Below are 72,089 nucleotides of genomic sequence, written 5' to 3'. Positions count from 1 at the left end.
ATGCCAAACACTAATTTAAACCATTCTCTACATAACAAATTCTACATGTTTTCCTACTTTAACTCAAGGTACCTTCATGAAAATCCCTACATCTATTTGAAGCATGCAATTCTCTCTTTATAATTCTTGTAGAGGCTTATGCATCTTCTTACTCTTCCATACACCATCACCACCCACATGTATTCATATATCAAAGTATCATCACATATACCACTAAGCATATATCATATCATTTTACACCTTTTGCTTTCTTTTACATCTTTTTGCAAACTTTCTTGGAATAACCTTGATAATGTAAGATCTATTAATACCACCATATCCAATGAATTTTAAAACATGATTTTTTAAAAGAGACATGAATTTGAATGTACATTTAGGATTTACAAATCAACTAAGCTTTTGTGATTTTTTTGATACTAGAATTTGAAATCACATACAAAATGGGGAAAAAAATCCCATACTAAAGGAAACAATTTTTGTGTAATACCCACAATTATCCATTAGTCTCACAATAATGTGTGTGTGTGTGTGTGTGTGTGTGTGTGTGCGCGCGCGCGCGCGCGCACGCATGTGCGTGCTGGCACGTGCATGCACGCCCATGTGCATATTTTTGAGTGCATGCACGCCCATGTGCATATTTTTGAGTGGGCATGCTTATGTGTATAGAATTTCTTTTTTTATTGGGAAAATGTGTGGGGTGTGTTCGTGCGCATGCGCGTGCGTTTGCATGTTCGTGCACCTACACACATATATATGTGTGTATACTATGCATGTATGTGAGGGAGAGAAACTTTAGATATGATGTCCTTAAGATTAGATTGAGAAACATGATGAAAGTGCTATAAATCCTCAAGTGTTTATGAATGTTTAGGTGTGTATAATTCTAGAGGCGTTAGTAGATAAGCACACTTAAAAGCATAACAACTAATTGAGATATAGTAAATAGCAAATAGATATAGTAACAACAAATTAAGATGCACTAAATAGCAAATAGATGTAAGTGCAAGTTGTACAAAGGAAATAATTGTTTTTTCTTGTATAAACCAAAAGAAGCTTGCTGTTATGGCCCATTTCAGTCACTCCTAGAAACATATTCATAAGAGTTTACCTTTGCGAGCAACAACCATCATGGGGATCTTTCCAATGGCCACGTTCGAGTACACCACTTCAAGAGCTCCATACCTCCGTGGGTAGCAATTTTCATCGCCTTTTGTCACATTACTGTGTTGGACTATGGGTCCTTGTCCCTCCTTTCACCTCAAGTCACTTTTTATTTTATTTTTATGTATAAATATATTTTGTGCTCTTACAAGCATATATGCAGCAAAGTGCATAAGCACACTCTTTATGTAGTTGATGTTGAAGTGACAATCATCGGAGAGGCATGAAAGAATTCTTTTGACTTGTGAGGTGTTGAGGATAATATTGATCTCCATCACGTGTTGCATTGAGAACCTTAGTGTAAATGGTTTTAACCTTAGGTAGGTATAGATCAAGGAATAACTAGCCTTGGTTTATACATATTGATGTTGAAGTGACAATCATTGGAGAGGCATGAAAGAATTCTTTTGACTTGTGAGGTATTGAGGATAATATTGATCTCCATCATGTATTGCATTGAGAACCTTAGTGTAAATGGTTTTAACCTTAGGTAGGTATAGATCAAGGAATAACTAGCCTTGGTTTATACATATAACCTAGGGTTGGTTTGTATGGATGAGGAGATAAGAGAACTTGTGGTGAAGATTGATTTAGCATCACCTAGGCGCCTCCCTCTCCTCCTCCTATATAACCATCATCTAGCTCTTTGTGAGCATAGCCATTGGGCTACTTGTACTTCTTGTGGTAATACATGCTTAGTGATCCTTTGTTGACGATGAGCTCTTGCATTGCCTTAAGTGAGTGTTGTTTATGATTCTATGTTATCCTTGGTGATTAAGTAGAACTTTAAGCTCAAGCAAACTATGTTAGAGACAAGCTTGCTTAATGCTTGGTCTAATTAATTGCTTAATGAGATTGCAGGTTCTATTACATTTGAGCTTTGTGTGCTTTCTTTGTTAATTAAGTTTGGGTTGCCTTAAGCTTGGTACTAAGCTACCAAACCATGGTATTAGAGCACTTTTTCCATGGGAGTGTGCTTCTCTACCAAGAAAAGCTTTGGGCTTCACACTCTCACAAGCATACTCTTTCAAATGAAGATACACACGAATACTCACTCTCTCTAGTCCCCTTTCCAATTGAAGGATACTTCTCCTCACTCTTTAAGAAGCTACCCAGACTAGAAGAGGTGCCCATAGCTTACACAGAGTTATGCTTCACTCTTGTGCCATTCAAGAGTTGAAAAAACACAGATTAGAGCTAATGATAATTCTACTCAATAAGTAATGAAGCACTAAACCAAAAAAACTCACAAGTGTGTTAAAGAGCGATTAGTACTAATGAATGCAGAAAAGCTTGATACAAAGATGCCCTCTCTAAACTATCAAATCGGGTTCTGGCTACTTTGTGCGGGCACTACAGTGAGCTGAATAGTGTGGGATAAGCTGCATTTTCACGTGAGTCTCAATGGAGTGGGCAGAAAGCGCAACATCAGTGTAATAGCGCACTAATCCACACTACTCAAATTGGGCAAAGGCACTTAAATTTTCTGATTATTTAAGCAACCCTCTACATCTCTATGGGCAAAGGCACTTCAATTTTCTGATTATTTAAGCAACCCTCTACATCTCTATGGTGAAGGATGTTTGGATGAGCCTTGCAAATAAATCACTTCACGGATTGTGGAGTGCTCTTAGGGTGGATAGTGTCAAGACACTGTCTCTTATCTCTCTCTGTTAGGTTTCCTTGTACTATGTGTGCACCATGATTTTACCCCTATGGGAGGGTATTTTGATAAGTCTCAAAATTTTGATGGATCCAAGTTTCACACTTGGAGCATTCAAATGGAAATGGCCTTAATTGATACAGATATGTGGGGGATTGTCAATGGAACGGAACAAAACCAACTGCACGGGATCCTAAGATAGTATCAAAATGGGCCTGCCTTGATAGGAAGGCACTCTCTTTCATCATCAGTGGGTTAAATAATAGTCAAATTCCACAATTGAGCTCCAGCTCAATTGAAGCATGGACTAGGCTCAAGGCAAACTTTGGCCAAACAATTGCTAACAACAAGTCTTTTTCTTCGAAAAAAGATTTATCAAGTGGAAGAAGATGAAAAGACTAATGTTGCTACTCATATTAGCAACATTAGAAGCCTTATCAACCAACTTACTAGAGTAATTGTCAATAGTGATGAGGAAGAGGCAGTCTTTGTGCTACTATCTAATATGTGTCCTTTCTATGAGCAATGGGTGTCAATCATTGCAAATGAAGCTAGCTTAACTCTTGTCTTAGTAGCATCCTCCTTGATCTTGGAAAAAACAAGGATAGAGGCTAGTTGATCTTTATCAACAACAACTCAACCAGGAGTAGGAGAGTAGGCTTTCTTCACAGAAAAAAGAAACAAAAATCTACTAGATCTTAATATTATTGCAAGAACAAGGGACACATTATTAAATACTATTTCAAAAAGAAGAAGGATGAAGATGATAAAACTAAAGAGGAGAAAAATAAAGACAAAGGCAAAGACAAAGTGGATTTTTTTGAGCAGGCAACCTACATAGAGGAATATGCTTTTTACGTTTGTTGTTGTATCTCTTATAACCAGTTGGAAAAATTAGCGGATTGGCATCTCTCTGCTCATCACACCATTGAGAGATCAAGGGAGGGTGAACAATATTGATCTCCATCATGTGTTGCATGGAGAACCTTAGTGTAAATGGTTTCAACCTTAGGTAGGTATAGATCAAGGAATAGCTAACCTTGGTTTATGCATATAACCTAGGGCTGGTTTGTATGGATGAGGAGATAAGAGAACTTGTGGTGAAGCTTGATTTAGCATCATCTAAGCACCCTTTTCTACTCCTCCTATATAAACATCATCTAGCTCTTTGTGCGCATGCTCATTGTATTGGGCTAGCTATACCTCCTATGGTAATACATGCTTAGTGATCCTTTGTGGAAGATGAGCCCTTGCATTGCCTTAAGTGGATGTTGTTTATAATTCTCAAGCTTATGTTATTCTTGGTGATTAAGTAGAAATTTAAGCTCAAGCCAACTATGTTAAAGACAAGCTTGTTTAATGCTTTGTCTCATGAAATGTGGCTAATCAAGTCTAGTACTTGTTAATGTGATTTATTCTATTGCATTTGAGCTTTATGCTTTCTTTGTTGATAAAGCTTGGGTTGTCGTAAGTTTGGTGCTAAGCTACCAAACTCTAATATGGTATCAGAGCACCCTTTCCATGGGACTGTACTTCTCTTGTGAGTCTTAGAGAGGGCATCTTTTTATCAAGGTTTTATATACATATGATGTTTCTCCTTTTTTGTACACTCTTTATAATCCTTTCCCTAGCTTAGATGTTCACATTGTAAATGGCCAAAGGCCCACCATTGTAATGAAAGCTAGCCATATAAGGCTGAAATATGTAATGAGAATATGTTTTGGGCACCACATTAGTGTGGGGCGATTGGGCAAAGCCCACTGATATATAATTGACTTATGAAGGTGTGTAAAGGGACTTTTCATAATACAATCAACTATTGAGGTCAAGCTTGGGATCTCCTTCCTTCTTGCATGTCTTGTTTGTTCCCCAATTCTTGTATGCTTCCATGTGTTTATGTTTGTCATTAGCTATGGAGTTTTTGTTGAGTTACTTACTTGGCATTTGTTTATGTTTGTCACATTAGCTATGGAGTCTAGTTGAGTTGCTTGCATGTGTGAGTGCTTCAGTGTGTGTGTGGTGTTTGAGGTAAGCTGCTTGATTCTTGCTTGTGATTAACTAGATGTAAAGTGTGATTGAGAGAGAGAGAGAGAGAGAGAGAGAGAGAGAGAGAGAGAGAAGAGAGGAAACTTTCTAGCTTCTCCCTCATGAGTGATTAGATTACAGAGGTCTAAACATTGGATTGGTAAAGCTTGAGGTTTTCATCCCTACGATCAATGCTTTTTCCTGCTCTAGAAGGGTTGTACTCCGTGGTGAAGACAAAGCTTGTTGTAAAGCTACAACTTCCCTAAACAAGAACTGCCACCTGTGTGTGTGTCGGGGAATAGAACTAGTGCTAGAGTGAAATGGAGACCTTTTATTGATCCATTGTTTGTTTTTTCTTTCCCATGAGTTGTAAAACTTGTGTTAGAGTGCTTATGTCTAGAGTTGGTGTGTTAGAGTGATTAGGAGTGACGAATGTGTGACTAGATTGAGCTTTTCCTAACCCATAACCCTTGTTTGTGTTCTTTGTTGTTTTTGCTTATTAGTGGAGATGGATGGTCAAGTTGAGCTCCTCCTTGCAAAATTAAGAGAGATGGATGGTCGAGTTGAGCTTTTCCTAACCCATAACCCTTGTTTGTATTCTTTGTTGTTTTTGCTTATTAGTGGAGATGGATGGTCGAGTTGAGATTTTCCTAACCCATAACCCTTGTTTATGTTCTTTGTTGTTTTTGCTTATTAGTGGAGATGGCTGGTCGAGTTGAGATTCCCCTTGCAAGATTAAGGAAAGATTACTTGTAAGGCTTCTCCATTAACGTCATACACATTAGATTAGGTTAAATAGACTCATTAGGCTAAACTAAGAATTTTTTCATTATATCCAAAGGATAATGTGCGCTTTTGCCGCACAGGTCATAGTTGGGGACTTGCTGAACACCGTATGTGAGCCACGAATGGCTGCAAGCATACAACCAGGAAAGCAAGCTCAAACAGAATGCAAGGGTGTGTCACTCACCGCTCTAACCACCGCCGTGAAGGATTCCTGCGTCGCAACAGTGAAGGAGGAGCCGCCGTCGCTCGCTCTACCGCCTCACCGCCGTCGTGCCGCTACACAGTGCTCGATCGCTCTCTCACTCTTTCTCTCTCTCTCTCACACACGCAGGAGAAGGAAACCAAGGAGATAAGGCAAGAGCACTCTTGTATTCAACACATGAGAATGAGGGTTTTAGGGTTACATTTGACTCTTATAGGTGACTTGGCCGTTCACACATGGGCGTCCATACATGGCCGGCCGATCCTAACCCTTATCCTATTGATATTCAAGGTGCGCCTCTCATCGGCGATCACCCAATCCCTTTATCCTTTGCATATGGTGCCGACAAGCCCGGCCCATGACTCAGAATATTTAAACTAATTACATGACGTAAAACATAGTACGTCTCAATGTCCGTCATAGGTTAACATGCCCCCCTTCCTGATGTAGATTCCGTCCTCGGAAGCTATGGTATGGTAAGCTCGATAGGGTTGTTGTGTAGACCGTCTGCAAAACAGGGAAGTAGAGTGAAAGTATGCTGGAATTCAAAAGATATAAAGTGTATAAATTCAAGCATGTTAGACCACAATGGATGTTGCTATGAGAACTTAGTTTAAGGGTCACATGAATGAGCTAGTGTAGCAAATTAACAGGAGTTAAAAATTATTGAAAGTAAATCAAGAGTTAGCAAGGTGTCAAAGGTTAATCAAGGTTTATAACTGGCCTAAGTCAAGGAAAATAACCAAGCTTAATAAATAAACAGATGACCACACTGTGTCTACTCTAAGAACAAGTTAATACCACGAGCCTAGGGACACAAGAAACATCAGAGTTACAGGAGCCTTTTGCCTTTATTTTTTATGCACGTGACAATTTTTAAACACAATGGCGACCTTCCTAAGGCAAAACTAACATCGATCCTGGTACCATGTTTAACACAAGGCATTATCCAGGAATCTATTAGTTCACCTTAGGCAAGGCTACCCCCTACCAACCAAGGCATCGGTCTGGAGTAGAATACTTCTCGCCTACCAAGTATCAATAAGGCGATAGGCCAACATTAAAGCACATCATAGACTTGTATTGCCATTTATTGTAGGCTTTTTTTTTAAAATTTATTTCTTTTGATCTTCGCTCCTGAACTATAATTTGTTTTGCATCCTTTCGACAAAGGGATAAAAGCTATGTCCTAGAGGTCAACACACACATGGCCAGGTGTCAAACATTAAGATGGTTTGACCCTAGACCTAAGACAATCGTATTCTAGGGTTAACTAAAGACTGCATGTATTCTCAAGAATATATCCAATAAGGTTAAACTCATTAATGATTCACACTAGCACGTCAGGCAACTTCAAAAACTAAGTAGTACATTGACAATTTCCATGTGGTCATGCATTATAGTTCATGCAATTAATTGAACAGTAAAAACGAAAGAGAGTGGGTATAGAAGAATTACACCTGTATTTTGGAGATCTCCTTGATTCGATGAGAAAAATGCCGCAATTTGATGAGATATTTATGTATGAGCGTTGCGGCTATCTCAGGACTTGAAAGCGAACCCACCTCAAACTTTTCCACCTGTACAACCAACTAACAAGCACTATACCTCGAGAGGCATATCAGTGTGAAAAATTAAAGACTCGTTTAAGGAATCCAAACTAGAAAAAACTTGAAAACACTAACCTACCTACCAGTCACCACACTACTACTGAGGATACGGTAAGAGGATGTTGTAGAGTCCTGGCTCTAGCCCTAAGGCTAAGCCTCTATCCGCATCATCCAAATAAATAAAGTCAACCTCAGTAGTGCCATGAGTTTCATCCGTCCATTCATCATTGTCAGATATTTCCTTTTCATTTTCCCATCCACATAAACTCATCAAGAATGTAACCATGCGAGGATAGTCATCTTGTGGAAAAGGAAAGCATTGGGCTATCGGGGATATGTCCTCTATGGAGTAGGGGTCAGTCATGGTCAATAGGCGAATAAGTCATTCTAATTCCTCAACATTTTCCTCTCTGGCTAGTACATCTATATGATCCCATTCAGTTTCAATTACAGGATAGCACATGTGAAATATCTGAGAAAGGTACAGATGATACCTCTCACCAAAGGTGGGAGTGGATGAAGTGTATGATGATTGTGCATCTGCCATATCTGCAAACACAGATATAGCATCAGTAGGTTTATAACAGGTCAATGTAGTTCTTGATTGTATACGGATATTTCTCCTCTTTTTGTGCTCTTGCTCTTTTTACTATTTTTTGTTTTTCTTTTCTTTGTTTTTTTAATGTATGAAGCTATATATATACATCCCCTTGAATTTGGCAATTACATGGTCAGGGGAGAAGGTTAAGGAGGAAGCATTAGAATGTCGAGCGTGAGTACATGCTCCCCCTTTCCTTGGGTAGATCATATTTTTTGCAATGATGTTGCAGCCTCTTGGAACCAATTTGTCCAGCAGGTCATAGGTTGTGATGTGGGCAGATAGCTTTTTATGACCCTTGTGGCCACATCCAATTGTAGAGATGTTAGTGTACGCTCCCATTGATGAATGGAGGAAATGGTTTCCGACGATACTATTACAAGGGGAGACGTAGACTCATCGGTCTTTTGTTGGGTGTTGACAAGAGTAGGTGTAGAGCATATAGAAACTTCTATATTAGCGTGTGCCTGGCATGAGGAACTAGAAGCTTCGTGTGGCTCCCCCCTTCCTGAGCTAGGTGGTAATGATCGATATCGTTTGGGAATCCAAACTAACTCTGGAAGAAGTGGTGCGGAGCACTCTGTTACCTTTCCCTTACCACGGTCTTGAATTGTCGTTGGGGTGGCAACAATTGGTTTGCAAGGTTTTACAAGTGATGTAGAGGGATTCAGCTTATGTTTAGGGACCCAAATCTGGTCATTCCCCTCGTAGTACCCTTGGGCTACTAATAATTTTTTAGGGATCCATCGTGATGTTACATTGCCCTTTCTCGGGTGGGTAGCTGCTTTCTTCCGACGAGGCTTCTTGTCTGAACGAGATTGAGCTGGGGAAGTAGCTGTTAACGAAGCTTTAGGGACCCATTTGTATGTATTTTTTGGCATAGTAAGCGGAGCTTTAGAGACCACCCTGCATGTTTTCCCTCTTGGCATTGAAGCGTTAGAGGGGTGGCAAACAATCAAAGATGGTTTTGCCACTGGACTTTGTGATTTTTCGTTATCCAGCATTTTATCTAGAGTCGATGGCTTAGGAGCAGGATTTTGAGCGGTCAGACCTAGTGTTGGTTCTTGCGTTGTGACTCGTCTGGTTGCCCAATCGATATTGCACTTGGTGGCCATCATCCATTTGCGCCTTAAGTTTATAGTCCCTTCCATGGTACCAGCAGGCATAACCAAAAAGCTTTGAATTATGGTCCCCTTGTCATAAGCAACCGGAGTGTGCAGAATTCCTGAGACAGGGATTTTCTTCTTGTTGATTCCTTGAACTTGGATAGCACTCTTGGATAAAGGTGGTTTTCCAAGTTGACACCACACGCCATATGATAGCAAATTGTGTTGAGCTCCTGTATCCAATAATGCATTATACAGCACCTCCCCGTAAGGACTCTGTAACTCAATTGGGTATCTTAGAGGCAGGTCAGATTCCAGTGAATCCTCGTCTGCCTCCTCGAAAAATGCTTGCGTAATTCCCAAGTTGGCTTCTCGTTGGCGCTTAGCACGCTGAACGTTCTTTGGCTTCAACTCTCGCTTGTATTTTCTTAAGCTCAGCTTGTTCTTTAGTTGCCTTCTTTTGATGGATTGCATATAACTTCTCTTGGCTTAGGGGGTCATAGTATCTTTTGAATTTACTCCCATTAAGGAATCCAATGGTTTCAACTCCGTCGAGAGTCTCCACTCTGATGGTACCTTGCGGGGTAATTTCACATACTCTATACGGTCCCTTACCAGCATATTTGAGCTTCTTCTTTTCGTTTCGCACTCCATACATCAGGACTTTATCCCCAACCTTGATGTCCTTGTCCTTTAGGTGGCGATCAAACCATTTTTTCCTTCTATCCTTCTCCACAAGGGCATTGTACACAGCCAATTGTCTTTCTTTGTTTAGCCGCTCAAGGATATACAGACGCTCTGCTAAGGGATTACCATCCCAACCCTCTTGAGTAGCAACACGAAGACTAGGAATGACAAATTCCCACGGCATGACTGCTTCTTGGCCATATACCATTTTGAATGGTGTGCAATTAATAGCCACTTTGTATGCAGTATGATAGGCCCATAAAGCTGTCGTAAGCTTTAGATCCCAATCCGTGCGATGAGCTTCAATTGTCTTTGTCAAAACAGAGATTACGGTCTTGTTGGTACTCTCGGCTTGGCCATTCGCTTGCGGATAGTTAAGGAGTAGATTTATGATGAGATATCATGAAATTTGTTGTGAGCTCCTTAATCACTTCATTTATAAAATGCGTACCATTGTCGCTCACAAGTTCAAAAGGACAACCGAAGCGTGTGATTATATTTTTAAAAAGGAACTTGGCTGTTGTCCTTGCATCTGCCTTATGCTTCAGCCCATTTGGTCATATAGTCACTGGCCACAATAATATAGCGAGATTGTGTGTTGCGGGCCGCTGGGCTAATTGGACCTACAAAGTCTAAACCCCACTTTTCAAATGGTTGGTTTACTTTGATCGGATGTAGGGGCATCTGATCTTTTCGCTGGGGTTTCTTGTATCGTTGGCATTCATCGCAACCCTTCACAAAGAGTGATGCATCTTGGAACATAGTGGGCCACCAATACCCTGATTGTAAGATCTTTCGCGCAGTTAAGTCTCCTGAGAAGTGACCACCGGCTACACCCATATGTGCCTCTTACAAAATGTATAGATACTCATCCTCTCGGGCACAACGCCTAAGAACGTCATCCTTTCCTCTCGACGAAGAATAGAATAAACCTTTGATAATAACCAACGTGGCCCATAAAGTGTTGGACTCCCTTATAGTTGGTGGGTGGGGGCAATTCCAGAATGACCTTGATTTTACTCTCGTCAGTGGAAATCCCATTTTTGGACACTATATGCCCTAAGATAACTCCGTGTTTAACCCAGAATTGGCATTTGAAAGGATTCAATGAGATGCGATATAATCTACACCTTTCAAATATTTTTCGTAAACACATGAAGTGCTCGTCCCAAGAGGAATAAACACAAAGATCATCTAAGAAAGCTTCACAGAAGTCCCTTAGATATTCCTTAAAGGCCGTGCTTATCAATCGATGGAATGTTGCTGGTGCATTGGTCAAGCCAAAAGCCATGACGCGAAAGGCAAACACTCCAAACTCCGTGATAAATGCTATTTTAGCTTGGTCCTCGACTGCAATTGTGATCTGATTATAACCCGAGTACCCATCTAAAAAGCTATATGCCTCCTTGCCTGCCACTCTTTCAAGCACATGTTGAGAATATGGCAAGGGGTAATGATCCCTTCTGGTGGCTGCATTAACCTTTTTGAGATCAACACACACTCTGAGTTTCCCATTCTTCTTTGGTACGATGACTATCGGAGAAACCCATTCTGAGTGCTCAATAGGGTATATGAATCCACATTTTACAAGCTTTTCAATTTCCTCTTGTACAATCTTTGCATACTTAGGATTCATTGGGTAGGGACGTTGCTGGACTGGTTTAGCAGTGCTAATCATTGGAATCGTGTGTTGCACCACCGAGGGTGGAACACCCTTCATATCATGATATGTCCAAGCAAATATGTCCTTGAATTCTTTAAGAAGCTTCTTACGTGCCGCTTCCTCTGACTGGGTGAGGTCTTGAGCAATAAAAACTGGTTTAGACTCCTCACCCGGATCTGCTAAGTCTATCTCCTTAACTACCGCAGGGCCATCGTGTAGACACCGCTACTCCCATTGGTAGGCGTTCGTTGGGCTTTTGTGTAGACCACTTTACGTTCCCCTGTGGTGAATGATTTGAAATGTGTGGGGTGTAAGTCTACTGGTTCTTGTTGTGCCAGGCTTTTTTCTTTTAATTCCGCCTCCTTTTGTTGCTGAGCTAACTCTTGGTTTTGTCGCCTTCTCGCAGTACGACTTAGTTTCGGTTTCTCTTCTATTTCTAATTGGGTGACGTCATGAGGTTGCGGAATACACCACATGACACTTTGGAGGTATTTTTCCCAATTATCCGCTATCTTCCGATGAGCGTCAATGGCTCCTACATAACTAAGCCATTCTGCAGTGGATCTTTCCTTGTTTATTACAGTGTGTACATTAGCTCGATGAGCGTCAATGGCTCCTACATAACTAAGCCATTCTGCTGCAGTGGATCTTTCCTTGTTTATTACAGTGTGTACATTAGCTCGATAGCGTTGGCGCTTATGTCTCGTTTTCTTCTTACCAAGTTTTTGATTTTTGTTTCTGTCAGATTCGAACTCACTTGGTCGATCTTCACTTGTGTCCCCCTCACTTTCGTTTGAACTGTAGGAGGTCATTGTCCTAGGCCTTGAGCACCTTGCTTCCACATTTGGGTGAATATTTGATTCATCCCCCCCATCAGGCTCAGAGTCAGTTTCTTCTTGAGATTCAGACGACTCAGAGTTACATTGGTCAGAGCCTTCGCTACTTTGAGTGTCAGTGGAGTCTGCCGCTTTCTCGCCATCATCAGGAGTCAAGTGCATAACACCTATCATGTTTATTGGCACTAACGGTGGCATATCTTGCCCCTCAGGTGTTACCCAACTTATGCCTCTATTTCCCCATGTGTCTATGGTTGCTGCTAGGTGTACCCAATCCACGTTATCCGATTCAGTCATACCCGGTAGGACATCCATATAAGGAGAATCTTTTCCATCATCAGTCTCTTTTTTTGCATGTATAGCAATACCTTAATGGGGCGGAGTGAATAGTGGTATCCGATCGATTATCAATGATAACCTTGCTTCCTAAAGGATGTGCACGACCATTCTCAAGATCAACTCAAATGACGGAGTCCTGGAATTGTAGGTAGACATGGTTTTTCGACCAATCATGCACCTTTTGTGCTTCCCTCTCATGAAAGGATGTCCTAAGATCATTTGATATGACATAGGATGCTTGGAGAAATCCATTACAATGAAGGTATGTTTTACCTTCTATCCCAGGACCTTGATCTTAAGGTCCCTTAGCATTCCAATAGGTTTAGCAATTGTTCCGTTTGCCATCTTAACCACTATGTTTGCGACTTCGAGGTGAGGTCTCCCCATAGATTCCCAACAGTTTTTAGTCACAATGCTCACTCTAGCACCACCATCAAGGATTCCCTTTAGAGTTGATCCCTTGGTAGTAATGGGGAGGGTGGCATTAGATTCGTCACCTTCAAAGTACTGTCTCAACTTGTTCACAGGTATTCCAACGACCGAGTCTTCATCTAGGTTGGGTTGTAGATCCCAATGTTCCCCTTCATCTTGAATCGTGTCGGGTCTATCCATATTTGCAAATTGTGGTAGCCCCGCCTTTAGTTCTCCATTGAGAAATGTCCGAAGAGCTAAGAATAGCTCAGGATCTCCGTATAATTTGGATATGATTGTGGTTCTGATTTCAGAGGACATGAAATCCATTAGCTTAGACACATTCAACGGTACTTTTCGAGACATCGCCCCTTGACTAGGGACTGGTAAAGATGGAATCACTTCCTCTTCGATGGGGTCAGGCATTCCCTCACTAAACATTCTTTCCAGCAAGAAGGGTGTTTGCCCACTTTCGGATGTCCTATCCTCACTTTCTTTCCGAATGATACTCGGTATAGCTAACGGTTTATGGTTCCTGTGAGGCTGAACTTGCGTAGGAAACACTGTGTCTGGAATTTTGATTTTTCTCGGGTTTGGCTCCAGTTCTCTTTGTGTTTCTTCCACCAAACCCCTTAAGTGTTGCACTTGTTCAATCTCCTCAACTGGGTTTGGGTAAGTTCCAATCTTTTTCTTGAGGGTTTTTGGCCCACGTGGCTTGTCTTGGGGAGTCTCAGTCAGTTTGGGTGGTCGAGAGGGCATTAACTGACTTGGTTGTGGGGCCGAGGAAGTTTCCTTCTGTTTCCCCTTATTTATGTACTTGCTTGATTCTCCTTCGTTGAGCTCCCGAGTGGGTTCCTCCCTTAAGGTAATGGCTTTGGTCCCCATGGTTTCTATTGAATCGGAATCATCTTCAGGATCATTCATATACACGGGGTCGTCTCCTGTCCCTATGTTAGTCTTTGAACTAGGCTTGGAGCTCGTGGCATTAAGCGATCTCTTCCGCCGCGTTTTCTTTTTCTTTGCTCGAGCAATTGATGTAGTTTCCCTCTCTTCGAGAATGTAGTTTTGATTTTGAAGCATTGACCGTGTAACTACATTCACGGGTACGACAGGTATGGTTCCTCGTGCCTGGTTGGTGACCTCAACCAAATTCAATGGCGTAATCTTGGGTGCATTAGGATTATGTGGACATTGAGCAATCAAATGATCTATGCCACAACGATTACATGTAAGTACCGGCATTCCCGATGTGCTCCCTTGATTTGGTTGCATCTGAGTAGCGATCTTCTGTAGCCTATTAGGGCACTCCGCTACACGATGCGGTCCACCACACTCGTAGCATTGAAGAGGTGGTCTCCTCGCCAAAGTATTAAGGTTTTGCCCTCTTGTGGCGAGAGCAGCCACTTGATATACAGGCTTGACTTGCCCGAAATGATCCTCCATGTAGTACTGGGGAGTCATTTCAAACGTATCAATCCCGTATGGAGCAATGGGGTCTATCTCCTCTTCATAATCCCCACACGCACTATGTGACTCACAACCCATCTGGTTTATAGGAGTAATCCTTGGATGTGGAGGTTGTGGTCCTAGCACTGGCGGTGGTAACGGCATAGACTGGACTACATTCGGATTCCTTGGAACTATGTGCTGTGACGGTTGCTCGACAGGTTGTGCAGGCATTAGCGCGGGTACTTGAGGTGTGTTTAACCAGGCTAGTGGTGCCTGATTTGCCAACATTCGCTTAAGTACTAGGCAATCTTTAGATTGATGGCCATACTTACCACATGCATTGCAATTCCCATTGAATTTGACTCTGAATGTGGGACATTCACTCGTGCTATGTGGTCCTAAGCAAACCGAACACCATTGTTGCTCTCTTCTTGGGTACATATGGCTATTTTTAGGAGCTCGATTACCCCTAAAGTATGCTTGGAGAGCCTTAGTAAGGTCGGCACAGACATTTCGGATATCTTGGGCTCCTTGGCAATAGGTTTTACCGTCATTGGCTCGTGCCCAGATACTTGCGAACTAACGGATTTTGTCTCCGAAGACACCTTTTTACCTGCAATCATCAAGTTGTCTTCTAACTGGATTGCATTAGCAGTGACTACTTCCCACGTTGTAAAATCTCTAATGACTAGGCCATTGTATATGTCCTCGTGGCGCAATCCTCGGATGAATCTATCGAGCAGTTGGTTATTATTGAAGCGCTCATCGAGAGTGTAGCGAGAATTTAGATGCTTCAATCGACTTATAAAGTCTCTCACTGACTCCCCTTCCTCGCGTTCAGCTTTTTGGAGTTGAGATGCTACTCCCCAAAGCACACCCTCACGTATGTATTCTTTTAAGAACAATCTCTTGAGAGTGGGGTAGTGAGTGCGCTCTTCAACCCTTAAGGTTCGATACCAATCTCCGGCCTTCCCACTCAAAGTTAAGCCTAAAGCTTTACACTTATGCAGCTCATTGTGCTCTTCCAAGGAATCACACACGTGTTCAAAAACTTCAATGTGCTTCCTCACATCTTCGTTACCACACTGAAGTTCTGAGTAAGCTTAGCCACTTGTACTGCCTTGCTTCTAGGTTCTCTCTCAGGCATGCCCCGCATGTTTTCCACAATAGATCGTCCGATCGTCTGAGCAAATGCTGTGAGATCACCTAGGTGAGCAGGCATAGCTGGTGGAGGCACTTCTAGGATAGCCTGGCTGATAGGAGTTGGCGTTGGTCTGGGTATGTTGGCAAATGACGTAGGATATGACATGTGACTAGGCCTATCTCCTCTTGGATAATGGTTATGATAAAGCGGTCGTGGAGCATATGCCATTGGCATACTAAGAGGCGTAGGAGCTACATGAGCATGAGTAGCGATAGGTACATATGGTCGATAGGCACTGGCATGCACTGTTGTAGGTACTGTTCCACTAGGTAGCAGTGTCGTACTAACTACAGTGGTAATAGGTGCGCCTTCCGTCATGCTCATCATTGGGGTAGGCATTGTGGATTCCTTAATGGAAAGTTGAGCCAAGGTTGGAAAGCTGAATTTATTGCTCGTGGGCTCAACCTGCATTGAGACTCCAGGCGAAACAACATACGAAGGGTCTATGGGACTCACCGAGGGAGTCTCCAATTGTGATAGGGTTGGTTGTTTGGCCTTGCCCATATCCAAAAACCTCATAGGGCCAGTGGAAACTAGGTTCACTCCCCTATTTTGCCTCTCAATTTGGATAATTCTATGAATAACCTCACATATCATTTGTTGTTGCTCCTCTAGATTAGTGGTGCTAGATGTAGATCGTATGACTTCTAACCAACCTACATGGTATGTGTAACCCGTGTATAGGTCAGTTAGAGTCTCTGTGTGTAGATCATATTCCCAATTTTCATTGAGAAATATCCCATCTAGACTTGGTGTGCCAAACAGTTCTCTTGAAGTGGACGCAATGTCACTTCTTATGGATTGGCTTCTAGGGACCTCTACTTTAGGAAGAGCATCGGAAGGTGGTAGCTCAGTAGGGCCCTCATTAAACGAAGTGGGTAGAATATCCACATGGACACTCTTTGGGAGGGTAGGGTCTACATAAGATGTGAATGGCGAATCCACTACCCCTCCTTCTTTATTTACTTCGCTTGTCGCATGTTCAGAGCGTGTAGCTCTACTAAAAGCGTGTAGCTCTACTAAAGGACTCTATTAGACGACTAAATATGCTAGATCTGGGTTGTGGGGCCCAAACTGGCATGTTTTGGCTTGTTTCCTCAGGGTTCTTGGTAGGGTGCCCTTCCATGGCTTCTGAGTCAGAGGACGAATCACTATTCGCTATTCGTGGATCTTGGGTTGCACTTCCCTGGGTTCCAACTGAAGGCCAAGATGCCAACGTGGAGGGATGGTGTGAACCTGCGTAAACTGAAACGCTTTCTAGTGGCTCAGGCTCTAGTACCCGACCAGAGCGTAGATGCATGTGACGTGGGTACCCTACGGGCGTTGGTAACTACCCTTGGTAACTACCCTTGAAGTCCACACAAGTGGTTTCTTAGGTGTTTCACACCCCGTTTTTCTTGTTTTTGTATTATTTTTAACCTGTTTCTAACCCCCTTACTTATGGTCAAACCTGAACTAGGGCGTGTGATAGCTCGAAACGAGCTTATCGTTTAAAGGGTCCTAGCATGCTTTACAGCACCGTGTTCACCTATATAGAGCTCCTGTGGTCCTCAAAACAGTCCGTTTTCTTGTGGGGGAAAGGGTGAAGGCCTATTTGCTTGTGGAGGAAAGGGTGAAGGCTTTATCCCACATGCTCACTCCACTCCTTGGGGGGTGGGCTACATATAGGGCACAACTTCCCATAAGCTCTCACTTGAAAGAAAGCTATGGAGGCTCACTCTCCTATATATATATATATAAAGACCGAGACCGAGGCCGGGGTCGGGGCCGCGGTCGATTGGGGGTTTTTCTTTTCAAAATTTTTTTCTCCAAATAAAAAATCTTTTCTTTCCACACGTTTGGTTTTTTTCTTTTAAAATAAAATTTAATTTTTTTATTTTTTATTTTTTTTAAAATTATTATTTTTTATTTTTTTGGGATAAGTTTTCTAGTGTTTCTTTCTAGGATTCAGACGTTGCCCACACGCGGAGCAGAAAAATAACAGAAGAAACAGAAATGCAGAAGACAAATTGCAAAAATAGATTGCAAAACGCGGAAACACCTCAACAACAAACACACAGTCGCCTTTCCTACAGTGTAAATTTCACTTCACGCAGTAGCCCGAGCTGCAAACTGGAGCTTGGTGCAGGGCATCTCCCCGGCAGCGGTGCCAAAAATGTGCGCTTTTGCCGCACAGGTCGTAGTAGCTGGGGACTTGCTGAACACCGTATGCGAGCCACGAATGGCTGCAAGCATACAACCAGGAAAGCAAGCTCAAACAGAATGCAAGGGTGCGCACTCACCGCTCTAACTGCCGCCGTGAAGGATTCCCGTGTCGCAGCAATGAAGGAGGAGCCGCCGTCTCGCCGCTCTACCGCCTCGCCACCACCGCCGTGCCGCTACACAGTGCTCGATCGCTCTCTCACTCTTTCTCTCTCTCTCTCTCACACACGCAGGAGAGGGAAACCAAGGAGATAAGGCAAGAGCACTCTTGTATTCAACACATGAGAATGAGGGTTTTAACGGTTACATTTGACTCTTATAGGTGACTTGGCCGTTCACATATGGGCGCCCATACATGGCCGGCCGATCCTAACCCTTATCCTATTGATATTCAAGATGCGCCTCTCATCGGCAATCACCCAATCCCTTTATCCTTTGCATATGGTGCCGACAAGCCCGGCCCATGACTCAGAATAGTTAAACTAATTACATGACGTAAAACATAGTACGTCTCAATGTCCGTCTCATAGGTTAACAGATAAAAATGGGCACATTCTTTCAATTGATTCACAATAATTATTTAAGTGGATATTTTTATGGTAGAAGAATCATCTTGGAACCATTTCTAAGCTAGGTACCAAGTAAAAAACCAGGACAAAGATAGGAAAATAACTTGGTTATAATGTGGAATGGTTTCCAGTCATATTATTTCTATCCTAATCACTCACAATGCGACAAAGTTTTGTATGTTTCCTTGGCTCATTCTTAACCCATCGAATATCTACCCTTTAGTGAAAGCTTATGCAGTAGGATTGTTTGGGATAGAATGGCCCGATCCAAGCCTTAGAGTTAGACCGTTTTGACCATGCTAGCACAATCATTGACCGGACATCTTGGATCTACAAGCACATTAAAGATAATTTAATTAGCGATAAAATGGTCGGGAACGTGGGAGTCAGTGCGTCAGTTTACCTGCATTGCACTGCCGGCCTCACATTGACACTTGGTAGATAAAAGGATCATTCCGAACCCAAAAGTGTAATCGTCGATCCAAGTCTTGGATCATGAGTATGCTGAAATGAGTAATGCTAGAGTGCCAAGTCACCTAGTCAAAGTTATCCCACATGAGCTATCAAAGCTTTGTTGTACCTCCCTTATATAAAAGGGGTCATTTTGAATCATTGGAAACAAGCAAGCTCTCAAGCCTCTTTATGAGTACAAGTCTTAATCTTGTAACCTAATTATGTTTGAAGCTTAATTAGTTTAGTTAATTCATCATGATTATTTTTAGATATCATCCACCCTAGCTTAGCTTAGCACTAATCACATGTAATTAGTATAGGATTAAGTCACTCTCACCATCACCATCTCCGTGGGAGCTTGGATCCTCAAGTTCTAACATGGTATGAGATCTAGTCTCTTGCTCCCTATTGCTTAGCATTCATCTCCTTCAATTCTCACTACACTAATCTTAGCTCATTAAACACTAATAGAGCTCATTAATCATTCTTATCTCACAAGTCTTATCCACACTCCACCTTGTGGTTGGAATTTGCATGAGCTTGTTCTTCTCACACACTTCACCATTGAGCAAATCATTTTGGAAGAAGGATTATCAAGTGTAGATGCAACTTATCACTAGAGGGTTTCATCCAATAGAAAATCAGCGAAAATTTCTCTATCTACAGTCGCTGTGCAGATCCACATTGTTCTCCCACTGTAGCCACAATTGAGCCAAATTCCCTAGGGTCTTGGCATATAATTACTAAGGAGCTAGTCTATCAAATTTGGTAGCTATTGGTGCAATAGAACGCCCGCACAGGAAGCAAAATCTCAGTCGATTTTAGTTGATTTGCATAGATCTTGGGGCACTTGTTTCCATCAAGAGCAACACATCCCTTGCAAAAGCCCCATTAATAATTGCTTTGGTGAGCTCAATTCCATTCTCCAAAAGTTTCCTTCATTACTCATTGTTTTTCCTTCTTCATCACTTTGATTAGTGAGTAATTAGTAGTAATCAATTTATGTTAATCTCAAAATTAGAAAGAGAGGGTCATATCCATTTGCAAGCCAAATCTTTCCAAAATCAACTCTCTAAGTATTGCATAATCATTTTGCATAGCAAGCTTACATCAAGTCATTGTAAGAAAATCAAAAGTTCTTGATTACCAATCTTGTATGACATTAGACACTATTAACAAAGCAAAACAAAAGCTTGTTAGTAATACCTTCTCATTATGGAGCATGTAGAAGTCATTTCAAGATTTAATGTGGTAACGGGTTTTACACATGGCAAAGCAAGTACTTATGCAAAAGGGGCTTTGGCACCTAATTGAGAATGAACACGTGGAGGTTGAGCCACTTCAAAACAACAAAGCATTGGGACTTATCGCTCAAAATCTTGGTGATGATGATGTTATTAGCCACATTGGTGGCATCAAGGATGCCAAGTTGGCATGGCAGGAGCTTAACAAGATTTTCAGCATTGACTTAAAGAGCTCAAAAATCAACCTTCTCATGCAGTTTTACAAACTTAACAAGAAGAACACCAAGACCATGGCACAACACATCAGCAAATTCAAAGGTATCAAGCAGCAACTCAGTGCATTAAAGAAAGTTATTGAAGAAGATTAATATATTGTTGTATTGTTAAAGAGTGTATCATTATCTCTAATCCTAAGGTTTTAAACCTTGTGGTTTATTAAAAGGCTCTTTACTTTGTAGCCCTTGTTCACATGCAACGCCACAAACATTACAATTTACCACATTGGGTCTTGTTATCACTAGTCCGTGTGGCTACTACACCATTTGTCCCACCTCTCAACGCTCACATCAAGACCATCACATAGTCATACTACCCACATCACCTTTGGGCCATTGATAGATGTTTCCCGAGAGCAATACCTCCAAGTGTAATAGCTACAACTTCATTACGAATTCCATGTCTGAGTGCAGTAAATGATCTTCGAATGCCATCACCCATTGAGACCAAGAGTACACCATACGGAGAGTTACAAAGGAATTCTCATCATCTCTTGAACCATAGCCACACGCAACAGACGTATGCTATTTTTGTACTATGATGAGAGTATGCAATATTCCAACACACCATGCAAGCACACTTGTAGATGATCCATACCACTTTGTCACCTGCAAGCAAGAGACCCTACTACTACTCCAACAATCACACCTAGAAAGATCAATTGAGTGTACCAAGGCCAGATGCACATGCCTTGGCCTCTCCTATACATGATTTTGGGGTTTGCGAATTTCTCCTAGCAGCTTTTCGGGTGAATGTTTTGGCTTTTTGGTTGTCTTTCTCTCCACTACCAACTTATGCAGACTTCCTTTATAGGACTAGATTCTGGGCATTGAGAATCAGCTCGTATTCTTTGGAGATTCGTTTAAGCTCTTTGCTTACTTCTCGAGAGCACAATCCCTCCGAGAATCTCATGAACTCGGAGACCTTTCCTTTCAGCAACAACTAGAAGTGTTTTCCCACTTTTTCCACTATTTCTGAACTAAGTAGTAGCTGCCCCACTCTGGGGCAACTATGAATGTACATTGATTTTTTCTAATGAGACTTCACTAAAAGAAGTGTGTGTATGTATTTGTAGAAGTATTTTCGCTTTGTTTCCGAACTTAGTATTCTCTGGGGACAACTATGAATGTACATTGATTTTCCTAGTGAGACAGTGGTTTCACTCAAAAAATTGTGTATGTGTATGTAGATGTATATGTAAATAAAAATGTATGGCTTCAGTCTTTACTGGTGGCAGTTATGTGGAGGGGGTGTATTACGTAGATAAAGGATTTTATGAAGTGTTGCTCATTGAAAATCAGTATAAGCTGCTGACGCCGGAAAAGTCACCTTATACTTTGGAAATCAAATGGTGCATATCTTACCGTGGATGCCAACCAAAGATTATCAAGGACTCATCAAACATAGATGCGCAGCATGGGTGGAAGAAGTCAACTTTCCCAATTACATGATGCGAGAGGATTTGCCTGGGCTTGTTGCTTCTCTTGGTAGAGTCATATGCCCACCTTGTCCTTCAGGTCATAAGAACAGGGTTTGTATACTTTGGGACATGACCTAACCCACGCCCATTGCAGTGTAAGTAGATGAGGTTCATATGGGTGAAGCTTACTATGAGTTGAAATGGGATGTATTTGCTAGTGCATGTTACATGTGTGGTAAATTTGGTTATATAGCGACTCAATGTCCCACAGTGTTGCATGCTTCACTGCCTGCTGCTGCGGTCTCACAGTCGACATCAAACGCCAATGCGAAAGTTCAGGTACCTCTTATCTTGTATCGGCGGTCAAACTGATAAGGCAAAAAAACCAGCCTCATCTCTTGCAAATGCAAATGTATCGTATTCACAAGCTGTGCAAAAAGCCAAAGAAAAGGAAAAAGAAAAATTGGCAAATGATGGTTGGCAAACACCTAAAAAAACAGTGTCGCGCGCGAAGGCAACCGTTGCCAACACAAAATTGGCCCTCGATGCTTCCTCCTTCCATGGTTGTGTCAAATTTGCAAAATAATATTATGGGCAAGAAGTGGGAAGAAATGGTGGAGCTGCATAGAGCACAGAATCTTATGGAAGTGCAAGAGATGGAATTGCAAATGGAGGCACATGAAGATGAAATGCAAGAAAATATGTTGCATAGAGAGAATGGGGAACACATGCCAATGCTAGATGCCTGAGCAGGCTGTGTCATCTACTTTCTTGTACATTTCTCATGGTAGTCCCTCTTAAATGTTTTGCATACAATGTCAATGGCCTCTGTGTGGTGATGTAAATAAATGGAGGCGTTTTTGGTGCTATGTAAATATGATGAAACCGGATATAGTTTGCTTGCAAGAACATAATCAGAATGAGTTCGTAGGGCAAGTAGGTCACTTTGCTGGTTATGGCATCTTTTATGCAGGCCTGGGTGCATATTCAAGAGTTGCCTTGTTGGTCAGACATGAGTTACAACCGGGTTACAACCGATTTTAGTGTATAATGACCTAGATTGTCACTGGTTGGTGGTTGAATGTCTGATTAATGCTGAGATGTATGAGTTTGCAGCTCTTTATACGCCAACTGCTTCAGCCAAGAGAGCAACGTTATGGGCGTAGATTTGTCACTACTAGCTTGCATAATACTTTCTTGTGTGGGGATTTTAACAATGCTCCTCAACAAGGGGATAACTCATCTGGACATTCGCATATGCTAGCTTCTGAGAGGTTCCGTTGGAATGCAGTGATAAATACTTTACATGCTGTTGATTGGTGGACTCAAATGTGCCCTAGGGTGTCTAGCTTCCCTTCCACCACATGGCTTTTTCTCAATATCGAGCCCGCCTGGATAGATGGTATTTCTTACATATGTGAATCGATATGATGATTTTAGATGCAAAATTTGGGTGGATCAATCACAAGTGTTATCTGATCATGTACGACTGTGGATGGGGCTATACTTCAGATTGCAATTAGATGATCGTCCTTTATACCACCGTCGTCTACTTCTCATCAATAATTGTTCTCTCTCGCATGACATATTCCATAATTTGGTCAAAGAGATCATTACACCGCTTAAGTTGCACATGTTGGAAAGTACTGATGTGGCCTGGTATTGTTTTGTTCAGAGGATCCAACTCATCATTAGAGACTATGGTCGCTGGTATATGCATGAAGAAAAACAGAGAGTCCATAATGCAATAGCAACTTGTTAAGCTTTGGCGGAGCTTGCTTACATGAGGAATCTTTCGGTGTCTGAAAAGGAGGATTTATACAATGCAAAACTTGTTCTTGCTAAAAATGATAGATGTAAGCTACGAAAATGGCAAGTCAAAGCTAGGCAACAGCCATTCAAGGATAAGGGATGCTCCCAAAAACTTATCCCAAAAAAACGCATGTGCAAGACCTTTGCTGATTGGTGGCCAATAACTCTAATGCCGGTAGTTTACAAATTGGTCGCCAAAATGTTGGTCAATAGGGTAAAAGGGGTACTTTATGCAGGCTTACATGAGGCGCAATCATAGTAACATAAAAACCCGTTTTGCCCTCTCGAAACGGCATGAAACGTTTCGAAACAAAACGAAACCTGCCCATCGAAACGGTGTTTCGCCCAAATGTAAAGTGAGGTTAAAAAAAAAGGACGGAAGGTTTTTTTTTGCAAATGTGATTTTTGCCGTCATTTCCATCCTTGTTTGCTGCCCATTTGCCACTTCACACATCTGACGCTTCTTCTTGGCCACAACCTGTTACTCTGCCTCTTCTCCTCGTCCACTCCTCCTTTTCGCTCCTTCACTTCTTCTCCTCCACGCCTCCTCTTCCTCTTCCTTTTTTCTCTTTCTCTCTTCTCCTCCATGGTCCACCCCTCCTCTTCCCTCCTCCTCTCTCTCCTTTTCTTGTCTTCCAACTTTCTCACCTCCTTCCCTTTTCTTCGCACCTCCCTCTTCCCTTCCAACTTGTTTCTTTCCTCCTCTCTTCCTCTCCTTTTCTTGGGCAAATTTTGAAAATACCAAAAAACCTACTCCCAAAATCATGAATTTCATACCCACTAGTCCCAAAAATGTATCTTCATCTTTCTGTTGGCTATGTTATAAATTTGGTATGTGTATATAAGAAGTGCCATTTCGAAACCTTTGCGTTTCGTCCAAAACAGAGGAAACCTTTGAAACGACGAAACGGACGAAACGTTTCATGTTATTATGGGCGCAATATGGTTTTGTCCCTGCGCAGACATATAACAGATAACATTGCAAATGCCTACATTGGGATTGAATATGAAAAATATATAAAACAAGATGCGCTTATTTTGTAAGTGGACATAAAGAAGACCTTTGACGTAGTGCAATGGGATTTTATTGCGGACTCACGCGATTTTGAGCTCTCTGGACAGTTTGGATTGCTCGTAATTGACTGGTTTTCCAGTTGACCTCGATTGAGTATCAGTATTTCCAGTTGACTCTCGAGCAAGAATTAAGAGAGGTGGCATGGCTACTAATAAACTGCAAACGTAACTTCTTATGTTTACTTTTCGGACTACCTTCCTATGTAGTAAAAGTTGGCATTTAAGGTGTAATGCTTGCTTTAGATTTTTGCTACCTTTGGAGGTCTGGGTGCTGCTGGTGTGTGTCAGCATCTGTCTTGACATCGATTTTACCAAATACATTGGAGGATCTAGCAGCTCTGGCAGCATTGTGTTCTGCTGGTTGGAGGGTAAGACTACAAGAACATGATGCCTCTCTCGAGGCCTTTACTACAGACACCAGATTTCACCTGCCTGTTTCTCATGGTTGGGGGATCCGGAGCTGGTACAATGGGTAGGGGGATGTGTCTGTACATGTGTGATAGGCTTTTGTAGATGCTCATACCATTGAATAGGGGAGTATTGGGTGGCCCTTTGTCTCAAAGAATATGGTGCCTTAATAGGACACTTGCGCCTCAGTAGTGTGGTTACTCAAGCTGTAAACCTGTGGTCTTCTGAGCTGCATGCAATTGGATTGCCTTGCTCCAAGATGCATCTATTGACAAGGAATGAGAACGCCTGCGACCATTCCTGCATCTTCTTGGTAGCTAGCTACCTATGTATAATGAGCCTCTCTTAGTTTTTGAACTCAGGTGCAGGGAGTATTTTTTTTTTCACTTGACCACTTGAATGCCTAAGTTGTGTGAGTAGCGTGAACAAGTGAATTGGCCAATATGGACATTTCTTTGCTTAACATGATATGAAATTCATTCTTTTGTACCCCCTTTTCAGGACCAAGTAGAGCATAATGCTATGGTTCTATCCATTGCTGATTCTGTATGAAGCTAAATACTTGTATTTGAATCATTCAAATCACATTCAAGTGAGCAAGCACTCTATACAAAGGGTGGGAGATTTCCAAGGACAAATCAATCAACATCTCAATTTCCAAGATGCTATCAGTGTGGAAAACTTGGTCATACCAAGAATGAATGTCGCAATAAAGATAAACCAAAGCTTGTTTGTGATTTTTGTGGAAAGATTGGTCACCTAGAAGAAGATTTCTATCAAAAGAACAAGTAGGCAAACTACGTTGAGGTCAAAGACGCTCTAGCAGAAGATACACTCTTCTAGAGAACGAACCATTGTATCTTTTCATCTCTCTTATCTCTACAAAAAGTGTGATGTAATCAGTAAAATTCATAGCTAAAGTAGCTATAATGCCAAAGTAGCCTAGGACAAGGGGAGAGAGAGGAAGAGTGAAAGCCTAAAAATTATACCCAACCTAGCATCAAGGGGGGGTGTTGAAATGAATGATGCTAGAGTGCCAAGACACCTAGTCAATCCCACATGAGCTACCAGAGCTTTGTTGTACCTCCCTCATAACTCACTCTCACCATCACCATAACTCACTCTCACCATCACCATCTCCATATGGGAGCTTGGAGCCTCACGTTATAATAGCGTCAACTAGAATCATTTATGATCCAAGGGTTGAATCATTCAAAAACTAGAATCACCAGAGTTTGATTATTCCGATCTAGAAGTAGGATCACCCATTTCTTCAATCACTCTATAATAGAATCATTTTAGTTACAACATCCTGATTAGAGTCATTTCGTATAGAATTGTTTTTGACACGAATCATTTTCAAGAAAAATCGTCAGAGGTGAATCTCCCAAGTAGGATCGTCGATCTTACTAAGACAACCTTCTAGAGGCATTAAAAATAAGAAAAATAGCTAGTGCAAGAGATTTTGACCACCACCTTTGCTAAATCTTGGAGAAAAACCATAAAATAAATAAAAATTTCTTAAAATACAAAAAATAGTAAAAAACCAAGAAAATTTACCAAAAGAAAACCAAACAAAAAAGCAGAGAAAACCTAAAAATTTTAGAAAAATAAGAAAAATCATTAAAAATTTTAGCAAGTGATTCTGACATTGGACTAGTGCTTAAGCATTTACATTTGGGCCAGATCATTGTGACTTCATACTCGAGTCTAACATTTGAACATTGAACACTATCATACACGTTAATACTAGGGAGTGGAATAGGACCAAGAGTAGATCTAACCACCCTAGTAGCTCCTGATTCCTGTTTGGACATAGATCAAGAATCCTTTACAATGGAGAAACCCAAACCAAGAATGAGTGGGATATGTCCCATAGAGCTTCGAACTACAAAAATGGCCAAACGAGAGCTTGGAATTGTTCATAGGAGAGTTGGTGAAAGGAGCGGAAAGGCCCCAATCCATAAGACTGACGAGAGAGAGAAGTGATCTAAGAGGACTAATAGGGGCAATCACTCAATATATAGGAGACATGGGAACCTTTGAGATACAACGCTACGGTTACCAAAAAATTGCTAATGTTCTCGTATACATTGATGCAAATGGGACACTCTTGCGATGGACATTGCCGACATTGCCCGGATAGAAGAACTAGGTAGTAGTCTTGGATAAACTGATAGTAGTGGTGACATCATAGAACAACCAAGGGCTGTATCTAGAATTCCATGGAGCTATGTATATTCGAGACACGAATCTTGAGAGTATTAGGTCGCTAGTAATGGTGGCAACGAAAGTTTAATGACCCAGAAAGGCGTAAGAGCCTAGAAGGGTTCAAATTGAGCCTATCAAAACTCAACCCTAAGAGCCTAGAAGGGTTCAAATTGAGCCTATCAAAACTCAACCCCTTATAGCGATATTGGTAACTTATTTTTTAGAAGAGTTGTAAATAACATGGGAGAAACAATGATGAGGATGCTCGTGGCAACCTCTATAGCATGACAAGTACACATAGGGATTTGGACGGATCCATAAGGTCCCCCCCCTAGCTTTCTCGGTTAAGAAACGTTACCATGAAGCCACCAACCAAACCGTGTACTTTGACGAAGAGGGTAACACCTATCATCCAGCTCTCTTGCACCAACCTTTCCCAAAGAATGCAACAAAAATTGTAGCTCATACACAATGATGGTGAAGAGCCTCATAGAAAGATATCAAGGAAGATGTAGAGGTGGCGTCAACCACAGAAAAGATTGACTTCTATGAAAAGAATGGAAACGACACAACGCTAATAAGAACCTTGATTCCAAAGACTCGAAATAGGCCTTATCCCACCCGAGCAAAGGAGAATCAAAAATGGAGAAAAATATCTCAAATGAAGCCATGCAATAGCACAATCCAAGGCTTCAGTGTAGACCTTGAGCCTAATATCACCTCTAATATGAGGAAAATGAGAAGAAAGAGGTGAAGCCCACAATTTACTTGGACTTTCCCATAGACAAGGAGTATATAGCTAGACTTGCTTTATTGGATATAGGAGCAAGAAGAAACTTAATGTCATACGAGACTTGGGTTTGACAAGGAAAACATGCCCTTGATCCTACACTAGCAATCATACAAACAATCTCAGGTCTTCATAATGAATGTAAAGGGATGTTAAAACTTAATTTCCACATCAATTCTTGCCCGTGTGGAAGGTAGTTTTTATGTTATGACTACATGAAAAATGCCTAAAGAGATCATCTCTTGAAGGGGATGGATTACTACACATGACTACAATATAGATTGGACCATGAGGATGGCCACAATCGAGCTAGTAGAAGAGACAGTGAGCATTCTATTCGTTGAAGAAGAGCCGGGACAGATCTCTACCGAGATCCAAAAGTTCCTGATATTATTACTACAAGAAGCAGGTACCATTGAGCCATTGGTAGGTGCAATTATCCAAAAACTCAAAGTCTCATCTAATCAACCTCCACCATATCCCTTAAAACTGATAGTCAAGGAGTCAAAAGCCCAATCAAAGGAGGAAAAGCTTCCTCAAAAACCGAGGAGGCACTGTAAGAGAGACCAAAGTTGAGCAACCACCAATACTTTCAATCCTGCTACCTCAATTTCTCATAAAGCCCCAAAGAATGAGATGAAGCAAGTGTGGTAGTACCGAAGACACCCGAGACCCACTTATGCGCCCACCAAGCCCAAGAACAAAAAACCCAAACATGTGTGGATTTTGAGAGAGAGTATCCTCAAAATGCCAACGAAAGTTGATGACAAGCTGGTGTGGATTCCTAACCCGACAAGAAACCAAAAGCCAAACAATATTCCAACAACACAGGGAAGGGTGACCACACAGGTTACTATTAGCCCTAGGATACTATTAAGAAAAAAGCCAGATCTCCACATAAATATACAACTCGTGGGTGCTTGAGTGCGTGTTGTGTGCTTGAGGTACGCTTGCTTGATTCTTCCTTATTATGATTAACTAGATGTGAAGTGTGATTGAGAGAAAGAGAAAGACAAAGAGATGGAGTGAGAAGAGAGGAAGCTTGCTAGCTTCTCCCTTATAAGTGATTAGATTATAGAGGTCCAAGCATTGGAGTGGTAGAGCTTGAGGACTTGTTGAGGGACCACCCTTGAGATTTCCATTCCCACGATCAATGCACTTTCACACTCTAGACGGTTGTACTCCTTGGTGAAGACAAAGCTTGCTATGAAGCTACAACTTTCCTAAACAACATACATTAGTACTAATCAGTGAGTGGCACACTTGCTTTTGTTTTAGTACTTCATTACTTTGAGAGGAGAATTATCATAAACTATAGTCTGTGTTTTTTCAACTCTTGAGTGGCACAAGAGTGAAGCATAACTGTGTGTAAACTATGGGAAAGTAGAGCATCTCTTCTAGTTTGGGTAGCATCTTAAAGATTGAGGAGAAGTATCCTTCCATTGTGGAAAAGGGACTACAGAGAGTTCTTTAACTAGCTTGAAACATAGCCAACATCTCGAGGTTTGAGGGTTCTAAACTGTCAACTAGATGCTCTCACTCTTGCTAATCGGGTTGAGAAAATCTGGAGAGAGCACTACAGTGAGCTAAACAGTGTGCTTTGCATACTGTGACTCTATGTGTTGTACTTCTGAAGATGACTCTGTGTGATGCCCACAGCAGTGTATAATCGACGATCTCTGTGACACTGTAATAATTGGCTAAAGCAACAACAAGAACCTCTACTAGGTGGTCGACGGCCTCTACTACAACACTGATACTACGCAAACCTGCAGCAGCAACTTGGGAGGTGTTCTCAAGCGGTGAGTAGTGGCTCACACAAAACCTGACGTGGTCTTCCTCAAGGGCGGAATAATTATCTGAGAGACAGCCACGGGGTGTTTGAGCTGGTAAAGCATCCGACCGTTTCTGGAAGATAGCCATGTGATCATTTGAGTAGATGAACTTGAGCTAGCCAATATGCTTGACACCGCTGGAGCATTTATAACTCTATTCTATTTTTTGTATGGTATATAAAGCCTTGGTTGCATATTTCAAACCTTGTATCTTATATGTATATATACGTGTGTGTATGTATATACATATATATGTATATGTACACACACACACACACACACACACACACACATATATATATATATATATACATACACACACATATATATATATACATATACACATATATGTATATGTATACATATATACATATATACATATACATATATATATACATACACACACATATATACATATACATATATATGTATATATGTATATGTACATATATATATATATATATATGTATATGTATATATATGTGTATGTATGTATATACATATATATGTATATATATACAACATCGTGTGTGTACACACACGTATACGTATATGTATATACACAAATACATATATATGTATATGTACATGTACATATACATATATATGTATATACATACACACATATATATACATATACATATATGTACATATTTACATATGAGATACAAGGTTTGAAATATGCAACCAAGACTTTATATACCATACAAAAAATAGAATAGAGTTATAAATGCCTTGTCCCAATAGTGTTTTTTTTTTGTGCAATCCGTTTCTTCATAATCACTTAGCCTTGATCCATCCACACTCAAGGTGTGCCTTCTCTCTTACCATAGGCCCTTGCTCAAACAAGGGTAAGACACTCTTCTTTATTTTAATTTTCAATCTTCTCTAAAGCTACTAGAAAATTGAAGGCCACAATATGTAGCTTTCTTGTGGGCATTGAATTCAATGTGGTGGCTTTGAACAATCAAGCTGTGCTCTAATCTACATTGGTTAGAAAATCCTTGAGCTTACCTTCTTTCAATATCCTGCTACCGTATGCTTCTGTCATGTTAGGTTGCAATATACATAAGGATGCACCTGCCCCCCATCATCCTCCATAGTACATGACATTGTTGCCTTATAATTGGTCTTGAAACTTGTGACCCACCTCTTGACTAATGTTTCAACCTATTATTGTAAAAATAGTGGTTAAGGGATGTGCAAATTTTGTGAGCAATTGCACCATTCAACTTCTCCAAAACCTAACAAACTGCTGAGTAGGCCAATTTTTGGTACTTCATAGTAGGATTATAGAGCAAAATCAAAACATTCAAGACCTTGTGTTTATACGGACTTTACAAAGAGAAAAAGATAAGATCACTTGTCAAATCACAAAAGAAGAATCTTTCTGGTCAATGGTCACCCTTATTAATTCTAAATGCATTTCCGAAGAATCATGCTAGATATTATTGGACTTTCTAATCTTTAAAAGTTTTAGTTAGCCAAAGAATGGAATGATTCCTTGTCAATGACTTACAATTCATCTCTAGCTCCAGTTCACTGACAAAAAAGACTTCTTTTTTCCAGTTGAGACATTGAGCTTAAGGGTTCAATCTGAGCATAAGGCCTATTTTACAAGCTAAGCATCACAAAGACTTCCAATGGAAGGGCATTAATGAGACCATCTAGCATGTGTTGCCTTGTAAAATGTAATGTACCAACTATGCCCTAGCCCTGGAGCTTGGCTCACAAGCATGATTATATTTCCGTGCATGAGAGTCTTTGTGCAGCTGTGTCCTGCATAGTCGTCCATACCAACAGTCTTCCCTTCCAGCTGCGTCAGGTGGCAGTTCCTGAAAACGGAAAACCAAATGCTCCTAAAAGCTCCTATATTACCTGATTGACCTTTTCACAGTAGCAAAAGCACACTGCTGCAGTGGCTCGAAGGTTTTCAAACTTAAAGCTGCTACAATAGCTTGGAAATTTCATGCTTACATTCTTTGGTAAAGACAATCGGAATTTGTAGAGAAGGTGTTGAACAATGGTATCTGCACATTGGCTGCAAACCAGGACACGATCAAGCATGGACTGGTCAGCCAAAAAGGTGCGGGTGTGCATGTGAATGAGCACACGTGCATGGCCTTTTGGGTATTTTTGTGAGTTTGTACATGCCGCGTGCAAGTGTGTGTGTGTGTGTGTGTGTGTGTGTGAGAGAGAGAGAGAGAGAGAGAGAGAGCACAATTATTCGCAAAGGGAGTTCAAGAATTACTTGCAGAAGTACGATTCGGAAGTGAACGAAGTTTGACGACTGCCAAGCAACCCGGCAGGCAACTCCGGTTTTTCTGCATTCATCATTTACAATCGCATGAAAACATGTTTGTATTTGGTGGAAGTAAATTTCTCAGCAGGTATTTGAGTCGTACCAATTTCATCCCTGTCCATCTTGCCGAGCCATTCACGTACCACATTCTGAATTTGAAGCCTTTGTTCTTGTATGTAGCGCCTGGTGACCTGAAAGGCAACCACACTACATTATTGCTTTTCCATATTAATGACAAAACAGTATTGATAAGGAGGTGACTGTCCACTTACATCCTGTTCGTACACATTACCCCGAAAGGTTCCACCAGGAAAGTCTGCTATAGTTTGTTCACTCATCTGCAAAATTCCACATGTTTGAATGTAAGAACAAATCAAAAAATGTGTGATAGAGACAATGAAAAACCAAAAAAAACCTGAGTGACACCTTGTTCTTTGTACAATTGATCAGAACACCATTGGGTCTAGAAATATTTTGGGAACGCCAATACAAACCACAGAAGACAAGACAACATCCCGCACCTACAACACGAGCCCTAGCTTAATAACAGAGAATGTCCATAGGGTTACAAAATCTCAAAAGAAAGAACTTCAGAGTTACACATTTTTGTGGGACATTCACGTCTGATCTCTCCGGCATGAGTTCATTGCAAACTGTGCACAAAAGATGGCGAGTTTGTGGTCCACAGTGGAAAGCACCATCTAGCCATCAAGTCACCATAAAAAGTCAATTTGGCTGTAAATAATTGATCTACAACAACAATATGCTTGACAAAAGGAAGATCCAGAAGAAAAACTCTTGCATGTTTGATTATCCTAGATAAGAGATATAGTGGCCTTCCGATAAAACTTTCTTTCTCTCTCTCTAATAAAATCATGGCTGACCAGCCCTAGGATGTCTCATGATGAGGATGCACCCATTGGAGACCCTTCAGCATAAATCCATGCCTACTAAGTGAGGAAAGGATGTATGAGACCTTGCATAGATGACCTCAAATAAGCATAGATAAGTGGCCATGCTCATGTGAGATATCCTAAGCAACCTTGATGTGTCCCATTTTCTCGCTAATGGTCCATGCATTTGGCAACCTGCCAGACCTCCCTATTCCATTTGGCTACTACGGCCCATGTGGTGTCTCATACCTAGCCTAGATGTGAAGCTATTCAGACATGGCTGCTCCTCATAACGAGGACTTACAAACATGAGCCAACTAAACCCAACACAAAATAGAGTGAGAGTATCAAAGATATCAAAACAGTTTATCTAGGTAGATTGTTTGTTTAAAGTTTTTCCATGATATAGTTACCTGATGGATTCATTGTAAAGTTTGGACTCACGGACCTTTTGTTCTTCTCTCTCTTTTGAGCTTTGTCGCATCTTTTTTCTTTTTTTTTTCGTAATAGAAGATATATTACCAAAAATTACTTTACAAATGGCCGCAGAGCCGCCAGGTGATGTACTAGCTTTCCCTCACTAATTACTCCAAACCACAGGTGTAGCTCAGAGTACCTTCATCCAATATATAGCTTTCTCGCATCTCTCTCTCTCTCTCTCTCATATGAGCTCGTTTTAGGGTTTCAAGTTGCGTTTTAGGTTTTCCTTGCATTTTAGGGTTTCAACATCATGGCTATCTTGTGCTTTAGGGTTTTTGCCTGTGTTTTAGGGTTTCTCTCTGCACTTTAGGGTTCCTGAACCATGGTTGCCCTGCATTTTAGGATTTAGGGTTTCTATTTTTGCCTTTTAGGGATCAGCTCCTCTCTCTCTCTCTCTCTCTCTCTCTCTCTCTCTCTCCCCCCCCCCCACGCCACCACAGGAGGATCCGGGCCATCATCACAGGACCTTCTCGTGCCAGCTCAGTTTTACCACCTTGAGCACCATGTCACAACGGCCCATGAGGGATGTATTAGGGTGATATGAGAGCTCTTTGGTCATGTACCTTGAAATCGGCCTTCAGCAACTTGACGGGTGGTGAACACACTTAATCACACTTTATGAACTGGAATAATAAATTTGGAAGAAAAAGAAAATATTTAAGTGGAGCTAGAGTGCTCTTGCACAAAAGACCAATTGGCCCCAAAGCGTGGCGCCCCCGCAGGTATTTATTTATAATTCAAAGTCCGCGTAACCCTTGCACAACTCCCGAGAAGATTCCTCCTTGATCCACGGGGAGGAGATCTCCTTCAAGCTTTCACCCAAGATGTGTTGTGGAATACAAGGGCCTTGGCCTCTTATATATACAAGTTTGGGGGAAAAAGCTATGCTTTTCCCCCAAAAATCTACTAGAAGAGATTTCCTCAAAAAGACTATTGAAAAAGCTCTTCTCTTCTTTTCTTTTTTTAAAAAATAAAAATAAATGAAATACATGGTGCTCGAGCGTTTTCGAAAAAAAAGAAATCCACGTAGCTTTTTTTTTCTTTTTTGCCGTTTGCTGCCCGGCATTTCTATTCGGTGCTTTTCTTTGAGTTTTTGGGCTGCCCGTCGCCTTTGCGTTTAGCTGCAGCCCGGCGTTTCTCTTCGCTGCTGTCCAGCGTCCACGCTTGCTGCACGGCGCCTTCTCTCTTGCTGTATAAGCCCGTAGGGCTGTTTGCTACAGGCTGCCTATGATATGCCTGCAGGCAGCCGCCACTCACACGTGCGCTGACAGTACCCGCAGTCCAGCCTTCGCTTCGCTCTCTCTCTCTCATCACTTGCAACCAGCCACACATCAACGCCTATACCGCTCTACTCATGGCTATCCCAGTGGACCCACGATCAGCAGTACATCATGAACAAGAATTAAACACTGATGCATATCAAACAAAAGTCTAGAATAGGCGTCCCCATTCTCTGAAGATATTCGTATATCCATGAATCAAACCATGTGACTAGTACACATATATCATAGAAATCCCATAGGTAGATATACTATCAGTTCAGTATCTCGGGTGTGCTGATAAGCACACCAAGCGACTTCCAAATCTCATCCAAGTGAACTCTGTGACAAAGGAGCGGAGTCACCCCTCTCTTGAGTAAGAGGTAGTACTCCAGAATCCATAGTTGAACCTGTTGAAGCACTTTCTAAGGTAGGCTCCAAACCAAAAGCCTCGAGGTAAAGTTGTAGTATCCTCGGTGAATCTGCCAAGTCACCCTCCTCCATCCACTTCGAATCCATAGGTGAATAGTTCACAAACTTCACTAGATATCGACGTGAAACTTTCCCTCTGACTTTTCTTTCTTTATGTGCCAAAATCTGTTCCGGTTGAAGAATCTCATCAAGTTCTTCTACCTCTGGCTCATCAACCTGCTCTGTAGGCACCGCACCTCTGAAAGGTCTAAGAAGACTCACATGGAATGCATTATGAATCTTCCAAAGATCCGGTAACTGAAGATGATAGGACACATCACTCATCTTCTCAATCACCTGAAAAGGCCCATAGTACTGCATACTCAATTCAGGATATAAGCTCTGTTTACCCTTCATTCTCCTAAGTCTAGCCTTCTTAAATCTCAAAAACACCCAATCACCCAAATCAAAAACCAATGATCGACGATGAAGGTTTACTGCTTTCCTCTGTTTCTCTTGAGTCCTTTGAAGAGCCATTTTGACCTTTTTGTAAGCCTCATCCATATTCTCCACGAAATGATCTGCCTCGAAGATCTTATCTTTTGTATGCAAGATCGGAGGTACTTTTTTCCCGCCTTCCACAATCTCGAAAGGTGCCTTTCCTGTCGAAGTGTGAATGGTGTTGTTGTAAGCAAACTCCACCAAAGGAAGATACTTTTCCCTCTGTTCCTTATGATCCGAAACATAACACTTTAGAAGATCCAATACAACTGAGCTGGCAATTTCCGATTGCCCATCTGTTTGTGGATGAAAAGACGATGAGAACTTCAACGAAGTCTTCATGTTCTCAAACAATGCTCTCCAAAATAAACTCGTCATTCGAGGATCTCAGTCACTGACAATAGATGTGGGCATCCCATGGTATTTGAAGATATTCGTCAAAAATATCCTCACCATTTGCTCTGCATTAATCTTCTTCCTAACTAGAATGAAATGAGCCTGCTTGCCGAAACAATCTATGATAGTCCAGATGTCATCATTCCCACTCTTTGTCCTAGGAAGATCAAAGATAAAATCCATAGCAATACTCTCCCACGGTCTATCTAGAATAGGCAAAGGATGAAGTAACCCAAGTGTCTTTTGACGGCCTTCTGACAAATGATACAATCTCGAACAAAAGCATCAGCATCCCTGCGCATAGTAGGTCAATAAAAGAATGCCTCCAAAGCCTTCACTGTAGCCTCAATACCACGATGGCCTGCATAAGGCGGAGCATGGCATTCTGTCAAAACCTTCTGCCTCAAGTGAGATGTGACACACAATTTGTCATGCATCATCAAAAATCCTTCCTTGAGAGAATAATGATCAACTCGCTCTCCTTCGGTCAAACGATCAAAAATCCACTCAAAATCTGAGTCATTAGCATACTGTTCTCGCATATCATCAAGTTCATGATGAAAGATAATGGAGACAGCGGCCACATGTGGTTTCTTAGACAAGGCATCCGCAGCTACATTCTTTTTGCCATCCACATGAACAATGAAACATGGACAAAAAGTTTGCCCATCTCATATGCTTCTCTGAGAGCTTCGTTTGAGTAAGTAAAGTTGTCCTGAAAGCTGTCTTATGCACATCTTCTGGCCTGATGCGAATTTGATGATATCCACTCTTCAGATCAATGCGACTGAAGTAAGCTGCTCCCTGTAATCGATCTAGAATATCATCTATTCGAGGGATAGGAAATCTGTTCTTGATGGTAATCTTATTCAGTGCCATTTAATCAATGCACATCCGCCAAGAACCATCTTTCTTTTATACCAAAAGCAGTGGTGAACCCTTTGTCCAATAGATCACGCACTTGGCTCATAATCTCTTCTTGTTGAACCCTATAGAGTGACTTATTTGGTGGTGAACTTCCAGGAATCAAATCAATCCCATGATCCTCAGGCGTAGCAGGCGGCAATTCCCCTAGCAAAGCCTCTGAAAAACAATCTTGAAAACTTTTGAGAAAATCCAATCTTTCCTTATCCAACTCAGATAGGTTAGAATCTGTAGTATCCTGATTCTCTTTAACAAACAGTAAGTAAACAGAAAGATGTTTCTTTATTAGACGAGAAATGGTAGAGGCCGATACAACATGAATAGATTCCCTTTTAAGCTTTACATCAAGAGTGTGTTCCTTATTCTTATTAGTGAGAGATTTTTCTATTGAAAGTATCTACTATCGCTTTAACCTTATGGCACCAAGGCATATCCAACAAAACATCACAACCCTCCAAAGGCATAATGAAGAAATTATCCTCTCTGTCCGTGTAAGTCTGCACACTGAGACGCAGTTTCCCAATGATTGGTGTAACCTCAACCGAATGTCCAGGACAAGCCAAAGTAGCCTCATGCAACACACCCATCTCCTCTGGTTTGATGCCCAACTTTGCTGCAAGCTTGGGGGTGATGAAGTTTGCACGAGCCCCAAGATCGAAAAAGATCAAGACCTCCTTATCTCGAAGTCTTCCCCATGCTCTGCATAACTCTGAAGATGCATCCCCTTGCCTCATCCCTATGAAGTCAGCTAGATACAGAGGAAGAGTACTTCTATCATGAAGAAGAAGAGCAAGAGACTTCTCCTGAGAGAGATGTATCTGAGGATATTTTTGCAGGAGAACAGGCTGCAGATGTTGAGCCTTATGAGGATGTAACACAGCCAGAAGATGTGCATGGTAAAGAGGATGATGATGCTCGGTTCAAAGATCGCTTGGCTAGTGTTATGGATACTTTTATGCAGCTTACACAGAGTGAGAGATTTGCTGAATTTATGAGATCTCGCACAGAGTCCCGCACAGAGCCCCAGAAAAAGGAGGAGGAGGTTCGTTCAAAGAATCTTCCACAGGGTCATAGTGGTGCCATCCCACAGGAACCATCTTTTGGCCAGTTTCCGAACATGCAGCATGCTTATGGTGCAAACTCTCAGAGTTCCTTCTATGGACAGCCACCTATTCCTCAGCAGAATATGCATCCAGGTTATTTTGGTGGTGGCTCGGTGTTCCAATCCATGACTGGGGGCTATCCTCAGGGAGTCATGGGTATGTATGGGCCTTTTGGAGCCAATTTTCAGCCTGGTATGCAAGGGAATATGTATGGTGGTATGCAGTCCGGTATGGCTGGAAATATGTTTGGAAGCATGCAACCTGGGATGCAAGGCAATATGTTTGGTGGTATGCAGCCAAGTATGCATAATGGAATGTATGGAAACATGGCTGGGATGTATGGTATGCCTGGTGTGGGAATGGGAAATGTTGACCCAATGATGGGTATGAATGTTGGGGGCAGCAACCTTTCGAAACCACTTCCATATGATAATCTAACGCCTATGGGAAAGGCGAAGGATTACAAGGAAGGGGGAGCTGCAGTGAAGTTTGACACATTCAGTGGAGCCAAGGATAAATTGAAAGCACTTACCTTTTTACAGCAGTTTGATGCTGCTTTTTCTGGTGGGAATTACACAGAGTCCTCAAAGGTGAGGAAAGCTGCCACTTTTCTCAAGGGCAATGCTTTGCAGTGGTGGTCTACTCTTCTTTTGCAAGGCATAGCACCCACCACATGGGTCCAATTCAAACAGGTTTTCTCTTCCGTATGGCTCACATCTACATTTGAGGTGGATGTTATGACTGCATGGCACAAATTAGATGCTTCAAAGTGTGATAGTTTGGAGGATTATAACAAGAAGTTTTGGGAAGCTCTACTCCCAGTGACTTCTTATCGTGCCGTGCCATTATCTGAGCAGGTAGAGAAGTATTGTTGTGGGCTGCCCAAGGAGCTACGAGATTATTGTATAAAGACAAGAGTAGATTGGTGCAGTTCTCATGCAAGAGGGACATGTGATAACCTATGAGAGTAGAGTTTTGCAAGATGCTGAGAAGCATTTACAGGTGTATGAGAAAGAGATGTTGGCTGTAATTCACGCTCTTTCTACATGGAAACACTACCTGCTTGGGGCAGATTTCACTGTGCAGACAGATCATCAGACCTTGCGCTATTTCCTCACGCAGACTAAGCTTTCAGAGAAGCATATGCGTTGGGCAAACTTTTTGTCAATGTTTCACTTTCAGATTGTGCATGTAGAAGGCAAAAAGAATGTAGTGGCAGATGCTTTGTCACGCAAGCCACAGGTCTCTGCAGTTTCACTTGCTTATCATCATGAGCTTGATGAAATGAAAGAGCAGTATGCCCATGATGAGGACTTTGAAAGGTTATATGATCAGATGTCTGAGGGTCAGCGGCATGAGCACTATACTCTCAAAGATGGGTTTTTATTGATGCATGGCAGACTGTGTGTTACCAGGCCATTGCGACTCAAGGTTATGATTGAAAGTCATGCTCTACCGTATGCAGGTCATAGAGGTATTGACGCCACAGTCAAAGCAGTGGAGACTTTCTTTTATTGGCCAACCTTGAGAAGAGATGTTGATGCCTTTGTGAAGCAATGCATCGTATGTCAGAAGGTAAAGTTTGACCGTCAGAAGACACCAGGGTTATTACAACCTTTACCTATTCCGGATAGACCTTGGGAGAGCATTGCCATGGATTTTGTATTTGATCTTCCACGGACACAAACGGGAAATGATGGCATCTGGACTATCATATGCAGATTCAGTAAGCAGGCTCATTTCATTCCCGTGCGGAAGACAATTAAAGTGGACCATATGGTGAAGTTGTTCATGGCGAACATCTTCAAGTATCATGGCTTGCCTACGTCCATCATTAGTGACCGTGATCCACGGATGACGAGTTTGTTTTGGAGAGGGTTGTCTGACAACATGGGTACAACTCTCAAGTTTTCATCGTCATTTCATCCACAGACAGATGGTCAGTCAGAAGAGACTAACTCTACAGTGTTGGATCTTCTCAAATGTTATGTGTCAGAGCACAAGCAACAATGGGAAAAATATCTTCCTTTGGTGGAGTTTGCATATAACAACACTGTACATAGCTCGACAGGCAAGGCGCCTTTTGAGATTGTAGAAGGAGGGAAGAAGGTACCACCCATTTTGCATACAAAGGATAAGATCTTTGAGGCTGATCAGTATGTGGAGAGCTTGGATGAAGCTTATCGGAGAGTTAAGTTGGCCCTCCAGAAAACTCAGCAGAAGCAAAAGAAAGCCGCAGACCGTCACAGACGTCATTTACAGTTTGCATTGGGTGATTGGGTTCTTTTGCGCTTTGAAAAGACTAGACTCAAGAAGATGAAGGGTAAAGAGCGCTTATTCCCTAAGTTGAGCATGCGATATTATGGGCCTTTTCAGGTTTTGGAAAAGATTGGTGAGGTAACCTATCGTTTGAAGTTACCAGATCACTGTAGGATTCACAATGCTTTTCACGTGAGTCTTCTTAGACCTTTCCGTGGGGATGTGCCTGAGGATGTATCAGATGAGGCTCAGCCGGAAGTTGAGAAACTTGATGAGGTTCTGATTCCAGAGCAGATACTGGCACATAAAGAAAGGAAGGTACGAGGTAAAGTTTCCCGTCGCTATCTTGTGAAGTTCAAGAACTATTCATCGATGGATGCGAAGTGGATGGAGGAAGGTGACTTAACAGATTCACCTCAGGTTTTGCAGCTTTATCGCGATGCCTTTGAGTTAGAGCCGACTCTTATTGTGGCTCATTCAGGTTCAGCAGTGCATGGGTCTGGAGCATTACCTGATGCTCAAGAGGGGGGTAGCACCTCCACTCCCTTGATACAGACAGGCTCAGATGACATCTAGAGGTCGCTTGGTGCAGTTTTTCACTCACTCGAAGGTACTGAGGCTGACAGTACATCTGTTTATGGGACTTCTATGATATATGTGTACTAGTCACATGGAGATTTTTGTGGATATGTATGGTTCACAGTGGTATACAACTCGGACTATTACTATGCCATTGGTTTGCAGTGAATGTTGATACATGTGTATGGCTTAGAGAGATTGGGACGCTGATCTTGCCATATTGTATATTTCACTTTGGATATTTTGATGCATCACCAGAATGCAATCGAGGACGCTTGCCATTTTTCAAGAGGGGGGTATGTCATGGCCCTGTGAAAATGGAACAGTACAAGTGTGGGCATGGTGGTTGCAGAGTCAGAATATTTTATGATTCACATGGGGGGTGCCCGGACAGAGTTTAAGATGTGTGGACATCCCTAGGTGTGAAGGGGGGAACTAGAAACATTAAATTTTAATGTTTATTAAAGTTTGCCCCTAGGCCTTAGTGGCCCTAGGGACTTATTAAAGTTTGGGACCCTAGGGATTATTTTGGGGAGGAGCCACTTTTGGAGTAGTGCTTCTCTCTCCTCCCCCTCTCTCTAGCTTTTGGGAAAGGAGTCGTGGAGGAGTTCTCAAGCGCATGTTCTCAAGCGTGGAAAAGAAGAAGAGAAGGGTCGTTGGAGAAGCCGTGCTGCTGTTGCTGATTTTCTGAGTGCAAACCGGCCGTACAGCACTGTACGGCCGGAGCTGCTGCAAATACCCTCTTTCACTTCTGTTGCTGGCTGCGCATAGGAGCTGCTGCAAGGATTTCTGCTGCGCACAGGGTCTGGTCACGCTGTACCAGCAGGTACAACAGCAGTACCATACTGTACGACTGCCGTACAGTGTACGGACAGCCAGGTATAGTAAGTACAGTTGCTGCAGGCGGTGCAGACAGTTGCTGGACAGGCCTGGTTACACAGATTCAAGCGACCAGAATCAGGACAGCAGGCTGCTTGTGCAAGTACAACTCTTGGCACGTATCCCGAGGTGGTACAGACGGGTACAGTGCTGATTTTCAGATCTGTATTTTTCAAGGACAGCATAAGAGTGAACATCAGGAGGAGGGTACAGGCAAGTACAAGCACATGTGTGAAGCAAGGTTGTGGATACAAGTGCCTGCAAGTACAGATTGGTGCTGTTGCTTCCTCCAGTGCTGTTTCACGAGCTGAACTTGGTAAGCCTTGTTTCTGTTCATCTATCTCTCTTTCTACTGCTTGATGTCTGTTGCAGATATGAGTTATCTGGCCCCTTGTGAGAGGAGGGGTATGGCAGATTGACAAGGGTTGAGACAGAGTTTGGACAGCACATGTGTGTTTGAGCTGAGATGATGTATCATGCACTTGAGTTATGCCAGATGTATGCCCATGGCTGGCCTGCTTAGTGATCTTGGCTGATCAGAGGGAGGCACAGTGTGTTATTTGGAGACACAGATCTGCGTGCATAGATCCTCTGTGCTACGAAGGATTTGTGGGCCGTCAGATTGGATATACAGGTGTAAACTCTTGGCTGATCTTTGTGTTGTACTTAGCCATTCATATTATTATAATTGAATAAAGAAATACCGCAAGGGGCGCCAAGCTTTGGGGCCAACAGGTGTCGCTGTGTTTTCAGATTTGGGCACTCTAGCTCCAATCTGTTTTGTTTTATCATCTAGACTACAAGTGGACGGGTGATTGCTAATCTACCGCACTCTGGTTTTCTATCAGAGGCCGGTTTCAACTATCATCACTGAAAAGCGTCAATGATGGCACGAGGTCTATGGGACAAAGGACATGCTGAAAATAGCAGTGTGGAATTGCAACGAGACACTCTGGTCTGATCCCGGAGACTATGTGGGAGATAATTGGTCTTCTACACTGAGACTCATCAGAGTTTGGAGAGAGGTCTTCCGGTGGAGTCTGCATATAGAGCTGAAACCAGACCTGATGGAGGGTTTCGAGGATCAAGGGGAGTGGCGTTTAGAGACAATCTCAGCCACATAGTCACAATAGCGAAAAGGGGTGAGGAACCTAGATTCATGTGGATTAAGCTCAGCTTTCTGAAAAGGCAAGGCAGAGCTTATACCTTGCTGTATACGGTGCCTGTGGCCCATCTCATGCGGCACTTACAACATCTCATGGTCCCGTCTCACATGATCTGGGCTATCATTGCCTTATATGAGTCAGTTATTGGCAAGGTGAGATGCCCGGGAGACTGTCCCCTTGCCTTCATGCCATGTCCTTGAACACTAAAATGGTCTTCTTCTTGAGTTTGATCATGGCATCCTTGCTTTGCCCCCTTGGAACCATTTTCCCAAAAGCCTTCCTTGGTATGCCCCAAATGGCATCGGACTCTCGGGGCTACCATTCCCTTGGGTTTTGCTGACACCAACCAGCCCCATGGGATTTCTACCCTAGCTGTGTTATTCTCCTTGGTCCTTTCCTGGGACACCTTCAGCACTTAAACAAAAACAGAGAGAAGAGAGAAATGAAATGAAATGATATATTAACGTCTTCAAAAGGCCAAAATGACCTATGAGACCAAAAAGGTTACAACAATTGGTGGATCTGATACAATGTCTGTGTAAGAAAAGCTAAAAACAACTAACTGAAACTGAAATAACTGTGAGGAAAAGTACGGTACTAGGAGCTCCTAATGGATAACATCTGGGAGGAAAACTCCAGCAACAAAGGTAAGCATCATACACATCACTATCCAAAGATGTCTCTCATCGGTCGATGGCGGATATCCTCAATGTCCTCCATGGTGAGTACTCTGACTGGACGTCTCCCATGCCGTGCTAGTATGGTCATGATCCTCTGATGTAGTCTCCGCCGGTGTCAAGATGGGCCTCTCATCTTGGGGCGCCTGGACCGCCCCAGCTCTATAGCCCGATCAATCACTGTACCTCTAGTGCGGCTATACTCTGGGGCTAGCTGCAATGCCTGCTGGCCTGACTGCTCAATCTCTGGTCGAAAGAAGTCTGTAATCTGCCTCTGTAGGTGTCTCTCCCTCTCTGATCCCGTCCCTCTCAAGAGACCCTCTCTATGTCTACGAAGCTCCAGCAAGTATAATCCGAGGCATCTCTGATCTTGGTATCTCATGACTCTAGAAAGTGGTCCGAAACCCTCTCTAAACAGGCAGTGAAAACGGCCTCGTATCTCATAATATACTAGACAGTGACATATGTAATGTAACTCTGTCTCTGGCTCCATCTGGCACAGCTGACAAATCCTGGCCTCAGCTGGTACTCCTCTGAATAATCTGCCAGTCTCAATCTCTAGCTGGTGTGAGGATGTGCGCATCTGACCAATAGCACATCGTACCCCATGAGAGAGAGAGAGAGAGAGAGAGAGAGAAAGAGAGCTGTATTTTTAGTATATTATGTTGTACATAAAGATTGTACAAGACTGTGGCCTTTGGCCTTCCAAAAGAAGAAACATAAAGACCCTAATAGCCCTAACTCTTGACCTATCCCAAAAGAGGGTAGATGATTACAAAGTTCTCTGGACTAGCCTTTTATAGGCCACAAGATACTGATTGGTCTGCCCTTCAGGCTATCGGCCTGCTCACGACTAGTGCACTTGCATTAAATGATGTGCTTGTCACATGTGTGAACATATTTGCTGGCCGACAAGGTTATGGCCTGCCCTAAGGCTGCTACATGCACTAAACCTTCTGTTTATGTGCTGCCTAATCGAGGATTAGCCTAGAAAACCAGCCATGTCCATGTATGCACATGACATTTTTGGACCATGAAGGTGTATTTGCTTTATTGTTGACTGTGTATGGACTCATATGTGGGCTGGTTTCTTGTCACGTGCATGCCCGTGCCATGGCTAATCTTTGGCATGAACTGTCTTAATCATATTAGTTAGCATCAATGTTCTTAATGAGGCTTAGGGCTGTGGATCAGTACCGCAAGGCTTCCGCGCATGCAACATTGGTATCAGAGCATTCAAGCTCAGCCCACTAGGCAATGTCCCAAGGAAGTAAGGGATTACTCCCAACAAAGGATCACCTAATACACACGCATAAACAAGATTAGTACAAACAGAAGGGTGCAGGCATGCTCACCACCCAACTATGGGTTCCCGTCTACAAACCACCCCTCAACCAAGGGTTAAGGTTCCACTTCCACAGGTCCATGCCAGTCAACCTTAGTGTCCCATACCACCAGTGCTTGCCCATAGGGGCCCTCGGCAAGACTACCTATGATCCGCCATGTTCATGGCAGGATTAAGTCTCTTGGTCCAAGTCCAAACCACAATGAAGCATCACTTATATAGTGCTTATTGCTACTATAAAATAACACTAGAGTCATAAATAGCCAAACCTTAGATTTATTAAAACTGAACCTTAGCCTCATAGACCCTTGCGGTCTTTTGCAAATGTTATTCTCTCTCTCTCTCTCTCTCTCTCTCTCTCTCTCTCTCTCTCACGCGCGCGCACACACACACACACACACACATCATGAAAGAGAGTTTCTTCCTACCTGCCAAGACATTTGGCCTTGGACATTGAGTGCAATGCTCAAGATCCCACTCCTCATCTTCATCATCATCACTTGTTGATAAATCATAGCCACCGCCACTTCCTATTTTCACCTAGCCATGTGTATTTTGTGTACAATGAGACAAATTAGCATATTAAGAAACAACTCAACTATGCCCGTAATGAGTTCAATATCATTTAGTATAGGCAGAAAACCCTTGATACATACAAAATTATTTCGTACAATTGCAATTTGGTCAAGGTGTGCAATCTCTTCTGAAGACCTTTTTAGCGAGGGAAATTCCTGCAAGTAATCCTGAACGAAAACACAAACATCTAAGAATTTACTGTGTAATTCTACTCCTAGCCTTACAACAAGATATCTAGAACAATTGCAACCAGTTAAGAAACTTTTTCCCTGTGAAGAATATGTAACAAGTAAAATGATTACATCAGATGAAGCTAATAACAACCCTCTACGGAGGCACAAGACTGTGAAAAAGGGGGCTCCCTCTGGGAGGGACATTACATGTGGGGTTATGTAGCACCATCTAGGCCTCCAGACAAGAAGGATCCCACTCTCAAGAAGTGAAAAAACGTTGTTCTCTTCCTGTATGGCCCTAGAATCATTCTGAGGTTTCTTTTTGTGTTGACAAAAATATCATGACAACAAAACCGCACAAGATAGGACCCACAGACTTCTCTGTCGTTCCATCTAATTTCTCTGTACAATTTCTTTTCCTCGTTTGTGAGATTCCGGGGCTTGTAGTTCTTCTCTACATACCTTCCAGGAATGTTCAAAGACTTCTCTTCCCTGTAAGGCACTCCCTCTATACCTCTGTAGAGGCCCTGAACCGCTCTTTCTAGCCACCTATATAAGGGTCGAAAGGCCACATGTTAGCAGGTATCCTCCTGCTGTTGGACATAGCCCCCTCCCAGAGTCCAGATCATCTGTGAGGTGTTCACGTCACCATCTACTATGAGAACATTTGCCATGGGTTGGATGGCAATGAGCCTCTCCAGACACTCCATCAAGTGAATCCAGTGGGCTGAAATGTTTGTTTGAACGTTTTTGAAGTTTAGTTTTGATAATTTTCATTAATTTAATAAATATAAGTAAAGATTTTAACAATCCTTAGAAAACATAGTTTAATGATAGGAAATACATACAACAAGCAGTACCATTCCCTTGAATACATATGATGTATCATTCTTGAAGATGCATTCAGACGTACCATTCAAATAGGTCCGTGCATACCAATTCAAAATGAGTATGTGCATTCCAATGGAATCCATACATCTTGTAATGTGCATTCAAAATGAATATGTGCATTCCAATGGAATGCATACGTCTTTTATATATAGTGTTGATGGTATTTGTTGGTGGCCCTCTTGTTGCCAGCAAGGCATGTGGTTTGAAGTATTTTTCAGGATGATGTAAAGATGGCAAGGAACTATGTAATCGGATTTATTTGACGTAATAAGCATGTAAAATACTGCGAAACTTCAAACGAAACATCGAGTCTTTGAAATTCAAATGAAACTACAGAAATATATTGGGTGTACCAAGTTTTGATTCTGAAAATTGAAAGAAAGATGAGAGAGGGGAAAGAGAGGAGAAGGAAGAAAAAGAAGTGTGAGGAGAGAACAAAAGTAAGAGTGCGAAAAGAAAAAGGGAAGATAAAGAAGAGACGCAAGGAAGAGGAAGAGGAAGAGGAAGAAGATAACTAGAAAGAGGAAGGAGAAGAATGCAAAGAGAAATTGGAATTCGAAGAAGGAGATGGCACAAAAAAAGGATAGTCAGTGGCACAAATTTTGGGTAAGTTTGGGCACAATACAAGAGGAACCAAGGAGGAAAAAGAATCTAACATGCAAAGAAAAGGCCAACTTTGGGTGAAAAAAGTTTCTCCAAGAGGTTTTCCCCAATTTTTAAAACATGCACGTGTAGGATCATTCGAAGCACCCGGAGGACATTGTCATAGCCTCATCCCAAGCAGTAAAATGGAAGGAAAAAGTCGAGGTGTCCTTGTCTGGAGCATATGCAGCCAAATGGTCTGTCACCATTTGGCCACCCAATTGGTCTACCCATGCTTTCTCATCATGTGTGTAAATTGGACTGGTTGTATGTGCCGGGGATTGATGCCACTCATGTGATACTGTGGACTTGGCTTTCCGTTGGAACTTGTGCCTCTGTGTACATGCCTCGAAATGCCTCGTGGATTGGTGTTCCATTGGGTCTGGTACTTCGTGTACTTGCCTGGAGCACGTCTATTTTGGTATAGTCTCGTGAACGAGGATTGTCCATACCAATGCTGCATTGCATAGCATCTTTATGTGCTTGCTTGCAATTGAAATCACATGTTGTTTTCCTGCTTGCTTGACCAATGTGTAGTTCCGGGTAAGGGGACGCCTGCCCATGAACCGTGCGTGTGAAATTGTATGCTGACATGGTTATGTGGCATATGACAGGTGGTAAGTATTGGTCATAAACCTAGCCTTAGGAGTTAGCACTAATTTATAAGTGAGTGTGTACACACTTCATTAAGTTTTGGGAGACCAAAACTCACTTATAAATTATAACCAACCCAATGTTCACACACACTGATATCCCGGGGTGCACAAAACCCAATGTCCACCGCCCAGACCTTATCCCCTTTGTACAAAGGGAGTAACCAGCCATGTGTCCACTCTAGCTTGCTCCACAAAGCACCTACCTACCACCTACCCTAGACAACTCACCACCTCACTCCTCCTCCTCTCTCTAAAGATCCTTCATGAGAACTTTTGGGCTACATTTTTTGCACTTTTCTCCTTCCCAACTCCATTTCCAAGCTTGCTAAAGTGTTTCTCAAGCTTCCAAGAGTGTTTCCGGATGCTAATCACTCTCCTGCACACTCCCGAAATTCAGCAAAACAACTCTCTTTATTGCTGTAATTTCTAGTCTTTTTGCTGAAAATCCTAATTTCAGCCCTCCTTTCTCAAGTTGAACCATAGGGGAAGCTTTCCCAAGGTTCCCTTCATCCTCTTGAAGACCTTTGTCACGAAGAAATACGACAAAATGAAGATCTCATCACTCCAAGGACTTCCATCGCGAAGACTTCCGCTGTCATCGACTCTACTTGCAATTGGTAAGCTTTTATGCTTAAATATGGAAGAAAGTAGCAGGAGGGAGAAACCGGATTACAAGATCACAAACCCTGTGTAGTGTTCTCTTGTCTTACGTGCTCTCTTGCAGATTGTTGCTACCATGTGTTGGTGGAACAATAGAGAGCAGATGGTAGGGAGCATGGACATTTGAGATGGTAGTGTGGATTGCAAGTCTACATCAACAACCACTTGTTTGCAATACTGTATTCATATGCATTGGTATGGAAATCTGATTAGAAATGCCCATGACACTATGTACTTGATTCTCCCAAGATCAATATACTTTATTTGAGGGAGGGGTCGGCCGTTCCGGCTCATTGTGTGTCTCTTGTCAATTCAGCAAATTACTTCTTGTATTTGAGCAAGTGTCCATCAAATCTTAGTGTATTTAAGTGTATTGATTAGCATTGTGTTCAACCAAGTTACATGGTCTCTACCCTCTAGGAGACTAATTGAATCACATATCACATCCCCTCATCTTTGAACACTGGGAAGGAGAGCATAGTTGCCAAGAGTTTCATTAAACACATTTCCCAGACCGTTTCGTAAAGGAGAACACTGTAGACTCAATAATGCTGAAGTCTCCAAGCATTTGTCTCTAGCAGCCTGTTCTCCAAAAATCACCCTTGTTGTCATTGGTAGTGTCAACAGAGTAAAGGTTAAGGAAACCTCAATCTTTTTTCTGCTCAAAGCTTTCAAATACGAGAATATGGCACAAAAAAATTTACATCCTATTTCTTCGTACTAACTTAGGTTACCACAGCTTACAGTGTAAGGGTGTAAGGTGATATCTTGAATGAGACCAAGGTGTTGGTGTAAGCTCCAGAACAACCTCAAAGAGTTGTAGAAGAGTCTCAGAAAAAAGGTGTTGTCTTAGAACTTCAAGGACAAACCATTCCATGTTACTAAGAGAGAAATCTAGTAGTTTTCTACCTTACATGTAGAAGCTATAAAAAGAGAATCACATTTGTAAAACATAAAGTGTGCACTACTCTTGTCCCATATCTAGTCCAGAACATAGACTACCTCAATTATATTGCATAGGGTGTGATTCCTCTTCACAAAGACAACAGGTTCTCGGCACTGAGGACACGTGCACCTGGACATTCTATTGTTTTTATACCATTCTGAAAAGCATCCATTGCTGCCAAGAAACAGACACAGAAAACATGTTAATAATTCTTCAAGTTTAAAATAAATCAACAAACAACATAAAATCTCACCAAAAGTTATGTAGGCAAGGTGCCACAGAAACAACATCATGCCATATACTGAGGCATATACAGCATTTAAAATCATCCTTGACTTTTGATAGCTGCCCAATACAATAGAAAGTAGTTTAGTAAAGGTTGTTATATCACGTGCGGTCAAGGCCTTTGTTTTGTTCAGAAAAAAATATTTACACCCCTTCTATAAATTTGAGGGAAATAAAATTACGCTGCTTAAGACCTAACTTATTTTGATTGTTTATGTAAGTTCATGAAACACAAAGCCTACTTATTGAACTCACATGCTATCTTACATTTTCCTAGGTGACCCCCAAGTGCAGCCAATCTTCATCAATGTAAAGAGCAAAAGGTTCATACCTTCAAGCGTTTTGTACTTTCCAACTGTGTATCTATGTCCAAGCACTGCACCCAAAAAAATCCTAATTAACTAATTGAAAAACTTATACATATTCCTAATGGAATCAGAAGAGGAAGCACAATTCCGCAAGTGCTGAAAGGGTGGCAGTGCCCACTTTTCCGCTCTAATCATTGTCCTTGTAATGGTGAAAAAGGGAGACAGAAGCCCAAAGAGGTTTTCATTGGATAGATATGTGAGAGAACCAGCTCAGATCCTAGAAAAACTCTTGAAGGGAAAATCAGAAAAAGGCAACCAATTGGATCAGATTTTGAAGTTGCTGGTGTGCTTTTAAAAAGCAGAACTTTACTCAAAAATTGGTATTAACACTAGACTTTACAAGAAGCGAGATCATGTATATAGCTGGGTGATGGAAAATAATTGACTACCTCATTACTTCGTTTCCTGTCAATATTTTCGTCCTGGGAACCTTTGTTAAGTATATGGAAGATGTACTGCGGTATACCTGGATGAGTTTAAGAGCCACAAATATCAGAAAAAGATAAAAACGAGTAAAGAAGAAAACTGTGTGGAAAACTTGTACCTGAAGTAAGAGGGCCAAGTATAATCTCATCCCCATGCTGAAAAATTACGCATTTATCATTCTCAAGTGGTGAACCATTGACAAGAGTTCCGTTTCGACTGCATTGAAAGTTAAATATGATGTTAAAGCGATACACAAATTTGTAAGGTTTATTCATACTTAATAGAAGTCTCCTTTTTGCCCCAAAAAAAAAAAAGAATCAAGGGCCCAAACTTCGCTTTAAATCACAAAGCTCAAACATCAATGGACGTGACTTGGACTGAACATGTAACTTATGGTTGCAGGACTACTATTAGAGGCCTACCATGGTAGTGACATGAGATAGAGAATTAGGGCTCGGTTTGAAGAGAGGCAGAGAAATGGATACCATATTCAAACAAGGCAACAGGTCCACAAATCACCCAATCCTGATGGGACAAAAAAATAACAATTCTCAGCTTTTTTTTAATTTGGTGATTGGAATAAGGAATCCCTCTCAACCTTTGAACGGGGCGGGGATCAAAGAATCAAGACGTGGAGAAAGATGCACTTCTCCGGCTGGCCGCTCTATGAGGAGAAAGCTATCTCATACAAGGGAAGGGTGGGGGAGATAACCACATAGGTGGTTTGTAATGCCAAGTGGGATCACCACCTCTATCTGTGAGAAAAAGGCCTAGCCGCCAGAGCCTCAAGAAAGCTTCCCGCCGCTTCCGCATGCAGTCAGAGCCACCTTACAACTTCCCCCACCGACCATGGAGGGTATGAATGATGTTGAGCCAAATGCTCCTAATGGAGGAGTGTGGGTACCCTCGATGGCTTTGCTACATCGAGCTCTCCATATGTGACAGGCTACAATGCTACTACAAATCTCTATCTTTGGAACGAGCCTGGAGTCCAGTGATCAATAGATGGGGCTGGGACTAGTACCGTTGAAATGCGAAGGTGAGAGACCTGAAGGGCTAGCCCCCCACCTTCCTCCTCATAAGCCATGACAACCTCAGCCTCTGTGGCCAAGCGACAATGCCCCATGAAATGATACATATCGAGGTGAAAAGCGTGAAAATGCGGAGAATCCGCTGAGCCTTCGGGCAATCCCAAAGATAATGTCGCTGAGACCCCTGAGGATGGCCGCACCTCAGAAAAGCGGCTAGTCGACCGCCAATGGCCAACCACATGCCAACCGCCAAGCTCTTGTGTGCCAGCGGCCAAAGAAAGAGGGTGATCTTTCGAGGCCGAAAACTGTCCCAGAGCCTCTTCCAAAAATTTGAGAGAAATCGTTGTGAGAGACCCTGTGACTGTCAATGTATTGTTGCTGCTGGGTACCCTCAACCTCGGGCATTTGAATCATGCGGCCTAGCCGCATGGTGTATGGGAAGAACGGGGTATCCAGAGTCTCAGCAAGATCATGCCAAGTCCACTCCCCCGGGTCCCACTCTCCGGAGGCACATGAGGGGCAGGCCAGCTCTCCCAAATCCATAATTGCTAGTCTGCTAGAGTATCTCCCTGGCCACTTTGGCTACCCCGACGAGGTGCCACTCATGTGCCTGAAATCCGATCACCCTCAGCCTCTGTAAGGTGCAGCCACTGAAATCATCCAAAGGCTCTAATCTCTCTAATTTGCCCTGGGGACCAATAGAAAAAGTGAGCAAACCACAGCCCTCATCCGTGCCATGGACTGCCAAGAGAATATCATGCCTAGTAAACACGCCTGGTCACTGCGAGGGGGTCAGGGGTCAGCCACTCTTGGGAAATAGCAGAGTCGATGTCGAGGCTGAGTCTGTCTCTACCCAAGATCCTAGCCAAGCCTCTCTCTTGAGCCTCCGGGGGAAGCTATCTGTATGCAAGCCAATCTCCAAGGGACCTGGCAGGTCCCATGCTCAACGCTCCTCATGATACATGAGGTCGAGTGCCCAACATATGGCCACTAGGTAAACGGATCGGGGGATTCCAAATTAGGGACAACCGAAGACGATGTTCTGAGGCTACGGCCGGCCTAAGGTGATCCCAAGCTCGGAGTAAGATGGCTGCAAATTTGTCCTCAAAAGTTGGGCTAAATCTACGGGCTCGCATCTCTGTGAAGATCCATCAGGTGCTCTACGGCCAGAGGGTCATAACCATAGAAGCGGGGATGGATGCATCTTTGCATGGTTGGACAAATTTTATGTGGATGACTAGGGCCTGGATAGAGGAGGCTCTATGGCCATCTTGCAAGGTACTACCAAATCAGATCATTACCCAGTTGCCTTGTGCACCAGGGAACTTAGGGGCCAAAAGGGTGTACCCCATGCCCCCATCCTAGACTCTCTCTATCTATCTATCTGGATGGAGAGACCTCCTTGGAGGTTAGAGAGATTTGAAGGCTTTGTGATCATCCTAACCCCCACGAGAGGCTTGCTTTGGCCGTGGAGAGGACTAGCTAGCGCTATCGGAAGGCTTGCAACTACTATACTAAGGAGGGTAGAGCTCCATATTGGAGTTTGCAAAGAGAGAGAAAAATGAAAAAGGCAATGCTCCAATGCTCAAGTGTTTGCACGACTCAATGAGTATTGTATTGCTTGATATCATTTGAAGTACACCAAGTGCATGGTTTTATAGGTTGCAAACCTTATCTTTTGACTCACACAAATCACACACATGTGGGGACATGACATGTCACCAGCCTTGACATTTCCCAGTATGAAAGGGGTCTGATGGACTCCAAGATGTCTAAATATTTGGAAAGTACAAGCTTTGGGAATGGGGGATTATCCTAGAATACAAAGGACCACACTCCTAAAATTTAGGAGAGTTACTGTTTTTGGCCCGACTCTGATGGAAATTTTGTTCGTGTCATTACATCTGGAATTGAGCAGATACCAAGAGTTGGCAAAGTGCCTATGACAAAATGTCTACTAGTTGGGATATTTTTAGAGGTAAAGATTATGGGAGAACCCATCTCTTAGATTGGGACATGTGGCAAGAAAGTGGATCAAAGTGAGACAAGTGGCGTCACACTTGTTAGAAAGTGGATCAAAGTGAGACAAGTGGCCTCACACTTGTCACTCCAGCTATTGTGTGGCTCTCCAGTTGTCATTGTAGCCTTCTCTTGCCATTTTAGCTCATGGGAGGCCTAAATCTATAAATTGGAGCCCTCTCTCTTCATTAATAGAGGTTCTCTTGCTGCACACTAGCCTCTACCACCGTTATAGGCTGCCCTAATGATGGCTACTCTCCTTCTCTCTCTCTTGAAGGTTGCCCATGAAGAATACCGTCTGTTGGGGACTGTTTTGGAGGCTTCCATCGCGAAAAACAAATACTCAAGACAAGGGTATTTATTCATTTATTATGATTTCTAGCCATTGTACTTTTTGTACCAGCCATTGTACCAATTGTACCAACCACTGTACCTGCTGTACCAGCCACTATACTGGCTGTACCAACCCTTGTACTTGCTATACCAACCACTGTTCTGACTGTACCAACCCTTGTACCGGTTGTACCAACCACTGTACCTACTGTACCAACCACTGTACTGGCTGTACTAACCCTTGTACTTACTGTACCAATCCTTGTACCGGCTGTATCACAACCACTGTACCTACTGTACCAGCTGCATGGAGAGCTGAACCTATTGTGCCAACTCTATTGCATGAAGACCCGCGGTTTTTGGGGAAGAATCAGTACCCACACGGAGGTATACGGATTATATTGTTCCGGCTTGGTAGCCTCGTGTTGGGCTGTGTTATGGCATTTGTATATGGATAATCTGGCATCTCCCGTGGGGAGAGTAAGGCCCTCAAAGCTTGTACATGATATTATTCTCCTTGGGTAATAAAATACTCCAAGGGGGGGGTCGGCCCATTCCGGCCTCTATGCGGTGTCACACGTGCAAGCTCCATTTTCAGCATTTGTGAATGTTTTGTCCAGCTTTTATGTTTTATGCAAAGTGATGATGGATGTGTGTTAAGGTTGTGGCCATGTTTAAATGTTTTAATATGCATTGATGGTATCAAAAAGTGTGTCAAAGGCCCTAGTCCCCCGGGCACCCGCCGCGAGTTACATGACACATGGAATACACTTATCTTATCCAGATAAGAGGGTGTTCACACACACATAGGCACACTTACACAAACACAGGGTGTTCACACCTATACAACCACATGTAGATGGATACACATATACTAACAGGTATACAAGGTGGACATGCAAGACACGAGAGAATCCGAAATACCAAACAAACCCCCCTTCGAAGCAAAGGTGATATCTTATGAAGTGGCCTTCATACTTTTGGTGATTTGGGCTCACTGGCACCACGTGATGCAAAAGATCACAGTGGCCATAACTAACATGATACAACACATCATAGTCAAGCGCTTGACCACACATAAGATTCCTCAACCCTTCTAGGCTACCCCCCTTGACTCAAAACAGGGTAATCGAGGAAATTACGAAGCTTTTTATAGCACAAGGCGATACAACCATTTAGGCGGGAAAATATAACACACACACACAAGATTATTTTTTAGATTTTGGGGGACACCTCGGTCAGAGAACCCAACTCAAACACATAAAGAGATAAGAATGGGCTAGAAAGCCCAGTTTGTATCCCTCTTTGTAAGAGATAGATTGGAGAGTTCAGCAAAAAGGGCTTATCATGTGCTATTGTAGAAGTCTCTAGCTAACTTGTTCTTTCTCCTCTGAATCTGCATCTTCTACCACCAAGTTTGCATGGTCTTACACTTCATTGACTTGCCTCTGAATTTCCTTCTTTGCTTTGAGAGAAAGCTTTTCTCCATGTAAAGGACCACTGTGTTTTGGTCTTGTAACCTCGTCTTCATCAAGAAGGACTGCTATCATAAGTCGTCTCTCTAGACACTCTGCGTGCGCCGTGTAGAGAGCACTTCTTTGAACTTGTCTATGTCCTCAAGGCTAGAGAAGAGGACAACCTTCTTGTCGGCTTCATCGATGTTGGCAGCGAAAGTTGTTGTAATAAAGAACCAGTAGTGCTCAAGTGTTCTCGAAGTGAGTACTGGTCCTTCATTTTTAATGTATAGTATTTTTGTTTTAAGAACACTTTGGAGTTATTAATTTTATTGCCAAAGAGATTTTCCAACTTGTTCCATACCTCCCATGCAGTTTTGTCAAAGTTGATGTGATGTATCAAATTATCTGCAAGACCCACGCCAATATGGACAAGTGCTTCATCATTGCAGTCCACCCATGCTTTGACATCCAGAGAAGTGGCAGCTCCCTCGCGCTTCTCGTATGTTCCCTTGACTATGTTCCACAAGCCATCTCTCATGAGGATGAGTCTCACTTTGATTTGCCATGTTGGGAAATTTTCTCCAAAGAACTTTGGGAAAGTGATGACTAGGCAAATCCATGATGAGTGAACCAGTGATAGTTCTTCAAATGCAGGTCAGAGAGCTACAACAAAGAGAATTTGCTGACCATAGCAAAAGTGAGAAGCACAAGAAAGGAATAGGCACTCAAATCAGTGAGAACAGAGTAGATGGTGTGGATTTGGCCATTAGGTGCAACAGGTGTGAACCGACGGGAAGGCACGAGCGGACGCGCAAGTAGAGGTCAAACGGTCAGATGGCGTCGACAGGAGAATAGCAGAACAATTAGCCTAGGATGGCAAGACCCATTGCGGGAGAACAGCATGTCGGCGATGCGAAACCACCAAGTCAGAGCAAGCGGGCAACAGCAACGACAGACGAACTAAATGAGCCGAAAAAACTCAGAGCAAACAAGACAAGCGAAAAAATCTAGTCAAAGTACCTGAGGAAAAAAAAAAGCCGCAAACGAGGCAAAAAACGGGTCCAGGCCGATAAGGCATAAGGGCGCTAAGCATCGCTTGGTCGAATGGGTGGCTCAACCAGGGTATTTGCCTCCCCCGCCGCCCCCCGGGGGTCCACCCATCTGGTTGAGCGGCGGTGCTCAGCTCAGCCCGGCCGGCATCCTATCATTCTTCTTCAGCTCTTTGGCATGCTCGATTTGGCCATTTGAGCTATCAACTTCTTCAGTGAGCTTCGAACGATGGGTTGGTCGAGGGTTTATCGACCATCAAGGCTTCAACTTACACATGCATATGCATGAATCTTGGATGCATGTGAATGCATGAGAGGATTTTTGCTAAAAAATTATAGAGAGGCCAAAATGTCACAGGCTGTGGCCAACAGATACCTGCAGCAAAAAGTCTCATCGTTTTGCAAGTGTATTCAAAGTTCAAACTAGGATTGGAGTGTTTATTTGGATGTCCGTGCCGTTACAGTGGTATCAGAGCATCATAAGTTACATGTGAATTGGTGCAAAGCAAGAAAAAAAGAAGGGAATCCTAAGGTGACCGTGATCCACGCAATCCAAGATAAGCCAATATAATCATGAACCTGATGCTACACAAAGCTCTCCCTTTGAAGACTATATGATGTCGTGGCTTCTCACACAAGGCTTCTTTAGAGGAAGGAAGGGATCTGTGAAGAACTTCCAAGAAAAAAAGGCTGCAAGACTCTTCAAGTGAAGGCAAAAGTTTACGAGGAAAGGAGACAGGTGTTTCTCAGAAGTCTCTCCAAGAGGAGAGAATGATTCAAAGAATAGTTCAGTAAAGGATTCTCAAGAAATCTCTCAACACATCATTGGGGCCGGAATGCCCCCCACCCCCCCCCAATCCCCCTTAGGAACAACTTTATTCCAAGTAGTATTTTTTTATCGTACAAGTAAGAGGATGCTTTGCACCAGATTTCCAATACATGCGTGAAATCAATAAAGGTATCTTCGACATCACTTGCTGTTGTTCATGTTAGAATTTGTGCATCTCAGTGTTTTGGGGTTGTACCTATTATTGGGTATTTTACTGGATTTTCTCTTATTTATTTGTCCAGGGCCAGTCGGCCAGTTCCCTCTTGCACTATATAAGGAGTTCCCCATTATTCACTCATTCATCCACTTCCCTTGCACATAGTTCAACATTCAGTTGCTGGCCATTGTCATTGTAAAGATTTACTGCTGTTATAAAAGGTGATCTTGTCCAACTCTCTCATTCTCCTTTGCACTCTCTCATATGTTTATTGTTTATGCTTCCACTTGTGCTCTCTCCTTCATGGTATCATACGCTTAGGTCCAAGCTACTCCAAACTCTGCAAATCTGCCCACCTTGCTGTGCATTTTGCTTCCATCACTTCTCCGGCTGCAGATCAGTCCATGCAGTTGCTGCGTTTTCAGTACCTTGCTGCGTTTCTGGTCCAGCCCTCTTCTGGTTGCTGTCGCCCAGCCCTACAGGCTGTGTTTTGCTTTTCAAAGGCAGATTTTGAAGTGTTTTGGCTGCATTTTCTACTACAGCATATGTTGGTGGTGTGTTTCTTGCTCGTGGTGCTGCCAGCAGATAAGTGGCTCTTCACTGTCTTCTTCCTCCACGAGTCCCTGCCCTTCAGGTAGGCGGTTCCCGGTGAATCTTGGATTGTTTTGTTGTTGTCCCGCCTCTTTCTCTCTACCGTTTGAGAGGGGGCTGATTGTTCCTGGTGCCTCACTTTGTTGGAAAGCACTTGAGACTGGAGAGAAGTGTTTGAGAGCTAAGATTTGTTCTTTGCTGCTACGGATATGGCTCCCCCCTTACGAACAAAGATGACAAGTTGAAAGGACCCACTACGCTCATTAGAAGCTTCAAATGCGGGTCTGGTTTATCCACAAGGGTTTGTGGGACATTGTTCAAGGCATTGAAAGGAAGCCCAAGCGTCCTCAAAACTCTAGGCGGTGGACTCAGGATCAAGAGGATGAATTTGTGTAACGCGCGGAAGCTCTGGGTAGTCTTCTTTCAGCCCTAAACACTCTTGAAAACCTTCTGATGCAAAACGCACCATCTGATGCAAAAACGCAAGTAGAGAGAGAGTAGAGAGAGAGAGAGTGAGAAGTGCTGGAATTTCAGTATATACTATGGTACAAAAAGGTACATGTCTTGGCAGCCCTTGGCTGCCCTCTTGAAAAGGTGATAACACACCCAAAACTTGCCCTAGACTAGGATCCTAATGACTCTCACCCCTAGTGGGTGGAATGATTAATGCTATGAGCACTTGGTGCCTTTTATAGAATTCTTGGACAAGGTAGGAGCTGGCCGACTGCTGGTCGGCCAGTTCTGAATTCATTAAATGGCTTTTCACTCAGCCGACTTGGTTATCTTGCATATTCCTTGATGCGCCTGCTGCCACCTTGCTTCCTGGTTCAGCCGACAGCTCCTGTACTCAGCCGACTGCTCCCTGGTGCTTCTCCAAGTCCAACCTGTCCACTATTGTATCTTGTGCTCCACAGTCTGACTCTATCTGGTTCATAGTCTTTATCTGCTTGCCCTTTCTGGATTTAGCCCTAGAAATGTCCATGGCATTGCTCATGCACATGACATCCCCCTCTGCTAAACTTGATGACGGGAATCCAATCTGCTCTTGGATGACTGTCATCATCCCAATCCTTTCCTGAAGTCCCTCTGTCATCATCCGTCCCTGGCAAACCTTTTTTCTCTGAAAATCCGGTCTGTTCTCCAAACCACTCTGTCTCTGATGAAGATCTATGCATCTGGTCTTCCTCTAGTCCACAATCCATTCCTGCCCTGGCTCTGAACACCGTCTTGGTCTTCGTTCCTGGAACTGAGTCTGGCACTCTCACATCACCCTTGGAGGATCAACCTCCCTTGGGACCGTTCCCTTAGAACCCATCTGGCTCACGGAACTGCCATCCCCATCTGGCACTGTGGAACACCACCAACAAACCTCCTGGGAGTTCTTCCCGATCTGAGTTCCCGCCTTGGGCTTCGAATCCGTGTACTTTCCTGTACCTTGGACCTGTACACCATCATCTGGGACTGAATCAGTGTTTAGCTTGGCTGGGCCTGATGCTCTGATACCAATGTAACGCGCGGAAGCTCTGGGTAGTCTTCTTTCAGCCCTAAACACTCTTGAAAACCTTCTGATGCAAAATGCACCATCTGATGCAAAAACGCAAGTAGAGAGAGAGTAGAGAGAGAGAGTGAGAAGTGCTGGAATTTCAGTATATACTATGGTACAAAAAGGTAGATGTCTTGGCAGCCCTTGGCTGCCCTCTTGAAAAGGTGATAACACACCCAAAACTTGCCCTAGACTAGGATCCTAATGACTCTCACCCCTAGTGGGTGGAATGATTAATGCTATGAGCACTTGGTGCCTTTTATAGAATTCTTGGACAAGGTAGGAGCTGGCCGACTGCTGGTCGGCCAGTTCTGAATTCATTAAATGGCTTTTCACTCAGCCGACTTGGTTATCTTGCATATTCCTTGATGCGCCTGCTGCCACCTTGCTTCCTGGTTCAGCCGACAGCTCCTGTACTCAGCCGACTGCTCCCTGGTGCTTCTCCAAGTCCAACCTGTCCACTACTGTATCTTGTGCTCCACAGTCTGACTCTATCTGGTTCATAGTCTTTATCTGCTTGCCCTTTCTGGATTTAGCCCTAGAAATGTCCATGGCATTGCTGATGCACATGACAATTTGCTGTGGAATTACAAGACTGGGAGAATCGGGACTCGAAGGCGCATTCTGTGCTTGTGTGGACCATCACCGAGGAGGTCTCACCGGCAGTGCAAACTCTCACCAGTGCTCATCAAGTATGGTCAAAATTGGAGGATCTCTTTGCATGAGATTCATCGATGAGGGCAGTTACCTTGCACGAGCAGCTCTACGGCTTGTTATTTCTTGAAGGCAATTCCATGCAGTCTTTTTTCATGAAGGCCAAGGTTATCCATGACCAGTTATTTACTGGCTATGGGTGCTGCTTTGTCCTCTTTTCAGTTGGTTGCCCTTATCCTCACCAAGCTTCCTCCGGACTATGATGTGATTTCTCGATCTTTGCGGTGCCAGATCACATCCACTCAGTTGGATTGTGATGATCTTAGCTCCCTAATTTTGGAGGAGTCGTCCGTTCTCATCTCACAAGGTAAGTTGAAGGTGTCTCTGACCAAGCACTTTCCTCAGTTCAAAAGAAAGGTCGGAGTCATTGCTTCTCTAGCGGGAAAAGAGCACATCTGTCCAAGGATTGTTTGTCCAAGAAGAAGGACAAGGCTAAGGGCAAGGCTTCATCTCAGAGAAAAGGCAAACACACGACCAGAGAAAAGGCAAAGACACGACACAAGACAGTGATACAGATTCTAGTACCACTTCTAGGGCTCCCAGGGCGCTTCCGACTCGAGAGACCCCAGATGGTGTGCTTCTCTAGTACACATGTAGTTTCCCCCCATGTGCTTCCAGACAGAAGAGGCTTGTGGGCGGGAGAGGGGGCTAATTACAGCTCCACTTACCGGTGCATGGAGACTGTGATTCAGAGTTCCAAGCATTAGACATCTGGCAAGACATGCTTATCTTTGGTACAACAGAGATTATGAACTGGATCTGTTCCAAGTTCATTGTTCGAGGCTTTTGGGACGTGATGTGTTCCGTCCACGCTGTATGTCCAGCAACTCATCATCTATTTTTGGAGTTCATTGCACACTTGTGTAGGAACTTGTGGCCAAGCAAAGTTCCTTGCTGTGTTCGTGGGGGTGGCATCTTGTTTCGAGGAAACAGGTTGGTGGGTGCTCTCTCCGAGGTGACTCCAGTATTCGCGATGCTAGAGGATCCATGGTTGCATCTTCTTTCGACTCTTGTACACTATGAGCTGCAAAGGGGGGTGTTCAAATTTGTGCATCTCAGTGTTTTAGGACAGTACCTATTTTATTGGATTTTCTCCTATTTATTTGTCCAGGGCCAGTCGGCCAGTTCCCTCTTGCACTATATAAGGAGTTCCCCATTATTCACTCATTCATCCACTTCCTTTGCACATAGTTCAACATTCAGTTGCTAGCCATTGCCATTGTAAAGCTTTACTATTGTTATAAAAGGTGATCTTGTCCAACTCTCTCATTCTCCTTTGCACTCTCATATGTTTACTGTTTATGCTTCCACCTATGCTATCTCCTTCAGTTCATGCAGACTTAAGTGGTTCGATGAGTACCGCGTCTTTGAGTAAGGTGTTGTACATGCTTGTGATGGTGGATGACTTTTCTAGATTTACTTGGGTTTTCTTTTTGAAGACCAAGGATGAGGCTTTTTAGCACTTTCGTGATTGAGGTGGAAAAAGAGACATGTTCTTCGGTCAAGGTTCTTAGGACTAACAAAGGGGGTGAGTTTACATCCCAGGAGTTTCAGCAATATTGCAAAGATCAAGGCATTCAGAGACAGCTTACTACAGCATATACTCCATCACAAAATGGAGTTGCAGAGAGGAAGAATTGGACTATCATGGAGATGGCCCGTGCTATACTTGAGCACTCTTCTTTACATCGATGTTTATGGGCTGAGGCGACTTCTGCTGCTGTCTATATTCAGAACAGGTCTCCTACTACTGCTCTTCCAAGTAAAACTCTATATGAGGCTTTCCATGGTGAGAAGCCCTCTATTGTTCATTTGCCGGTATTTGGTTGTTCGGCATATGTACATGTGCCTAAGGAGAATCGCTCCAAGAGTCTCAACATATGACTTTTCCCATATATAGTTCTGTGTCCAAGGTATATCGTCTTTATGATCAATAGGCCAGCAAAGTTGTTGAGAGCTGTGATGTGATGTTCGACGAGACTCCTGCATCTTCTGAGGGGAGTGGTGAGCATCTTCTTCCTCCGCTTCCTCTTTCTCCTCCCTCTGCTTCTGTTACACCTCCAGCTGTGGATTCTCATTCAGATGATGATGATGATGACTCTGCTCCTCCAACGAGCTCGAGCAAACCGGTGCCTAGATGGTATTTTCAGACAGTTCGTGATTTTGGGGTGAGGGAGCTTCCTTCTGTTCCTCCGCCTGGTTCTCTCACACGATCTTCTAGAGTTACAAAAGGAAGATTGCCTGGTTCTCTCAAGCGATCTTCCTTTTACTCCTCCGCTTGGTTCTCTCTATTGTTCATGGTCCTTCTAATCCCACTTTTGGGGACGAGGCTCTTTCACATGAGCCCTGGCATCGTGCTATGTAGGCAGAGCTGGATGCTATAAAACGGAATGGCACTTGGATTTTGGTGCCTAGGCCACAGCAATGTAAGGTGATTGGTGTGCGGTGGATCTTCAAAATGAAGTACAAAGCTAATGGCAAGTTGGACAAGCACAAAGCGAGGTTGGTTGCCAAGGGCTATGCTCAACGCCATGGACCCGACTTCGATGAGACCTTCGCTCCAACGGCCCGGATGACCATTCTTACTTCTTCAGTCAATACACTTGGTCCTATCATCCCGGAACCTCAAATCCCGGCTGTCGATCAACATACACTTCCTATGTAAGCTCTCCATTCACGAAAGCCAACTTGACGTCCATCTAGATACAGGCCATCTATGATGTCCTGTGTCACAAAATCCCTCATTGCTTCTGTTTTGTTTTCTACTGTACATGTGTGGCATATGGAGCTTGACATGACAGTTCATGTATGGCATATGGAGCCTGACATGGTGTGTTTTCCCAGGACTAGCTATCCTAGTGTTTGTTTTGGGAAGATTCCAGAAGGATTTTGGATCCCTCAACATTTTACCTGATTGATACAGCTAAGCAAATGGGTGTTTCTTCTAGTTTAGTTGGGTGCATGACCTTAATTTTATGTTTGGATGACTTGTTTTGTTTGCCTGGACAATGCTTGAGATTACTCCTTGTGTTGTCCATGGGGCCGGGGACGCCTGGGCACCCTGTGGATGTGTGTGTGCACACTTGTTTTGGTCTGACAGGTGGTCTACATGTGTTTTACAGGTGGGCAGGACTATTTACATGGTGGCCAAAGTATCGGGAACTGGACATTATATGGGCTGTTTGCTTGTAGGTGCTCTCTTCTCACGTAAAAAGCACACGAGCTGATATTTCTGGCGGGGAAACTCTATTATTGGGGTAGAGGACAAGTTTGGGCAGTTGCATGTTTCCAGGTGTTTGTGGGAGCTGGCCAATCTGTTTTGGAGGGCATAACTGCTGGTCGAGTGGATCTGGGATTTCCTAAGTGCTGGTCGGCTGCTTCCACGCGTGCAAATCTGCTGGCCGACTCATCCTATTTGTGCCAGAGGGTGGTAGACTTGTGGACAGCTCTCTACCTGCTGGCCGACTTCTCCTGGCATGCAAAAATCTGCCGACCGACTCTGTCTGGGGCAACTAAGGGCTGGTCGACTGCTGATACAGCCCTCTTGAAGCTGGTCGATTTCCTCTTTGAGGGTGGCAGGGGTTGGGAACAACTCTACAGGGTTGTTCGGGGCTGATGTGGGAATGTTGCGGGCTGTCCATAGCTGTCCTACATGTGCTTAAAGTCGGAAAAGGTCTCTTGTTATGTTGAGGAACTTTGAATTCAGCATATGTTTTGTTTCTGTTTTCATCTTGTACTGGAGGATTCAGGTGCAGGCCAGTGGAGAATCGCTGGGCACCCGCAAGGTTGTATCTGAAGCAGACTCCTTTTTGGTAATCTAACCTTTTTTTTTCTTTTTTTTTTGGGGGGTGGGGGGCAACCCATCTTCTAGCCCTAGTGTGGTGTACTGTGCAGAGCTGTTTTTCATCTCTCTTTCTCTGGCACGTTTATGTGTTTGATCAGGATTTATGATAGTTAAGATTTCCGTGTTACAATTGCCCTTCCGTTAAATCCTGCAAGAAGCCTTGTATGGTCTAAAGCAAGCTCCGCGGGCTTGGTACCAGCGGATTGATGAGTTCTTTTAGAAATTTGGCCTGCGTTGTTCTCATGCAAATTCGAACCTTTATATCCTCCTCGAGAGGCGGTTAGTTATTATCATTGTGGTCTATGTTGATAACCTCATTTTTACAAGCTCTTATTCTGTGAGGATCTGTTCAATCATGGATGCTTTGGAGAAAGAGTTTGAGATGACGGATCTTGGCCTTCTACATTATTTTCTTGCCGGACCCCTCAGGGTATTTTCTTTTCTCAACAGAAGTACACACAAGAGATTCTTGACAAGTTTCAGATGATTGGGTGTAGACCAGTATCTTCTCCTATTAATGGATACTAGTGATCTTCTTGATACTTCTCCAGAGATTGATTTGGGACAATATCGGGTTCTCACCGGTTGTTTGGTATGGTTGACCTACTCCCAATTGGACATTTGTTTCATAGTCAGCTTATTGAGTTCTTTCACATCCAAGCCCCGTCAGCAGCATTGGCAGTGTGCTCCCAGGGTGCTTCGGTACTTTCGAATTTGGCATATTCTATGGCCAGGGGTGCACTCTTCTTGGATGGACTAATTTAGATTGGGCAAGAGATCTGGATACTCGACGTTTGACCACATGTTGTGTTTCCTCACTTGGGTCGGGAGCCATTTCATGGAGCAGTAAAAAGCAACCTATTGTGGCACTTTCCTCTACAGAGGCGGAGTATCGAGCAGCTTGTTATGTTGCATGTGAGGCGATTTCGTTGCGGAGGTTATTGGGAAAGCTTGGCTTTCCTCCTACCGGATCTACTCTTCTTTGGTGTGATAATCAGAGTTGCATCACCATCGCCAAGAACCCTATGTTTCATGCTCTTACAAACACATTAAGATTCGGTTCTTGCTTGAGATTTGCGTTTGGAGTATTGTCCTTCAGCAGAGAATGGAGCAGATTTGTTCACCAAGCCCCTTGGCTCCTCATCTTCGGCTTCTTGGAGTTTGTTCAACATTTGGTGCTCAGAGGGGGTGTAAATATATTCATCCCCATATACTGCCCATGTATTTGCCCATATTCGTTCCCTTTTACGGCCCGGACTGGCCACCCATATTTTTCCTCTTTTTCCTAGTATTTTTCCCACGTCGGGTGACCACGTCCCAGTCGGCCAACCTCTTTTTACCGTGTGCTGGCCTCTCCCCTTTTCATTCATTGATCATTGAGTTGTGTGGTTCATGTGTTGACACACTCTCTCTTGTATCCTTCACTTATGAGACTTTGGTCTCTTGCTCGGGATTGCTGTCACTGCAGTATATTCGACTTATTAGCTTCATATCTCTCTCTCTCTCTCTCTCTCTCTCTCTCTCTCTCTCTCTCTCTCGCGCGCGCCAGTTCTTGTTAGAGACACAGCGCCACAGAGAGACACTGATACAGACTCACACCACAGGGAGAGGTGGGCGGCGACGACAGCTCCACCTCACTGATTTCTTCCAAAGATCTATCCCAGTGCCTACCCTGACACAGGAGGGGGTTACAATTCAGCGCGCTGCGGACCTCCAAGCCAGACGGAGACTGAGAGCACCAAGCTACCAGACTCCCATACTACATCAGAGGGAGATCATAGAGATACGGGCTCGACATCAGCACCATATCGAGAAGCGGCTAGCTCACTTACACTCACACCCGGAGATCATGCTCCGAGGTATTTTTGCCTCACCATCGCCTATGTATCACATATTACACCCCCATTATGGTACTCGTTGGAGCTAGACAGATCTGCATTGCATTCTTGTATACCCTACACATATAGGTTGCATACTGAGCCTCTAGCAGTAGTGCTCCATCCATCACACCCCCCCACTAGCTCGGTACTTTCATAGTTTATTTCATGTTCATTTTGTCAATTTTTTTCTCGACATCCAGAAGACATTGACAATTGTACATTGATTTGTCTCATAGGTCGAGTTCGGCCTCTAGTAGACGTTAATACAGCTTTCTTTCTTCTCTCTCTCTCTCTCTCTCTCTCTCTCTCTCTCTCTCTCTCTCTCCATTCTAGACAGCCCCATGGTGGAGATATTTGATCTAAGGAGAGGGCAACACTTCAACTGATCAACATACATGGATCTACCTAATATACATTTTCCAATATTTTCTACTCAGTATCATCTCAGAGTCTTACAATTCTATTCTTATAACTGTAAGACAATCAGTTTATGGTACTTTTTAGTCTCATTTAGTTGTTCTCTTTGATGAGAGACCAACTTCAGATGTACTCTCAGTTTTGGTCTCATAGGCCATTATGGCCTCTTAGAGACGTTAATATATCATTTCATTTCATTTCTCTCTTGCACTCTCAATTCAACACATTCTAATGCCCCCCCTGCTTCCGCTCTCTGCACACTCTATCAGTGAGTCATTCCGATGGGCTAAATAGGTGAGTTGAAGATTCTCGGTGCTCCCTGTACTATCTTGGCACATGTACAAAGTACTTCTCTCTTGGCATGACAAAAACTTTGGAGTTCTTCCTTGTCTTGGACTTGGGCGGTGGTGCCTCTACTCTTGATAAGTGACTTAAGCAACACGCAAGTGTCCCCCTTGCCTTGGGCTTGGGCAGTGGGGTCGCTACTCCTACCAAGAGGTTTGAGTGGAAGACAAGCGTGGAGTTCTCCCCTTATCTTGAACTTGGGTGGTGGATGGTTCTCGCCATGACCCTGAGGCTAGGGTATGGAGCCACTACCCAGAAAACTAGTGCTTGTTGCACCCTCATACTCATGTCTATAAAATAAATAGGGGGGGGCATGTCACTTCTCATTTTTTATTCTAAGTGAATGGTAAGCTAACTATTGTTTAAAAGACTTGCTAATGTGAACACAGTAGTGAGAAATAGAGCCCTTGTTCTTCCGGGCTTGTTACAGAGTCACCTATGGCAATGCTCCTAGGGATACTCCTAGCGCCACTGCTTCAACTATAGGTATGAGAATATTAGTCTCCCCATACATATAGTCTGTCTGGCAATGTACCAAACCTTTCCAAGCTGTCGCAAACCATTCGGTGTCTAAACTGGGTCATCTTGGGTGACCAAGCTGCTCAACTAGGGCTTCTCTTCATAAAGGCGGCCTTACAAACTAGAGCTAGCCAATTACAAGAATAAGGTGGATCATTAATTTCCAAACAATCATTTAACTTGGTCCAAGGCAATCAAATAGCAGTTCTCTCAAGGAGAAACCACTTCCCCTTCGAATTTTCAATATGAGTGCAATGAACAGTCCCCTAGACAATTTTGGGACTAGCATACAAAGGTTCAAACTTCACTTCAATATATTTTCCAAAGATTCACTAACCTTTCAAAAAAAACCCTTTGCCAAGTAGAGCAACATTAGCAGTATCAAGAACATAAATTTGAAGTGGCAAAAGTGAAGGTCCTTTCAAAAAAATTACTTTGCCAAGTACAACAACATTAGCAATATCAAGAACATAAATTTGAAGTGGCAAGAGTGAAGTTCCTAACCTCAAATTGCTCACAGATACGTGTCCGGAAGAGTCCTTGTAAATCCTACAATGAAACTTACTAACTTTCCTATTGCCATTTGAATCTGCTCGACCAACAACAGTATCATCTTCCCAAAGCTCTATGTCTGGGTTTGATCTCTCAACTGCTACTGCAAAACCATTAACAACAAACAACTTTAGAGAACATAACTTATACGTGCTCAAAATGCAAACTTTTTTTGGACAGAAAAAATATATACAATTATATTAGATATAAGCAAGACCAGATTGTTGGGCCTAAAGCAATCAATGAAAATCATAAAAACCACAGAAGTAGCAACCACGTTAGGATCCTTAACAAAGTGTGCTCTTCCAGCAAGTATCCTCAATATACTAAAAGTGTAATACTAGCAAGGGTCCAATAAATGGAGACTCTCTATTAGTAGCCCAGCTCTTCCACAACACCTGTAATCTGGCAACAAGGTGAGACTAGGAAATAAGGATCCTCTGTGAAGCAATTCTCCTTATAGGACCTTTGTGCTAGGGACGTGGACTAACCTAAGTTAGGGTTAAGGACTTAACTGGGGCGTGGAGACCTGAAGGGTTCACATATAGACTAAGGGCACTCGCAAGGTGAGGTCTACATTGGCTAAGAGCTTATAATTAATATCCTAGGACTAATAATGGCTAAAAGCTTATAAATAAAGCAAGGCCAATGATGGCTAGGTTATTGCTATATAAGTGACCTTCGGGGCACTAATGAGTTATTGAGGTATCCACACGGTAAACAAGAGGGCTACCAAGGGCGTGCAAGACCTCATGGCCATGGAGCTGCAAGGTGGGTGGTTCGCCCTAGTGGTATGGGACACTAGATTGGGGCCATCGGTACCAAGTAGGCTCGTGGCAATCAAACCTTGGGCTCAAGGGTGAGTCTGGAGGACTCTACAGTTAGGTGGTGAGTCACTAGCCACAATCAAACCTTGGGCTCAAGTGGTGAGTCACTAGCCACAATCTATCACAGTCATCGATGCATAAGGGATTGGCTTTTTGATCCATTTTCAAGCCTTTGAACACTAGCCTGCAAAGCAAGGCTTTGCACTCAATATCTCGATCTATAATGTTCAACCATCCTTCCTGTCTGGGACGAATGATAGTCTCCCGAGTCCCATGCAACTCTGGCTCAAGTATCTATTGCACCATCCAAACTTGACCAAAGAAAATTGCGGACCAGTCTCCGAAGCTAACCAATGCATCCCCGTGAGAAGCACCAATAGGAGAAGATATACCAGGCTGAGGCAAGCAGTACTTGGTTAATTACCGAGGCTCTAGAAGCTAATTCCAATTTCCTAGATCAACTTTTTCCATAATATAAGCAAATACATTGAAAGGTAGGGGCCCTTTAGTGGGTTTTGGGACCCAGTGTCTCCTCTCTTCTAGCTCTGTTTCCAACCACAATTATTGCACAATTAACTCACTAACGTATGATTAAGGCTTTCACATGTGACAACACTCTTCACTAGGACTGTCCTTGACCTTGATAGTCTTGACAGCTTCTTCATTTTCCCTTTTGATTCTGGTGTTCTTGGAACCTCAAGTGTCGTTGTTCCTAGGTTGTGTTCAAAAACTAACAAGTGCAAGAACCACATCAAGCAATCTAAGAACCTGTTGGCCTTCTTCTTTGTCTAGACGGTCTTGTAAAATATGAGCAATGGCTCTCGAAAACGAGCGAGGTAGTCTCACCAAACCATGCTGATATTCCAGCAAGCTCCTTCAAGATGGCTTGCAACAAGCCTCCCAATCACGGACTGAATTGACACTTGAGGTAGTCCTCCAGCCAAAGGAGAACTCGAGCTGTCAATTCTATATGGACAATATGAAGATCAAATGTCTCCAATCTTCCTGCAGCATCTTCCCATTAGCTCAACATCTCCAATTGCTCCTGTCTCAACATGGCACTTGAACATTAGTTCCCATAAGTGATTAATTAATTAGTTGGTTTTAACCCGAAATATGTTATTTTTCGCGTTGTTTCAGATGCTGTCCACACAGATTGGGAATCAGAAGAAGGACTGCAAGAGAAAGGAAGTTCCTAGGACTAGAGATGGAGGAGCTCTCTCTCTCTCTCTCTCTCTCTCTCTCTCTCTCTCTCTCTCTCGCGGTTCAGTAATATATATATATATATGTATGTATGTATGTATGTATGTATGTATGTATGTATTACACACACGTGTGTGTGTGTGTGTGTGTAATATCATATACGTATAGACATTCATGTTACACACACACACATATATATATATATAATATTATATTATATTACACCACACGCACATGTATGTATGTATGTATGTATGTATGTATAAAATCAGGTAACTTGTGTTACTGTGAGCATGTACATTAACATATGTGCTTTTATAAAAGACGCATAAATGAAGAGTGTGTGCATCAATATACGCTTGCGCGAGTAAATACAGGAAAATGCACATACATGCAGGAATGAAACTTAGATGCACAAAGGTGGGGACATATCAATAAAGGGAGGTTGCTTATGATTACCTAGGCGAGCCCAGGGTCCAGCAGGCGCGGGGTGGTCGCTGTTGTCGTGGTCGTGGTTCCACTCAAAATCAGGAACTTGTGTGTCGCCATCGCACTCGCAGGGGATCAAGCCCACTTCTTCATCTCCTGAATGCATCGGATTGATCTCTCTCTCTCTCTCTCTCTCTCTCTCTCTCTCTCACACGCAAACAGACACGGAGAGAGAGGCCATGGATTTCTTATTACTATTTACAGCAACGAGCCTTCACGTAGAAGACAAGCTGACTTTATTCTTTAAACAACCTCCCATATATAACGTATTTGTTTATTTATTTATTCGGGCACCAAAGTTTTCTGCCACTTGGCATAATCTCTACGGTTAGATCTTCTTTGATCCATTGGTTTTCCATCAATACTTCATATATAAGCCTTATGCATAAGGCTCGTGCATAAGGCTTATGTGTGCGTAAGCTTATGTAGTAATGCATGCATCTAGCTTATGCTTAAGCCTTATGTATGCATAATGTATGTATGTATATGCCTTATGCATGCATAATGTATGTATACGACGTATACATATTGTATGCATAAGCCTTATGTGTGCGTAAGCTTATGCAATAATATACGCATAAGGCTTATGCATAAAGCATGTATGAGACTTGTGCATAAGCTTATATATATCAAGGCTTAAGCATATCAAGGTTTATGCATAATCTTCCAAAATTTGAGTAGTACCAGATCTTTCTTTTTGTTGGTGGACTCGCCTTTATTTGTTTTATTGAAGAGCCAAGCCAGATTTGGACATATGAAGAGGACGTCAAAAAAAGCATGGGCGAGAGAGAAGAAGGAAACAAACAAGTGCAAGTCTACCAACAAGAAGAAATCTCTTATGTATGCTCAAATTTTGGAAGCATCATAATGATATACTTGCAAAGTGTTAAAGTTATTTTAAATTTTTTTAATGTTTAAATTATTGTGTGTGTGTGTGTGTGTGAAAATATAATTAATTTATTAAAAAAACAAGGACAAAATGGGGAGAGATGTATGGACACATCTCTCCCATTCTAATGACACATTGCAACGCGGCTATAAAAAGCATGGTTATGGGTGCGACTATGCACGAGGTTGTAGCCACACGCCCCTAGTCGCATATACAGCCACGTATGGATTTTTTTTCTCCCCAATTTTCTTTGTTTCTTTCGTAATTTTGAGCGCAGATATGCTCTGGTTCTCTTGTAGTGTTAGATAATTCATGCCCTCAACCCTTGGCCTTTTGTAGAAACACATTATTATTGTGGAGAAGAGGTCCAAGTAGTAGGGGTCCCACACCCTAGTTGACCATGGACCAAGGGTAAAAAAATGTTCACGAGGATTTCTAAGACCCATTCCTTCTCTAACCCATATACACCATCATATTTGTGCACACCAAGCATGTTAGATTAGTTTGGCAAACTACTGCCACAATTCTAAAGAGGAGATAGAGGAAATTAAGTAAATAATCCTCCCCTTA

General features: G+C 42.8%; 1 protein-coding gene across 3 annotated transcripts; it reads right to left on the bottom strand.

Moving 5' to 3' along the window:
- Nucleotides 1–31,321: 31,321 nt before the first annotated feature.
- Nucleotides 31,322–70,889, bottom strand: LOC147639737 (RING/U-box superfamily protein). 3 transcript variants are annotated; one of them, XM_086773437.1, is made up of 16 exons: nucleotides 70,601–70,889; nucleotides 68,064–68,214; nucleotides 50,950–51,047; nucleotides 50,795–50,871; nucleotides 50,369–50,413; nucleotides 50,006–50,097; nucleotides 49,809–49,926; nucleotides 45,865–45,951; nucleotides 45,637–45,748; nucleotides 32,939–33,037; nucleotides 32,763–32,857; nucleotides 32,609–32,674; nucleotides 32,440–32,527; nucleotides 32,286–32,358; nucleotides 32,012–32,075; nucleotides 31,322–31,869 (listed from the first exon to the last, which is right to left on the bottom strand). In XM_086773437.1, exons 1-16 carry the CDS (start codon nucleotides 70,734–70,736, stop codon nucleotides 31,738–31,740), a joined length of 1,533 nt encoding a protein of 510 aa, XP_086629563.1. In that variant the 5' UTR covers nucleotides 70,737–70,889; the 3' UTR covers nucleotides 31,322–31,737. The 3 variants fall into 3 exon arrangements, with proteins under 3 accessions (XP_086629563.1, XP_086629567.1, XP_086629569.1); XM_086773441.1 differs by having other exon boundaries at nucleotides 45,880–45,951; nucleotides 70,601–70,863; XM_086773443.1 differs by lacking the exon at nucleotides 32,012–32,075 and having other exon boundaries at nucleotides 31,465–31,869.
- Between the last annotated feature and the right edge of the window lie 1,200 nt (nucleotides 70,890–72,089).

The sequence above is a fragment of the Cibotium barometz genome, chromosome 3, assembly GCF_041138505.1.
Source record: "Cibotium barometz isolate CiBa-2024 chromosome 3, ASM4113850v1, whole genome shotgun sequence".
Taxonomy (NCBI): domain Eukaryota; kingdom Viridiplantae; phylum Streptophyta; class Polypodiopsida; order Cyatheales; family Cibotiaceae; genus Cibotium; species Cibotium barometz.
Note: the sequence above shows the minus strand (reverse complement) of the source record. Positions and strands in the feature narration are given on the sequence as shown.

Bases quoted from the DNA above. Each gene is read 5' to 3' on its own strand.
- LOC147639737 (XM_086773437.1), bottom strand. From the start codon at position 70,736: ATGCATTCAGGAGATGAAGAAGTGGGCTTGATCCCCTGCGAGTGCGAT. The intron at 51,048-68,063 runs GTTAGGAACTTC...CTTTCAATGCAG, and splicing joins GTATCTGTGAGCAATTTGAG to TCGAAACGGAACTCTTGTCA. The intron at 33,038-45,636 runs GTAGGAAGAAAC...CTTGATGGCTAG, and splicing joins AAGGCCAAATGTCTTGGCAG to ATGGTGCTTTCCACTGTGGA.